This window comes from Motacilla alba, chromosome 3 (genome assembly GCF_015832195.1).
Source record: "Motacilla alba alba isolate MOTALB_02 chromosome 3, Motacilla_alba_V1.0_pri, whole genome shotgun sequence".
Classification (NCBI taxonomy): Eukaryota; Metazoa; Chordata; class Aves; order Passeriformes; family Motacillidae; genus Motacilla; species Motacilla alba.
Genome location: NC_052018.1, coordinates 86,188,809 through 86,244,924, shown reverse-complemented (window position 1 = coordinate 86,244,924; position 56,116 = coordinate 86,188,809). Strand labels below are relative to the sequence as shown.

Genomic DNA, 56,116 nt, shown 5'->3' with positions numbered 1-56,116 from the left:
AGGCAGATTGCAATTAAATCATCCACCAGTAAGTGGGTGAATGGTCATTTTTTTGGCTGAGCAAAGCGGGAGAGCTTAACAGTCTGCTAAAACATTTTACCCTCTGCATGGCCATTTTCAGCCAATCTATGGCCAGCCTTTTGAGGTATCACTGTATGAAAAATGTTCTTCCCTGAAGGTACTTCCACACCGCAGCAGATGTCACTGACTTGGCACTGTTTGAAGGGTCTATTAAAAGTAATGTAATTAATTACTCGTGCTGTCATCAGAGCACTGCTTTTGAGATATTTAAAATGGTTTATTATTGATAGCCTTATGCTGCAGTGTGCCGAGCACCTTCACACTCACCCCTGGACGCTGAGACAATGGCCAGGGCAGGCTCCCCAGGCACTGAGCATCCTGTCTCCTCCCGGGCCTGCTGCTCCATGTGGCACTCAGCACAGGGCCCAGTGCCACTACTCCTGGGAGACCTGACCCAGCAGCAGGCACTGTGGCCAGCCCCGGGTGGTTGGAATACTGAATCCTGCGTCAGTGGATGATTTGGGAAAGTGATATTCCCTGCAGCTGGGTAGGACCCACACCAGAGTGGAGGAGCATGACAAGAAGGGAGCAGCAGGGCTGAACTGCTCCAACACTGACCACAAGCCCAGTCCCCCCTGCCTTGCTCAAGGGGCATAACCTGTGGTGATAACAAGGATGAAGGAGAAAAAAATGAGCCTTGGGAAGGGGGAAGGAAAGATGCTTTCTCTGAGTGTTTTAGTGTTAACCTTTTTGTCTTCCAATACATAAATAGTTAATTAAATACATAAATAATTGGCAATATATTAATTCAATTTTCCTCAAGTCTAGCCTGTTTTGCCTGTGATGGTAACTGAAAGTGATCTCCCTGTCCTCATTTCAACACATAAGCTTTCTCATTCCTGATCTTCCTATTCTCTCTCCCCTTCCTCTTAAGGAGGAGAGCGAGTCAGCAACTGGTGGGAGTTTGGCTGCCAGCCATGGCCATCCCACCACACTTGGATACCAAACATCTCACATGGACAAATACTGAATCATGTGCAGGGAACTGGGAACTACAGCACCTATGGAAACCTCAGTGAAAGGGATGGCTCCTGGTGCCCACTGATCACCAGACTCAGACAGAGCTACGCCGCCACCTTTGCTAAACTGTCAGGCTGCATCTAATTCCTTCATGAGCAAGTGTCTCTTGGGTTCTGCAAAATTTCTGCCAACACATTTGACTTCCATCTTGGGACAGAAAATGCAGCATAGCAAAGCATCCTTGAAAAATTGCTGAGCTCTGCTCTGTGGCAGTTATGACATCTATTGCCAATAAAACGAAAAGGAACAAATTCTGAGAGGCGAAAAAACATCTCTAGGCATACAGAGGATAAAAGAAGTAAGAGTAATCTGCTGCCTAGGTCTCTAAAGCACGACTCTTTGGTTAATTTCAGTGGCTGATATTGCTGTTGTTTGTTTCATTTTAGACATACCACCAGGAATCAAAAAAGAAGGATCACATTTAGGGTTAGGTTATAGAAGATAATTTACACCATTTCCTCTCAAAATCAATTCAAAATGTCTCGGCTATGAGCCAGGTCATGCAAGCTAAGATATCCCTAAACACTGTAAACAGAATACAAATAAATATGAATTTGAAATATGAAAAGAAGGGGATGTCTCCAGGCATCTTTCTCAGCATCCTCCCTTGGTGATATGAAGAGTCATCAGCACACTAAAGAACACAGTCATGTTCAATATCAACAGGAACTTTTCTCAAGTGCTACCAAGGGCCAAGAAATATTGCATAGGAAGTAATATAAGAGTGGTTAAAGTAGAAAGAAAGTAGAAAACAAGCAGATTTAGGACCTCACCTGAAGTCTATTGAATAGAATGGGCAGAAAACCCTTGACTCAGTGATGCCTTATAGCTTTCTTGGGAGAGAAGCATTCAAACTAACATTTTCTCTGTAGGAAACAAAGCTACAGATACTTCATCAAGCCCAGCGATAAATCTCAAAAGCAACAATAATGAAAATGAACTAGAAGTGAAAGCAGGGAGCTCACTAGGTATGACTGTGCCATGCAGTTTGGCAGCTGCGCAAGCTAATGTATTTTGGGCTGCAAACATATATACATGATGTGGTGCTGTGCCAAGTGATTCAGGCTGGCTCTAAAAGAGACAGTTGTGTAACCAAAACCTCTATGGCCATCTTTGCTTGGCACCCCATTTGATCTCAGAGGAGTAGAGTGTTTTACCTCAGTAGCAGGTGGCAACACTTGAACTGGCCAAACCCAGACTGACTAATTTCCAGCGACAACACATGTCCTCCATTCAGAAAAGTTTTCCCATGAAAGAAAGAAAGAAAGACGGTGGGGAAAAAGAACTCCAACACCCAGGAATCATCTATATGAATCGTTATGGCTGGTTGCACTTACTTGACGAGATGCAGTGTTCCTTGTGGCTGCTACAAGATCTGCTAGATGCTGTCTGCTGGCCACAGTGGTGCTCTCAATGAGGAAAACTCTCTCCTTTGGAACAGGAAAAGGCTGTACTTGATCCCAAAGTAGAGACTGTGGATGAACAGCCTAAATTTTCCTCTGTTTGAACTCTGAATTTGCATGAGAAGTTTACCATTTGAGTATCATTGTATTCTGCACTGATTTATCTTTTTCTCCCCCACTTTCTGCAAATTGAAATAAATGGATTAACTAGAATTCGGTTGGCCTTCTGTTGTTTAAAACTGAGTCTTACTTGTTATGCTCGTACAAAGTGGCACAGAACTAAGCAGACATCCAACCTAGACAGGCAGGCTTTTATGTTATGTAAAGCATAAGCAGATTTCAAAGCAAAGCTACTATTAACCTCTGCCTAATTTTTTCTAAAAGGATTTTTTTTAAAGAATTTGAAAGCAGGGCAAAGCGAAAACTGCATTTCAGAATAAGGCTTGTTAAGCAAATGCCAGCGAGATAATACATGACTCAAGCATACTGCAATGCTTCCCTTCATCTGTCCTCCCATTTACAGAATCAAAATCACAGAATGGATAAGTTTTGAAGGGACCACAGTGGTTCAAGCTCCCTGCTCAAGCACAATCATCCTAGAGCACATTGGAAGAACTCTTGAATATCTCCAACGAGTAAGGCTCCACAACCTCTCTGGGCAATCTGTTCCTGTGTCCAGGCACCTACACAGTGAAGAAGCTCTTCCTCATGTTCAGGTGACTGTGTTTCAGTTCCCTCCTGTCTTATTGCTCAGATGGAGCAGAGCCTGGCTCCATTCTCTTGGCACCCCCCTTCAGATACTGATCAACATTTATGAGGTTCCCTCAGTTGTGTCTTCTTGAGGCTGACCAGGCCCAGCTCCCTCAGCCTTTCCTGGTAAGAGAGATGTTCCAGTCCCTTAATCATCTTTGTTACCCTCCACTGGACCCACTCAGGAGCTCCATGTCTCTCTTGTACTGAGTAGCCCAGAAGTGGACACAGCACTCCAGATGTGGCCTCACCAGGGCTGAGTAGAGGGGCAGGATCACCCCCTCGACCTGCTGGCAGTGCTCTTCTAATGCACCCCAGGATACCATTGGCCTCCTTGCCATAGGACACACTCCTGGCTCATGGATGGCTTGCTGTCCACCAGGACCCCAAGGTCCTTCTCCACAGAGTTGCTTTCCAGCAGGTCAACCTTTGCTGGTCCGTGGGGTTATTCTTCCCCAGGTGCAGGACCCTGCACTTCCCTTTGAATCACAGATGGCTCCTCTGTGCCCATCTCTCCACCCTGTCGAGGTCCCTCTGAAGGGCTGCACAGCCCTCTGGGGAATCAGCCTCTCCATTTCAGGCTGACTCTCTCACCATCAGGTGGCCCCTCTTTCTGTGTGTGTGTGCTACACACCTTGATCCTTGAATTTACATGTTCCTGTAATAGTAATAATCATAACTACTCTGAGATAGCAGAGGGTGCTGCTCCAGGGAAGACTAGCTCATGGTGTAGGTCTTATGAATTTACTGCTTCATTTGGGAAACATCAGTTGAATATAAAGAAGCAATTGTATTGCCACTTTCTTCTCTCTTAGTCATGTGCTAGAAGTTTCTTATTAGGGATATTCAAGTGACCTGTGTGACAAATTGACTGCCTCAATAACTTTCCCTATGGGCACTGCCACAACTGTGCCATCACAAATCCAGCCAGTAACATTTCAGCTTTGTGCCAGGAGCAGACCAGAAAATGAAGTAGGACACACAGTTTGCTTCTTAGCAGTTTAGTCCTCAAAGAATGACAGTGCCCAAAAGCCTCAATTCATGCCCACTAGGAAGAATCAAGTAAGGTTCCTGCCTTTTTTTTTTTCAAGAGGGCTGACTAAGGATCTCAGACACTGAAAACCAGACCTATCAGGTATTTCTCTCTTTTTACAGCAACAGGATTATTCTCTCTTGGCTACTGTATTCTAAGCATATAGAATGAAGCCAATTATCTTGGTTCTCAATAATTGGATGCTCTAACCTGCTCTTCCCCATGTTTGGATCAATCCTGTCTTTTTTGAAACCTCTTTGAATCTTTCCTCAAATGTCTCTATCAGTAACAGCTGATCAAAACTCAAAACTTCCACCATGTGGGCAGGTCCGATGATGATGAAGTCCTAAGACCCTTCACTACAAATTTTAACATTTCTAACACTCCTTTGGTTCAGATGAAGCTAGAGGTAGGCACACTCAAACAGCCATCCATTAAAGCCTAACCAAGGCTAAAATAGACAGGCTGTGCAGCTTTGATATGAATATTTATTTCTCTGTTTTGTCTTGACTTCTGCAACCTAACTCCAGCTATGTAGGGTGCTGATCTTACATCTGCATAAGATACTGACCAACCTCAGGCCAATGCAAACTTCAAAACAGACTTTTCATCCTCTCTAGAAGATGTCAAAACGTTCAGGTTTACTTAATAATTAAAAATACAAAAAATGGCAAAACATATTACTGAAATTGCTTTTCAAAGTGCTTTGTACCAACTTAGATTGTATGCAACATCTAAAATTATAATTGGAACAAGATGCATTTGGCTTGTCAAATTTAAAAAAGGCTCAAAAGCTTTCTTGAAATTTTAAACAGAATGTGTATGTGTATGTCAAATACAATTTCCCAACACCACACCTATCTGCTTGAAAATTTTCAGCTGTTTTGCTTCAGTAATTTTGCTCCTGTTCCCTGAACAGCTGATTGTTTTCACTGTTTTCTGTTAATAAACAGCACATAATTAAAGATAAACAAGGTACCACTGCAGGATGACTTGATGGAAAAGGAGTTACCTCAGGGGTACCACGCAACATATGCAGGGCTCTGAATTAGATAAGAATAACATGGTTTAGCTTTCCCCTGCAGAGTTTCAGTGATTGTGGTCTCCCCTAAAAAAAAAATAAAAAATGAACAGAACTAGAGCAAGTATTCCCACTAAAACTCACACTGACAAAGCAGAAAGGCCTTAATTAAACTGCACAGGTCTGTTCTACACCCTTTGCTGTTACTTGAGGTATCAATATTGACATTTGGACTTAAATATATTTTCAATACATGTTTATCTGTCCACTTGATTATATTTTAGGGGAACAATCATTAACTAAGTATCCATGTTACAATCATCCCAATCATTGTGTGGTCACTTTTGAGTACCTTTTAACATAGTTTTAAAAAAAAGCTGTCTTTATAGCTAGGCATAGTGAAAACAGTTTCTAAAAGGAATTTTGCAGGAATCTTTAGCTTTGAAAGCATAGACAGTCCAGAGAGATGTGTGCTCTCCACTCAGTACCTAGTGGATATTTGTTGTATCAGAGCATCCTGGGCACAGCTCTCAGAGAAGCAGGCAAACATTCACGAATTCCATGATCTCCTGCAGCACTACAGCATGGCACAGAGAGGTCCTCTGAACATGGAGCTGCAGCAGTGCAATGTTAACGTCACAAGCTGCAGACATCACCAAAGCAATATAATTTACTAACCCATTATCCTGTCTCCCCCTCCTGCTGCTTATCCTACAAGACAGTTCTCTGCCCAAAATGGGACTTCACCAGGCATGGACTTAATCTGAGTAATAGGGAAAGAAAAGCACCAGAACAAGATAGAAGGGATCTTCAGAAGTTGCAGCTCACCTCTATGATTCCTTGCGTTTTCCATCCTTGAATAGCTCTGAACAACCATGCAGTGAGCAGCCTTTGTCCTTTACAGATGGAACTGGTCTGGCCTCAAAAGCAAACCACTTTGTGAATGCCTCTGCTACATGAGTCCTGATTTCAACATATCCTTTACAAGCGTATAGGCAAACAAATGAAGAAAAAAAGACAAAAAACCCCATGACTATCTAGTATTGTCTCAATTTAAAAAAAACATGAGTGACTACAAGAGCTAGGTATTTCTACAGCCAGCCACATTCCTAGTATCCCTGTGCACAGTCTGTGTAATTTGTAGTATGTTTTATCTATCCTTCAGTAAGTCCATCTGTATGTATGCTATAGTTACCACAGGAGAGTTAAAAATACATCCTAGGTGTAGCAATACATAAGGCAGATCCTCACCAGTAAACTAGGAAATGAGTAATTCCCCACTCTCCTGAACAATTCTTCACAATGACAACTCCCTCCTTCCCACACACCTACACTCTCACACGCCTGGAGAAGCCGGGGGCGGGGGAAAGCTGAGCTTTGCAATGTTGTCTGGAAGCTCATCAGATCCAGGCCACTTCCAATTAAAGGAGGGAGCAAGTTCAAAGCCTCTGCTGATCTCTGCTCTGAACTGGCATTATGCTCAGAGACATCTGTGCCTGCTGCTGAGACACAAGTCTGCTGAGCCAGAGAAGAATGTGTACGAGCATACGAGCATGTCCCCCGTCAGGAAATAAAAACAGGATAGCAGGGAAACCCCAAACCTACTCAGGTGGCTGACAGTACTGGAACACTGACTTGAATTAACAGGAGAAAATGACAACCAAATCCAAGTGAACTACAGTGGCTTCTGAGCACTGGCAGAAGATGCTGAGGGGAAGCGAAGACCAAAGCGAGGAGATGCGCAGAGGGAAGGTAATCCTGGCACTGTTGACATCATCATGCTGTGTGGATCTGAAAGGTTCCAAGCTGCAGGCTACTTTGCAGCATTGGCTTTTCCTACCTCCCTAAATGCATGCACTTTAAAAGTCTCTGGTTTTCAAATCCTAGATATTGTACTGGGAAATTAAGAAACAGCCTTCCAGAACAGTAAGGTATTTCAGCAACTATCAGAAAGACAAGCTTGACGATAAGCTGTATAATCTGTCACATCATTTCCCTTCTACCAACTGTTAGAGGATTCTGAATTGAGATAAAAATAGCCCAATTGCTGCCATTAGCTTGGGCCTGGATTTTTCGCAGCATCCATGAAATCTTCAGAGTCAGTTCACCGACTAGAAATGGAGCTACGAACACACACCTTGTATTCACCGTGACAAATACAGTGACAACAGCTGCGGCAGATCCCATCTCTAAGATTTATCTGGTCCTTGAATATCATTAAAGAAGGGAAGACGAGTGTGGAGAAAACAGATACTTGCATGCTTGTGATGCAAAACAACTTTCAGCAGAGGTAGGTTCCTACTGCCCTCTGCTGTAACTTCCTTTTAGAACTCCTAAGGAGGAAGCACGAAGCACACCCACCTGACGTGCAACACTGGGTGTTACACCCAGATTGTATTAAAACCGTGGAGAGTGGAACAAGGCAGTTAAAAACAATAGGCTTTGGTTTCTTGCCGCTGCTTTTAATTCTTGAAGTGGATATATACCTCCCAGATGTTGACCCAGGCTCCACCAAATTACCGGTAAGTCTCCCTAGCAAAATCTTCCATTGAAGCTGCCTGAAGCTTCTTTGGCACTGCACAATTACTGCAGCACCAGAAATACACCAAATTTTCCTAGCAGCAAAATGGGATACTTTGACTGGACAACCCAAGTGGTTTATACATATTTAGAAAAGGAAAAAAAAAGTCTAATTCATCATCTTAATATAAGACAGCAATATCCCTTAGGTAATGAATAATGAAGAAAGGTGGTCACTATGCAATACTGACATGTATTTGCAAGTTGATCCATATTTACAGAATTCCTTTCAGCTGTTTTTCCAGTAGTTCTTGATGTTCTTTAAAAGCTTTGTAACTTATTGAGGTTTCTACAGAGCTACAGGCTTATACAACAAAACTTGAACAAGTCATTTTTGTCTGTGTTCTTTCCCTTTACTACTCAAACACCAACAACAGTAAATTTACTGAAGCTGCCTGAGATATATCATGCTTCTTCTCCTGCCTCTACTGTTCATGCAAAAAAAAAAAAAAATTATTTCCTATAGAAAACACTACATATTTAAGGGCAGTACACAAGATGCATCTATTTAGTTTGACACAACAGCCCTTCCCCCTCCCAAAATAAAACAGACATCACAATGTCTGTAACATGACAATTGTAGCTTGGCAACATGCACAGGTGAAAGATTGCATGTGTAACACATATTGTTACACGCAGAGAGGCTACACCTAAATACAAGCAGAGGCTGAGATTCTCAGTGCCATCTGGGTACACACCTATTTCCTGTCAGAAGGAACAGGAACTGGACATTCCAATCACTCTAGTGGACTTGAAAGCCTCTTCTGTGAACAGCTTGTGACACCAATATTTACTCCTCTTGTAATTTCATTCATTTCATTCCTAAAGTCTTTTCAGTAACTCTGCAAGCAGCTGTAGTTAAGGGGGAACAGAATCCGAAGTCAAGGCTGCAACACACGGACACTGCACGGGCAAGGAACTGATCCACACATAAATCCACACCTGTACATATCTACACCCTCATACAAGGCTAACAAGATTCATTGCCTTTCTAATACCCTCTCTGAACTTTGGATCAAGTTTCCTGTATGAGCTGCTATCCCTTCAAAGAAAGGAGGACATAATTACAGTTCTCAAATGGCCTGGGCATTCAATTACTTTTTTTTCTTTTTTTTTTTTTTTTTTTTTTAAGGTCTGCATTCAACTTACATGAAAAGGACAAACAGTAACCTAATGAGGCATTTGAGTTATGGGAAATCCTGGGAAAAAAAGTTGAGAACAGAGCCTGCAGGCAACTGCACAAATGCTAGTGGGATTTGGGATTCTGTGAGGTTTTCAGAATAATATCAAATGACGGGAGTAAATTTGCTCAAGGAATGGGCTGCATCTTTTTAAAGATCTGATTCTGATCTTAAGCTGGTTTTGTCTGTAGTGTAGAGATACACAGGCCTGTTAGAGACCCTGCTGTTAACCCTTTAGATTTCAGCAGAGCCTTCTTAGCAAACAGTCCCACTTCAATGATTTTTCTGGGTGAGATTAAAAATGCATTTTTCCCCCATAAAAATTTTTAAAATCCTGCAAATATGAACAGGCTCTGGAAATTGAACTAGAGATTTGGAAGAGAGTTTTTCTGGAATCTAGGGTGTGGCTTTGGGGAAAGCCACGTAAATTTCAATACACAAATAGTCTTAATGACGACAGGGAACTACTTCTGTGTTTAATTAAGTACATACATAGGTTCTCCACTAAATCAGTGGACTAAATCAAGGACTAAGGACTGCTAATCCATATAAAAGCTTCATTCTAGGTTATGTATACTTGAAGAATGTGATTGAATAAATTGATCTGAAAGGCTAGAGTACAACTACTGTTCTACACTACAATAGTGCAAAACTACCAAAAGATAAAGCAAAAACCAGTGGAACCCTAACATAAGTAAGCCCTATTGGCTTTAAAAGCACCACTGAAATCACAGTATGACAAGACATGCCGGAATGTTTCTGGTTTCACTTTCATCTCCAATTAATTCTCACGTTTGCACAAAGCTTCCTCTTTTTGAAGATTTATTTTACTACTAGAAAAGAATACAGACTCAGCAAATCTTAAATGATATACTATTTCAAATCTTATATAATGTACTACTCATCTTAGCATACAAATTATTTCACAGAGTTTGATTACCCAAGTGGAAGGCAAGGCTTGTCCTCTTGTTCCCACAAGTTAATCTGATTGATTAAACAAAACCATTTGAGCAACTGATAGGTACTACTGCCTGCAGACTCTGCAAAATCAAAGTCCATATGGCTACAATACTTCTTCACCAACAAAGTCCCAACACCTTTGATGAGCAAAAAGCAGAGGAAGCAGACCTGCCCTCTGCTGAAAACACCAGGAGAGACAGTATACACCAGTATCACCTTATTTCATCATTACAATAATAAAGCGTCTCCCTGGGACAGGTCAGCAACATGAACGCAGGCAAAGTTATCATGAGTTTTCTTTCCTCCTCCTTAGAGGACAGTATCTCAAGGGAGTAGCCTTGTGAGTGAGTGAGAATTCAATTTCTTCAGGTTCTGTTGGAGTGAGGTTCCCATGGCATCATCTTCCTCATTTACCCTTACACAGGTTCCAGCATCTTACACAGATCTCCTGGAGATCTGGAGCAGTTTATCTCAAACACTTTCCAGAGGGGTAAAGAGGCAGAGACTGCTCTTCCCCTGTCAGCAGAGGGTTACAGAAGATGATATATGCAATCTCCAAGTGCAATTCTTACTTCCACTGGCTCAGTTCTATTGCATATCACCTGTCCAAAGCCATTTTCCCTTCAAAGGACACCCTTTCCTTTCAGGAGACAGCTGGCAGCTCTCCCTTCCTTAGTAACAGTCTTAAGATAAACATAAATAAAACTTCAGGTTGCTGAGGCTCCGAGGGTCATCTTTTTTTCCATAAAGATAGGATTAGGCTTTGGAGCAATTTTCCTGGAATTCAAATTGTACAGTAATTAGATACTGAACAGGATGACTACAATGAGAGGAGCTCTTGGAAAGGGCTTCACTGAGGTTTCAACAGTCACATTATGCAGTTTCCTTCAGGATGCATTTTTTTAGTCTTGCATGACTCAGACATGTCCATAGGAGTGAACTAGAGAGGGCCTGAGACTGGGACCAAGCTCTATCACACAGCTGCTCTATTTAGTTTTTAGCATAAACCATAACACACTTTCACCCATGCCAAAATGCCACTTACAAACAACATCCACATGTAGCATTTCCACACTGCAGAAGAAAGATCTGGCAAAGCATGGACTCATTAACTTACAACAAGAACTTATTGTAAGATGGAGAGGGCAGAAGATTTCTGTTATCTGGACTTGCTACATCTCACTACAGACATTCTTTGGTGAAAACTTCATAAAATACCTAAGACAACAGGAATGGACTGAGGCGAGTGCTTGATCTGAAGACTCATTATGTACAGGGATGTATTAGAGGAACCAGCTAGTAAGGTTACTTTATTATTTCACGGTTATAGAGAGTCACAGAATCATTTACATTGGAAAGGACTTCTAAGATCATCAAACCCAACCCTTAAGCAGTGGTAGTTCTTCTCTGGGTGTGCCTTCTCGCCAAAATCAGTGGGAAGTGAATATGTGCAAGAGGATATTGACCTTTTCACCAGGAAGGTTAAGCCTACCTACTCTGCATCACTGGAAACAGAGAAAGGAGATCATAGCAAGAGGCAGCTGCAGACCTGGGGTGTGCAACAGTACCTGTGGCATAGAAGCAGCTCAGAAAGGAAGGTGATGTTGCCAAGGCAACAAAGAGTGCAGAGGTTCTGGGCATCCTCTCCTGGACTTCCACAGAGAGTTAGGTTTTGCTCTGGCAGAGCTAGGAGGACAGGAGGCACTACCACCATGTGGCCTCCCACAGGGCAGAACTCTTCCTCTGGGACACAAGGCTCAGCTGGCACAGGCAGTGCAACATCTCATCAGCTGAAGCCAGACAGAGTCTGTTTCTGTTTAACAGAAGTTCCAGCTGCTTTCAGAAATCCCAGTGATAAAGTACAAGCCAAAAGAAAGAAATCCAGATCCTATCTTTCAGTTTAGTTCCAAATTAGCAACTGTAGCCCTTTAAATTGTTGCTTTTCTGCCATCATCCAGAGAAAATCAGTTGCTTGTCATGCCCCAATTAATACATGACCTGACAGGTTTTTTGTTGGGATCCAACAAAAGACATTCAGCAGATATTAATCATTAGACAAGCTTCAAATGAGACTTTCATGTTCAATAAAAGGCTGATCCCATGCAGGAGTAGGCAAACCTTGATCCCAAATAGATGGCTTTTGTACAGTGGGAGATGAAACCTTTGCCTTCCCATTTTTTTTACTGGATACTACTTGCTAATGATCCATGTGGGATTCTGGCCAGAAAAGCTGACTCACTAGGGATGGCCTGCCTCACAGCACAGCCATCACAGCACCAAAAGCTTCATACTGGGAATGGCTGACATTGAAAAAGAGCATTTTTCAGTGCCTAGGGCACTTTGTGCAGGCAGCAATCATTTCTATTTAGCTACTTTTCCAAGGCTTTCCATGTCCTTTCAACAATACACTTGCTGTGAAGTAAGATTCAAGAAGAGTTAACAAATTATCTTTCCTGCCATTCCTTTTCATGGAAGTGAGACTAAATCCTCATAACTGCAAAACTGCTGTGCCTGGGGCTTCTGAAATGAGCTGGACATGTATGATCCATCTGTTTAAAGAGTAATTACAGGGATCAACATAAGCTTCTTTCTTTTTATGGAACAACATTTGCTCTTGTTAGTGAAATAGCATTTCAAGGAAGTCAGTAACTACAGAAATACATTGGTTGTGAATACAGCTACATTCTGTAACTCTGTGAGTTTTATGAATTTGAAATCAATGAACATTTAACGTGCCTGGCAAATTATAAGTTTTTTCTCCAAGATACCTGCTGTAACAACGGTTTGAATTAAAGCAGCACGTGATACAGGGGAATCACCCTCTAATGAAAGACAATCACTTGCTTTAAAAAGATATTAACACACTGGTGCTTCATCAACAAATAGTTAAACCTCTCTACCTACCACACATGGGGTATTGACACAGGGGACATTCAGGAACATGCCCGTATGGCCAAGAGACAACAACAGATGGTACATGGCTGCAGTTAGTGTTCCAATCTGCGACAGTTTGGAGTTTTTTTTTTAAAAAAGAGACAGTCTCACATTACCTCACATCATAAATAGAGTGTGAACTGTTGCAATAAAAGCATGAGGGGGCAGCATCTTCAAGAGTTCAACTCTTTGGAAGAGCAAACCAAGGAGGTTTAGAAATATGCTAGGTCCAGCGTCCATAGACTGAACTCCAGGTGCTCAGACTTGTGATTCAATCCTCCAATCTCCCAGCAGCATCTCCACAGTCCTTATGAACATCATGCCAGGAGGAAGAAAAGTATTTGATATACAGATGACCTGCCACTAAAAAACAGTTATGGGTTTGTTTTCTGTTTCTAGACATTCTTACTCAAGTGACTATTGCTGAAGGACACTGAATTCTTGGGACAAACTAATTGTAAGTATAAGAGGTCATCTTTTTGTCAGATAAAGTCTTGCTTTGTGGAAAATAGTGAAAGTAGCATGATATAAATTCTATCACTATCTTTGTTATAGATTACACAACTCAACTGAGAATTTCTTTTAGCTAGTAAAAGAAACATCTAGATGTTATTTTCCTAAATAACTGCAGTTCACATTTAAGTGAGTACAGGCCTATCTCTAACTTTGAAGGAAAGGCCACTTTGTCTGCTCTTTTGGCCAGCAGCATCACACATTTCAAAGATGTACTTGTTTCTTGGGGTTGTTCACACTGAGTTGTACTGTTTATAAAACAGTATTACCAAGTATCACCACCTCCAGCTGAATAGCCATATGATAGGTAGCCTGGATACCAGGAAAACACTTGCTAAAGCAGCACAGAGCATGTTAACATACTCACCAGAGTATGTTAACCTTTACTGCAATTCAACTGCTTCTTTTAGCTTTGCTTTTAATGAGCTTGGGTGTCTGGGGGGATCAGGTTGGCCACCTAACCAAAGAAGTTGGGGGATACTTGAAAATGTATATACATACACATACACAGCTACTTACAAGAAAGGATAGCAGCAGAAGCCACAAAATAATAAACATGAAGCAGAAGCAACTAAAATAAAGGCAGATTTTCAGTCTGAAAAAAGTGGATACCTAAAGACCATTATAAGTGGGTATGAAACTATACAACTAGCTTATTTCCCACCAGGCCTACAATGCTTAGTACTCCCAGAATGGAAATACTAAAGCTAGATGAAGTCATATGTGGACCATTTTCTTGGAAAAGAAAAAAGGCAGTCATACTGAAACAAGATAAACATCAACTGCAGCACACCACTTCTGCTTTTCCTATAGGAAAATGGATAAAACCAGTTGATTTTCAAATATTATTTCAGAGAGGAATCTTGAGAGGTTTCCAGTAAAAGTTAGGAGTAGGATCAGATGTCTATTTCAAAGCAGTATGTGTGTCATTCCAGTGTTTCACTTGCTCTTGTTTATCTTTTAAGTTACAGACAGCAGTGTGTACTATCTCCTACATGGACAGATGTACAATGACTTCTAATATCACAGGCTAATATTATGTAAATTTAAGAATATATGCTGGGTTTTTAAGAAATGGGACACGTGCAAAACAAGTGCACAACCGAGTTTAAAAGAATTACAGACACTTGAAATTTGTGGAGAGGGATAGCAAGAAGCACTTGTGATGTTGCAGACAACTCCTACCTCATGGACAACATGTTGACATGGGATCTTCCATAGATACTAACAAATGGTTCCAATGGGAAGAATACAGACAGATGCCTTCATGACCATTTTTCATAGAAATTAACTCTCACATGCAAGACCACTGCAGCATTCCCAACCATCAGCCCAGCACTGCCTAGGTAATCCTCTGGGATGTGCTAGTAATAAAGCTGAGCAAAGATCATGATTTTTTTTTTTTCTTGTCTCACAATGCTTCTTCCTCTGTTGAACCAATTCTAAGAATTGCAGGCATCAGTTCCAAGTACAAAAAGGCAAGGCTGGTATCTAGCAGCAATCAGCACAGGGAGATGAGCAGCCAACAATACAATGCAATTTAAACTTTGCACATTAACACCACAGCAGATCAGTGCTACTATCAATACGACAACACTGTTGTGAAGGAGGAACTGCAGTGTTTGCTTCAGCTACTGCTTAGAAGTGTTATTTGTGGGACAGCAAAAACACAGCAAAGCAGTGTTTGATATGAGTGAAGCTTATTTTTCTTTCTTTGAATAAGTTAAAATGAAGAAATGAAGAAGAAATTGGATAAAACAAAGACTAAGGCAGAACCAAAGTTTTAGGATTGTTCCAAGCAAAAAGCCAGAACCCTTTATTAGGAAATAGTGGCCAGCATTGGCAGAACTGTACACAGGACACTATTACTGTCTTTAAGTAGGAATCTAACCCTGGCTGCAGGCCTGAGTCAAGAACTCTTATCTTCCCTCTAATCCTCAGTATCACTATTGTCAAAAACTCCTTTGATATTTTTTTTCTGCCATCATACTTACCTACCTTAAAAGGCTGTGAGGCAGATTTATTGTTCAAGTACTTGGGATTACAGACTATGTAAACATAAAAGCAGGATAGGAATGAATGAGGTTTGTAGCATAGAGAAACATTTCTTCTCTTGGAGCATTAACATTACGAACTTCAGCACCCCCAGAAATAGTCTTCTGCTGTTTGAAGACTAGAACACCAAAACCAGCGACTCAAGATATTACCATAACAAACGTGTAACAAACCTACATGCACAAACTGGCACACAAATACAGTTTGAGTAATTTGGTACAATAATTACCTCATGGAAACCCCTTAAAAACAGGCTGACCATAAATGCCTGCAAATAGTTATCGATCAGTTCCATTAAAAAGCTGCACTTCACCTATCTAAGCCCACTTGTACAGACCTGGGTGACTAAATAAGCCCTGGTCTTCCTTAAACGAGGTTCAAATGCTTATTTGCTGTGCACTGATGCCACCGCCTGGCTGTTTTTATAACTCAAATTCCTGCATCTACTACTTAATTTTACTAAGGTTTTTCTTTGTTAAGGCAGCAAAAGCACTTCATCCAAGCAAAAAACACTCAGCCCATTAAGATTTCTCTGTTGTCACCTACAAGAAGAATATACAACATTGTATGGGAATAAATTGATGCCTGACAAGTATGTGATAGTCAAGCTCTTGCATGATTACCAGAGGTGCCCAACAAGGCATGTCCAGTGACACCTTCACATGCTGGCCACAAGCTTCAGAGCTTCATTTCCTCAGTTCAACCCTACAGAGCCCTGAGGGCAAAAGCTATTTGCTGTTCTGAACTACCACCTACTGCTAGAAGAAATGAATATATTTTATAGCAAAACAAGTACATGCTATACTCTCAAGCAGATGCTTGAACCAACAGTTCAGCAGAAAGCTGAAGGCATCCAATTACTCTGAGCCCAACCTTTATTGAAGCCTCCTTTTTGGAGTTATCACACCCTTCTAGTTTCACACATGGCTCAGTTTCTTCCCTAGAAAACCACAAGTCAGCAAAATATAAATTGTATTCCATGAGAATAACCCTCATGTGGTTAAACACAAGGCTCTCAGGGAGTTCACTGGGGCCTAGAACTTCAGGGACAGAGAAACAGATAGGTATGAGTGGATTAATACAAACTTCTCTTAGGGATTGAACACAGTCCTCTGAGAATTAATAGCCAAAACTTAAGAGTGTAGCTTAACATAAGTGGCAAATACACACCCCAGTGTTGAGGAAGGCTGAAGGACCAGTAAGCCTGTACAGGCTGTGCTTCCACACCCCATGAGCTCATGCTCACCCACCTGAGTGCAGAGAGTATCTGATGGCCAGAAGCATGAGAAAGCTTCTCAAAGGATCAGGCAGACCCTGGTTTTTCTCCTGCTGCTGGCTCATGACTTGCTATCAAGAAACAGGATGGGCAAACTCTGGAGGGAAATCAAATGCCTCCTGAAGATATCAGTGTTCCCACCACCTTCCCAGAGACTCCTGCTTCAGACTCCTCACATACTTTAAGTGATTTCACAAAGTCTGCAATACTTTTGGGAAATAAATTTGTACATCTAACTGAGGTAAGCCTAGTTTCAATGCATCAAGGCCTGAGTTGTTATGAACCATGCACACATTTCAGTACTGATCAAGGAATAAGGTTTTCACATGAGTCAAGAGCAGGATAAATAAGGAATAATGTCAGTTCTGCAGTAACAGCTTTTCTTTGACCACTAGATGGCATCTGCATGCCAGACCAATTTGAGCAAAAAAAAAAAAAATTACATCAACTGGATTTGGTCTTGTTTTATTAAGTAACCATGCTAAATCATTGTAATAGTATTAGTATAAACAAGTCAGACCAAGTTAAAAAGTATGACTTCTTACTCTAGGTGATAAAGGCAAGGCAAGAGCCTCTAAGCTTACCAAGTCAGTCAGATACTGTACCTTGAGGTAAGAGCCCTGAGTAGGAGTGAATTAAATATTAGATTTGTTCTCCAGTACTGCTTCAAGAAAAGGGCCTTAAGTCTTTTAGCTCATTCTCTTAACTCAGCCTCCTGGAAACCAGATGGAATAAAGGTGCATCTAAGATACCTATTAAAATGGAATTCTCCTAAAATGTTCCTTCTCACAGCATTCCACAAAAATGTTACACATTCTCTTTGTGGAAGTTGCAAATGGCCACCCAGGAACAGGAACCTGAAATATAAAAATGAAATATTCTGGGGTAGCTAATGGAAAACTACTGATTTATACATGCCCATAAATTTGACAGGACAGTGAGTGAGTTACAGGGGCAACCAAAGAAATGCTTCTTGGATGTCAGAAGGAACAACGTGAAATACTTGCAAGTATTTTCACATTACGTTTGTTGGGACTTCAAAACAATGGAGAAAAACTTACAATGGAAAATATTCACTCTCCACAGTTGTCCTCTGCATTCATCAATGCTCTGTGCTCCTCTGTTTCATGTCATGAGCAGCACCAGTTTTACCCTCAAGATACCATTTTTCTCTGGTTAAGCCTTTTCAATAATTAATCGGATCCATCCACAGCATTCTCTTTTGCACCCTGAAGAGTCAAACCTTTAAAGCAATAGGAGGAGGGAAAACTCTCTACCAAGAAAAAAAAAAACATTAGCTTACTTATTTTGCTTTCTGCAAATATATTTACTATTTTTAAATACGAACTATTTGTAAGAACAGACAAATTATAATCCTTCCTATTTGTTTTACCTCCTCCCTTTAACAGTAACTTGGGTGAAGTTAAAACACTAAAACTTAACATCTAAGTTAGGCATCTAAGTAATGTCCAACCTATATGAGGACTTCTTCAAGCAGTGCTCATTTCCACAGTTTAGCCTATGAGCTCCTTATCTTTCTCATAAAGCTTACATCTTTACCTGAAGACACAAAACAGTACTCGCTGTTCTTCTTCAGTAGCTGGATCTAGTTTCTGATCTAGCTCTGGACCTGCTTTCTGATATGGCTGCTTCTAAAACTAAAAGGGAGCTTGGGCTGAAGATTCTTTCAGCAAAGGTAGTGGAACCCAGGAAAGGGGCTGTGCTAGGCCACAGGCAGTGCATATACTCTGCTTAAAGCTCCACCTGTTCTGACTGTTTCAGTCAGCAATGAGTTTTTCTTGGGAAAGATTATTGTAGCCACGTACTGGCTAGGGCTTGTAGCAGACACTTATTTTGATTTGTTCTTGAAGTCTCATTCCTTGGGACACAGAGATGCACATATTAATGAGTTGAAAAAGGATACTGGGAAAAAGAATGAAGTGTCCTTATTACCCATTAACATTATTATCTATTTTAACAAGGCACAATGAGACACAAAACAAGTAACCCAACAGCTTAGCTGTTTTCCCAACACCTCAAGTGCTGTGCAGGGAAGATGCTCAGGCACTACCAGTTCCATTAATCCATAGAAGATGAGAATTTGGTAAACCCAAAACAAGTACCTAAACCTGTGTCTTATCTGCATAACTTCTTTACTGACCCAACACTGAGTTACAGGCACACGGTTTTCAGTGTTCAGCCCAACACAGCCTGAGGTTCCTTCAGCTTTGATCATCCAGTACATGCAGTGAGAATGCTTGGTTATAAGCCCACGAGTTGCATGCAGCCACCTGGTCAGATGCTGTCCCTAAAACCTTGATAAACCTTTGGAACGAGACAAGCAAAATCTACATATGATCCCAGGTGAAAAAAGTATACAGCTATACTGAGAGTGAACTTGGAAGTTTCTATTGCTAATTAGCAGAAGCAAGAAAAGTGACAGCAGAACAAAACATCCAGGGCTTTGCTTAAATGTCCCAACCTTGGTATGGATTAATTGAGTTCCTTTTATTGACAAGAATGGCTGTATGCATGAACTTTATTGCAAAAACTCTGACTCGTATCAAAAAACCCTCCCTGTCCTTTAACCCATGGGGACTCAGACATTTGATTGTGCTGTTGACATCTCTGCCCCAGCATAAGGAGAATTCTCTCGTCCTTGCTCTTTCACAAGTTCATTTAAAGTCAAATATTCACATTAATCATCATGCACATTCCAAAGCAGATGGATACCAATCATGAACCACGCTGCAATTCGAGTAAGTTCAAAAGCAATACAACACTGACAGTACCACTGTCTCTGCTCTTTGCTAAGCAATATTACCTGGCAAGTTTGTATAAGGCATCTTCATCTCTAACCAAGATGGTAGCAAGGACAGTCCCAGAAACATCAGCCATGGACACAAAAATTAAAAGCCTGCAAGAAGTTCAATACCTAGTTAAAGACTAGGCTTTTACAATTGTTATCTACATAAGCCTCTATAAAGCAGAATCCATTTTCTGTTAACCTCTGAGCTTTACATTAAAGGACAAGCATGGAATATTTGCATCTGTCATCTACAAATTCTGAAGATTCCAGCTAGTCAGTTACTCTCAGATCACCTTCAATTCAACCATATTCAACAGCAATAGTGTCTTTTATATTTCAGTTACTAGAGAGCAAAAACAATCTGTCTCCCAGCCCCAAACTCATCATACAGAGCTCCAGCAATTCAATCTGACAGGTCCACTTAGACTTATCGAAAGATAAGACAAAGACAGGAACACTTCTTCATTTAAAGATACCTTTCAGTTCATCAATTCTGACTTTGGCAGCAACACAGCAAGGTGGATTTCTATGACCAAACAAGCTTACAACAGGGATGTAAGATTACTAATCATAAAAGCAACTTCCTTCTGCAGATCAGATGAATTTCCATCAGTTTCCCAGGCGAGTAAGTACATGCACAGCACTGGGATGCTACAAGCTGTCACACCTACCTATGGCCTCCCTCTCAATAGAGAGTACAGTACAGAGATTGTCTTCGTAACAGGATCCTGAAACTTGGTGACACCTGGCAGCAGGACACTTGCAATTAATCACACTAAACTTGGAAGCAAAATTACCAACTCAGAGTTCAGTGGCCAAGAGTATTCCTGTGTGTCTATATGCAGCAAACCAAATGCAATCCACTAAAGCAATTTTTGGAAATACATCAGATCATTACAATGTGCTAAACAGAAACAGTGTTCAAGGTACTAGAGCAGCACAACCACGATGATATGAAACTTTTTTCCTCCCTTAAAGCAGCAAACAATTATCCATACATAGAAAACACTGAGCACTATAAAGCATACAAAAAAAGTGATGCAAAACAAGAATCTTGTATCAATCAACACAAAAGAGACCAAAGCTGCATCTCTTGTAGCATACTTTAAATTAGAATTTGGGAAATTCAAAATGCCCATCAACCAGAAAGGAACAAGACAAGAGGTTGTGTGCCCTGTGTGCTCTACTATAAACACGGAATGAATATTACTGTCAGATAAAGGTGGGGAGGAGTAAATATGCAAAAGTACATCTCAAATGGTGTAATGGTTTATGTGCCTCTCAACAGCCCATATGAGAATGCTCCTGTTTATTCTCAGCACACTACACGTGCTATTTAACAGTATTCAAGGCTTGTACAGACAACACGTTTATGTGAAAAAAATTATTAGCCATTAGACCACTAGCAATTTCCATGGAAGAAAGTTAATTTTATCTGAGTAGAATTAGACTGAGGTTATTTTTTCTACTTCTCCCAGAATGGACAATATTAAAAATAGACATCCATACTAACCCTGTAAATTTAAGCTGAAGTGGTGAGTTCTGTTATGTATCAGACTTGCTTTTAATATGGAATATCAGTCATATCTGTAGGGGTAAGATTACTACATCCATGTGTTTTCTACCATTTAAATAATGAGGGATGTTAGCAGATATCCCAACTCTCCAGAAATCAAAACATTCAAATAATTTTCAAATGACTGCTGCTATGTAAAACCAGAAATTCTTCAGAATGCCAGCACCCGATGTGGCTTACTAGCGCCATTAAACAAACTAAAAAATTTCCTATATCTTTAGGACACAGAAGAAGGCCCGAAGACTTTATTTTTCTTTTGACATAGCATCTGTAACACAAGCGAGCATGTTAGGTACTCACATAACATACAGCTTTACACCTGGACATTTTATGATACAGAAGACATTGTTCCAGAAACAAAAGAAAAAATGGAAAAGGGTTAATCCAGATGTTTGGTAACACAAGAGGCTGGCACTTGGTAAAACCCAGCATTTTCAAAACTTGCAAAAATAAACCTCAAGTAAGCAATGACTTAGAGTAGGAAGTTACCGTGTCAATGCTTACAGATTAGATTTCATTAATTACCTTGTCCCAAACTGCAGTTACTCTCTCACAGTTGTTATCGCTGATTTTCAGGAACAAGTGTCTTTGAACAATGTCAAAAATATCTACTTCATTTTATTTTAAGCATTGAAACTGGTGTTTGCTTCAAAGTGGGATAGAATAAACCATTGTTCAAAACCACAGACCAAGCCAGTATAAATCGGTAACAGACAGATATATTGTAAGATTTCCTTTTCTTTAAAAACAACCAACTCCACACGTTTTGAGTAAGTCAGGTATGTTAAAATAACCAGTCAGACTTCATTCAAATGAATTAGACAACTTTTACTAAATGAAAAAACCTACATTTAAAATATGCATTTAAAACAAAATGGAATTAGAAAAGAGACTTAAATCCATTTTAAAGAACTTGCTCACTGTGTCAGAAATCAATATATCTCTTGCATTATATAATGTGCCAGTCATAAAACATAAGTTACTAGAATCCTCAATTTAACATTTTCAAAGACAATACTGAAGTCAAGAGTTTTACATCTACTGATGCACATTTAGAATGGTATAAATCTGCAGCCTTCCCCCAAAGAATCTAATAAATTTGACAGTGTTCAGTAAAAGCTTTTGTAGTTGTGTCCAATAAGTATTGCATCCTAAAGCATCACAAATCTGTGCCTTTCATTTATCCTACTATATATTTTGTTTCTTCTCTATCTCGCATTTGCCAATGTTAACTCTTTTAATAAAGGAGAGAACTGAAAATACTGCATAACTCTTGATCACATACAGAAATTATTGCTACTATAGTACACTACAAAGCAGAAGTCTATACAATAGTATATGAAATTTGATCATGAAAATCCAAATGATAGAATCTTTAGTGATGTAAGCCTTACTATAAAGTTGGACATTCCTGTAGCATTTTCAGCTCACCACCCATCCTCTAGCCTATTGTATGTTGAAGAACACCATTTAAATACACCCTCTTCCAAAAAAGAATGTCAGCTTTCAAAGGCTTAGCAAATAAGGATCTTCATGTTCTGTGGAACTATGTAAGATGAATTTTGATGCAGGTAGGAAGTTACCTGGAAGCTAAGCATGCCAAAGGTGTTTCATGCTAATAAAACTAAAGCCAAGGTACCACTAAATCAAGTTACCAACTAATTTTTGTCCTATCTAAGTTAAATGAAGTGCCATCGCACAGTGTAATGTCAATAATTTAAAATAGTGTAGTGCACAAATTCATTGTGTGGCAGTTTAAGTTAAAAGGTCAGGACAGGTTTTTCTGTCTTATCTTAATATATGTTGGCTGCCAAGCTGTCCAGTGTGGGCATTTGGGACTCAGTTTGCCTTTTAATCACTGCTGTACTATAAACTTTGCATTATAATGGGGCACACGGCATTATGATGAAAAAACAGGGGATTAGGGGGAGGATAAGAGATCAATGGCTGTTCTAGAAAGCCCCTTCCTCATATCAATTTCAAAGAGCCAGGAAATAAGACTAGATACCATATTCGCATCATTCTAGCTACAAAATAACCAAAGAAAAAGCAATTAAGCAACAATAAGACCACATTACACAAATGGAACATCATGCTCTCATCTGATTTAACTATTACACCAAGTTTTAACTGGGATGTTGGTCAACTTTAAAAACCGTGGTAAATGTGAATATGTGGTTGAAATAGTTTTTCCTAATTTCTTTTCCTCTCTATACTGAATATTAGAACTTGGAGCTATACTTGTTACAATACAGTGTCGCACATCTTTCTACTACAAAAAATTAATAAAGATCCTTTACCCGTCTCTTTAAGTTAAACGTGTGACATCATAAAGGGTGTCAAATGGCTGGATGGTTTTACAGTGCACACTTATTATATACTGTAATATGGAGTTTTGTCCTTGACAGATCTGATGGTGTTTTCTACATTATTTCCTTTCTTCACCTCTTCTTCGGTGGATTAGCTGTGCGAGGTGGAGTGACTGGACGCCCAGAATTCAGTCCACCATACTGGTACTTGGCTTTCTTTTCAGATGGTTTCAATATCTTAGAGAAAATAAAGAAGTTCCTTTGAGTCAAGAATAACTAAAAACATTTCAAATACTGTTAAGCCCACATGAAACCTTGTTCAGCAGGAACAACAGAGATGAGGATGGTAGGGGGGGGTCAGACACCACATCACAACCCTACACATTTCTTAGTTCCACATGCAACAGTAACAGCAACTCTAAATCCTTCTAGTTCTACCACTATGTTGAGGTGGAAAGGGGAAAGAAAAGAGGCTGAAAACACATCCAGGAAGGAATAGGGACTAAAATCTGATCAAAGCAGCCATATTAAAAGGGTCCCTATAACCATTAGTTTGCATAATTGTGTACTCCAATCACTAGGCATGACAAAACAAAACAAAAAAATCACCCAATTAAACTTTAAATTTTGAAATAGGCATTTAAATAGAATGAACAACTTAATATGCAATAGTTCAGAAAACATCAAATTCCAGTTTTCTGGGTAACAATTGGTTTGCAGTTCCAGTTGTTCACAAATGCCAGCCTCCTGCGCAGTCCTCTCTGCAGCCCAAGAATATTGCTTTACACGAACCATCAGCACATCAACCAACACACTAACATGGTCCATACAGCCCTACACCTACAGTCATCTTAATGCACAAATACACCATACCTGGAAGGAACACATCAGAGTTTCATCCACACTCATCATGCCTCCTGCATTGTCAAACTCTCCACAGTAATTTGGAGCTGAGAACAGGGTGACCAACTGCCGTTTAGCAAAGAACTCGTATCCATCTTCAACCACCTGTCAACACCAGAGAAATCAATATGGCTTACATAGGAAATTTTGAAGAAAAAAAAAAGTATCTTGAGGCAAACTGGACTTTATATTAGAAAGATAAAAGAACTCATCAAAAAGCTGGTTTATGTCTGGACTTTCAGAGAGGACAAGTTCACTCATTTTATCTTACCTGGCACTGAATGCCAGGCCAGACAGCACACCCCATGTCTGACACTTCAAATGTTAAGCACACATCAGCTTGACTGTTTAATATTTTCATAGGTGAAGTCCAATTATACACTGCCAGTGTAAGGATTCCCAGCATTTCATGCTTTATACACAGAATGTGGATGTTTGACCTAATTAGTTTGGAGCACACAAGGTCTGGATACCACCTTCCCTGCAATTTGCAACAATTAAGTTTTGCCTAAATTGATACTGACAACACACCTCAAGTGTAGGTGATTTTAGAGCATCAAAATTATAAAAAGAGTGATTCTGCCAGATCTTGCCTAAGAGCATAATACACCTTTACAATCGTGCATGTAGTATGATGCATCAGCTAAGGATGTTCCCTCTTTTCCAAAATAAAAGCTTCATGTTACAATGTAGTACAACAAGTACATCCAACTGCTTACTTTGCTGCAATCATCATGATCTTCTATAAGATATCCTCCTTTTATAAAGAACTGAATCAACTATATGACTACAGAAAATTGGCAGTAATCTTGATCTGCAGTTAAGAAATCCAGTCAGCATGTGGAATCAATACTAAATCTTCACTAATATTTTAGCAGTAAAATTACAAAGAAAAAAATGTTGTGTTCTAAGAGTGTACCCAAGCCTAACAGTGACACAGAATAAAGAGCCTATTTTTGTTTCACAGCAAGAGGGAGCTTCTAAAATAGACTAAATTATGAAACTGAAATGGTATACAGGAAACTGAAACCTGATGTCCACCTAACTAGCACTCTTGCTTGAAGTAACCTAATAAAAAAGTGTGCTAAGGATTGACAATGCTAAAACTACCTGACTGAAATGTGAGAAAATAAAAACAATCTATGTCAAAATACTCTGGGACAGCTGAACCAAAATACTGGCAACAGTGAAAGTTTTTATGCACAGACTTTTCTGTAGAGATAATCAAAATGCATTTAATATTTCCACAAAGCAAAGCAGAAGTAGTTCAAGCTAGAACTACCAGGGAATTGTCTACTGCTGAATGTGAAGAACTCAAATTTCAGTGTAAATCTCAAATTCAAGTCACTCTGCCCCTTTAAATCTGAAGACTTAATCTGTGATGTTCACATACATCAGTCTAACATTTAACGGACAGTACAAAAGGAAGACATCAATGGAGAAATCCAGTGTTAGTATTCTACTCTACTGATATTAGACACACAGTTCAACATGAGCCAACAGAAGGACACAGCCTGTATAGGCCCTTTCTAATCAAGATTTTTTCTCTAGAAATAACACAGCGCAAATTCAGTTAGTTAAAATATACACTACTGATAAGGAGCAGGAGAGGTTTTAAGAAGTAACAGCAGCAAAATTCATACCTGATGAGCTCGACAGATCAAATCTAGATCATGACGATTCAGAAATTTACTGACCACATCAGCACCGAAAGTGAAAGAGACCCCACGATCATTTTCACCCCAACCTTGTACATCTTTATCTGGGTCAGACCACAGCAGGTCACAGAGCAAACCTTCAAAAGATAATAAAAGTGAAAACGCCAGTCTTAGGAGGTATTTTTTAATGCAAACCGGTTCTATTGTAACTACCAGAGCAACTCTCCTAAAGAAAATAAGCCTTAACAACAAATGCAACAATATTTAAACTGCAACTCAGACAAAGAGTACAGTCTGTAAATCGAGATTGTTTACCCCTTCACCACTGAAAATGTCTTGAGATGAAAAAAGTCAGATTCAAACAGTTCTGTGAAATAATCTTTTATTGTAATATTCAGTGTGTTTAAGTGAGCATTAAAGGAGTTTAAAAATATTAAAGTGCATGTGTATTAAAAGGCAACCATCAATTTCACAGCTCACCAAGAAACATTAGTTTAAAAGCTGCACTAAATTTAAAAGTCCTATGCAAGGCCAGTCATAAAGGCAGTAAGTAATCTCGTACCCTAAATTTCTGACTACGAACAACTTGGATTCTTACCTTTCGTACCATTCATAAAGAAGCTTAGATGACCAAATCAAAATGTAACACAACAAAACACTGATACATCATCTCACATAGCACTGTCAATTTGCTAGGACCCCTGTTGACTGTTTCAAAAAGCCTCATGACAGCCAGTCTGGGAGCTAAGCTAGAATAATAAGCCTCTCTGGCATTTCAGCTCTGGTCAAGATCTCTTTTTTTCTGCAACAAAAGGCCAGCCAACTCTGGAATTAACACCAGGTATTAAAAAAGATTTCTCTAGATCAACTGCAATGCCTTTACACACATAGAACTTTCCATAAATATGAGCATGAGATAGAACCAGGCCAGTCCAACTGCAACACAAACCCCCAAATGTTTGAAAGGCATTTCACAGCTTTCCATGAAATTGTACTTTCTTTACCTGTGATGACCCATAGGCATATAAATACTCAACAGCATTGTCTCACAATGTGAAAGAGAAGGCAGAAGGCTCCTTCATCTGGCATTCAGAAGTTTGATTGACATTTACATTTGGTTACTTGCTAAATAAAATATTGAAGATGTTATTTCTTAAACAACAGATCCTTCAAGCAAACCAATATTTGTAACCTATTGTGCAACTACACCATTTTATATTTACATATATTTATCAAATGGTCTTTGGTGCCAGACACAACTCCCCTCTAACAACAGGCTAAAATTTGATTTGTTTTTAGAACAGAAAGAACAGAACATGTACAAATGGATTTTAGATAATATTTCCATCTAGAGATAAACTGTAGAATGCTGACAGCGCATGACAAAAACTTAACTTTACTGAAATTTAGTTCCATATTGGGTAACTTTGTTTTTCAAAACAATAATTGCCCTGCAATCCCTAACAGCTTCTTGCCATGAGTTTCCAGCAAGTGATAAAAGCTGCTTGTCTCGGCTGTTTAGCAAGTGCTTCCTCTTCCATTCTTTCCCCAAAATCAAATAAACTTTAGGGTCATACAGAACAATAGGCAAATCTGTCCTAAAATGTCTTTAAATTGCAGTTGAAGTTGCAAAGCTTTTTTTCATCAGGCTACAAGAAGCCATCATAATGAGCTAATCCTAGCACAGCCACGTGATCATCTACCAAAACTTTTCTATCAACACAAATATTCCCCAAGTGACACCCTCCACAAAGGGATAGCTTTGAAGGGCTTAAAACTTTAATGGAAGTGAGACTACTTCAGTTTATTTTTAATTTTCTGCAAGACTTATTTCCATTATGTAAAACCGGTTTCCTTAAATAGGTCCAACAGATGAAGACCTTTGTCACTGTACCACAGCACACACGCCTCTGATGGGACATTTCATTTTGGCTCTGACAGTACACACACAGCTATTGCTTCTGAAAGCAAAATTAACAGTACACGAAACAAAAACCTTTTACAAAAAATCTCCATACTTATTTTTAGGAGGTACTAAGAAGAGCGATGATTTCAGTGGAGTGTCCATGGAAACAAGAACTACGTTCTCTAAGGGCATTCCTGAAGTGGGGGTGCCTCAAGCATTATTATTCGCCTGCTGAATAAAACCATCTTTTCTGGGAATGCTGATATATGCAAAGATTGACTCGTTTGTGCTGACATTTATTTGGTTATGCATTGAGTGAGTAAGTAGCATAAAAGGACAAACAGTGTAGTAATTTATACTACAGAAGCAATCACTCACCAGTCTATAACGCATCTTAGTGTTAGGAGTGCATATGCTTGCACAGAAGTGGTTTTGTTTAAAGGACAGTAGGTATATTAACATTAGTCCCTGAATTACTCCCATGCATCAACATTAAGAAACATTACAGGAAACAGAATTCTTCTACTTCAAAATCTAACTGTAACTTAGGTTCAAAAAAAGGTTCAGATCTTGTATCTCCTCTGCAAGTTAATTTCAGACTACTGTTGAAATCAACACTTCAAAAACTATCCCATTGTACTGCTCAACAGTCTTTTCAATCCACTAGTAAGAAAATCTGTAATAAATGAGACATTGAGCAAGACTGATTACACCATTCAAAAGAGCATTGTACGGAAAGCACTAGTAATTTGCATCCAACATTTATAAACAGAACAATAACCAAGTAGAAGAAAATTTCACAACTAGTACATTGATAGATGCAACTGAAATCCCAACTGCAGTGAAGTAAGAGCTGTATTTTTCAAATTTAATGAGGAAGGAGACAAATAGAGAGAATCCCAAATACTTAAATACCCAGGAAATTTAACTTTGTTGTACTGTTTAACTTTGAACAGTTATGTTCTTTGATAGACTAAAAAGGTTTGTGTGTGCCTAACCAAGGCAAAGGAAACTACCTCTTCAGATTCCTTTATCTTACATTATATTTCTAAGATGTTTCAAGAGAAACTTTTGAATAATAGACCCAAAAACATGTATAGAAAAACATACCCTACTCTGCTATGACAAACAAGAACAACAACACACACAACAACCTTTAACACTTCAGATAACAGCCATCATGAGGAACAGGACTCACATCCTGTACAGGCACCAAGGAATACAGTACTGTGAACAGAGGTTGCGCTAAGTCACTACATCACTTGCACAGAAATTGATTAAACCTGTTTCATCATTAAGACTTATTTACAGTAAATTCCATCTCACTCACCTGTGTCAGGAACATCTGTAGGTCTCATAATTCTCCGGATCTGCTCCATTGACTGGAGATCTGGAGACAGTCCTGTAAAAGTACAAGAAAACAAGTGACTCATATACGCATTTTACCTGCGGAAAGGGTTCCAGAGAACACAAGATTTGAGGTTCAAAGGCACACAGCATCCATTGTTTCCACTGCAACATAAACAAAAGGCAGTTTGCTATAAGACAATTAAGTTGCTGAATAGAGGACAGAGAATAATGCAAGTGAAATTAGCAAGGGGTTCACATCACCATCCTTTTAGCCATGGAGGTTGTCATCTACTGTAGCTCAGCTGCTTAAGTCAATTATAAAATCGCAGTACTTTGATTACTCAAAAATCCCCAAAACACTTAGTACAGACACAGCTATGTTTCAATAGTTTAGCCATTAACATGCAACTACAATTAAAGCATGGAATTCCAAAGCCACCCTTTGAGGAATTTACACACCCTCTACTTGGGGCATACAGGAAAGAGAGCCTGTGAGATGCTACAGCATTTTAACATGTCCTTAAATAAGGGTCCTAAGTGTTCTAAATTACTTAGGCCAAGGTATCTAATTAAGAAAGCTGAAAATTTGAAAATAGAACATGAAGACCTAATTTGTGATGAAACACATTTCATGTTAACAAACCATATCAATTTGACTCAGTCCAGAACTTGGACAGGACAGAAGAAAGCTGTCATTGGAAAGGTCATTTCACCATGTAAAATAATTTCAGCTAACATCAGAGTTTGCACAGTGGCAATGTATATGTTACAAGAACAATGATATTTGACAGGAACCAAAGCATTTGATACAGACTTGAGGAACTTTTCTTCAAGTATGAAGATTTTAGATTATTTCTCTTGAAGCATTCTTATGGTAAAAGCCTTCTATCATCATCAGCTTGATAAAGCTGTTTTCATGCTCTTGCCTTGAGGTTGCAAAGGATGGCAGAAATCCAACAGTAAACTACCTAAAGGGAGTATTAATCAAGTCTATAAACACAACAATACAGGAATAATAATAATAATTCTAGTAGAAAATCACCTTTCAGACTTTGATGAATCTACCACTTCCCCAGATCTGATCAATTTGCACGCACATTACATTAGCACACAGCACCACACCCAGAGATTGCAATGGGCAGTCTCAGTGAAGTAAACACGACCAGTCTGACTTTCTATGAAGTTACAGTTTTCAGCATTTCAGGTTGCACCCAAAATAAATCTTTAATCCCTGGAAGTGTTCAAGGTCAGGCTGGATGGGACTGAGCATCCTGGTCTAGTGGAAGGTTCCTTGCCCACAGCAGGGTCCTTGGGAACTAGGTGACTTTAAATGTTCCTTCCAACTCAAAGCACTCTATGGATTCTTTAAAAGGAAATGTTACTACAAATCATGTCTCAACTGTGTGGCTGTCCATTTTTGTGCTATTGTGCATTACTGGAAAACAGCAAAACCCTACGGAATTGCCTGCAGGTTCACAGACTTCTTTGTAACCATTTCTTTCCCAAAGTATTTTCCTAACTCCCCTAGCACACTAAGAAATGGCAAATGTCTCAAATTCATACCTATAGAGAAAAGTCCTACATGATCAGCGCTGAATGGAGAATATAAGAATGCTAAAGCTCACTGTAAAGCTGCTGCCAGTAAAGTCATTGCTGAAACCTACAGCGTACTAAAAGTACACAATTAAGTTGTCTTGTCCCAACAGCTAAGCACAGAAAGAATACCTTCAAGTATACTCAGTATACTATATTGTTGAAGCATAGGACCACCTCTTCCCTAAGGGAAAACAAAGAATTCTCATTACTCCTGGCAGACTCATCAAATTTGATTTGAACCATTCTTTGACTGTGTGGAATTGGTAAAGTAAGTGTGGTCGGTACTAATTTCTATAGGGTAATCTTTGAATACCATTTAAATTAAGTAGAGATAAACATCAACAGCCGGTTCATTGTCACTAATGTCACAAGAAAAACAGAATTCCAGAGCCTAAAAATACTACATAAATGCAGTATTTTACTGTACAAACATAACTCCCATCTCAGAGCTTCAATCAAGTGTGGTAAGACCGATGTATTCCATCAATATGTCACTACAATATGGACTTCATTTACAGAAACTTGAAACTAATCATGTAAGCTCTCTAAAGATTAGAGCTAGAGAGTGGTGTCATAGATAAGAGGACCAATGCTGTACAGAATACAATACAGAGAGAAAGGGAGAAGTCAGGAATGGTTATGGAATAAGCTTTAATGAAGTGAGATAAAGAGCAAAGTCAGAAATTAGTTGAGAGGACAACCTTAAAAAAAGGACAAATTATGACATGTGTGAGGAATGTGGGAAGAGAGGGAGCTGATGGAAAAGATACAATGAATGATCCTTTCACTAGCATGAACATTAAAAAACAGGGTAGAAGAGAGGTTTGAGTTAGATTGCAAGATGGGTAACTCAAAACAGATATCCAGCAAAGTTTAGGTAAAAGACATGACTCAATATATTAAGCTATTGTAGATGGCCTACTGGGGTTGAAGTTAGGTGCCTTTTGTTTTACTATGTTATGCGGTTTTGCAAAGTTTTATTATATCCCAGAGGACAATAATTTTAAAATAAACTATGCAAAAATGCGCAATATAGTAAAAAAGGCACCTACCTTATATCTATATGCTAGCTTCAACCTCCAGCAGAGTTGAATGGTTTGTGTTGCTGCCTCAGTGTCTATTAGAGTAGTAACATCATGAAAAGGCGTTGACAGTCCATTACTTCATTGGCTCTGGAATGCAGTTTGGATAGGACTGGAGAAAAGTGGAAAAAGGGCAAAACTTATTTCTGTGCTGAACGTCCACTTCCATTTATTAGGAGCACACAGCACATTAGTAATCTTTTTACTTTGTTTCACAGCCGCAGATCAGTTCAGAGTGGCAATAAATTCAGTTACAGACTAAGCCTGAACAATTTAAGGGGCAAGTGGCAATGAATAACGAAGTAAATACGGCTTTTCATAAAAAGATTCTTAAAGCATACTATGCACAAATAACCTCTTGTTTAGTCAAGTAGGAAAACTTAACTCGCACATGCCACCCCCCCCCCCCCCCCATTTATAATGAAATCTTTTTTTCTTGAGAAGATTTTTAAAACTTTTTAAAAATCTTTTTTCTTGAAGAATAGCTCTCGAGGCTTCTTTCTCATGGTTCAGGTCTCCAATGCATACACACAAAGCTACCAGTTTTGTCATAGCATTCTGCTCTACCTGCTAAGCTGCCTTGATTATCTTCTGCCTAAACTTAATTGTTGGCCTGAAACACTCCACTATTTTGTTACTATTCATGCTCTGTTTTCAAAAAAAACCAAAATTCTAAAATATATGTTGATAGTAAAACAGTAATTCTTTCATAGCTGTTTTGGAGACAAATATATTACATGGGTTTTTAGCCACTGATATTTGGCTACCTAGGTGCAGAATGACTCCATCTCACATTCTTAAAACTATGAGATCTAGCCTGTAAGATAGACACCAGTTCTTAAAAAGAAGAAAACACCACCACATAGCTTGAGAATAAGATTAAAAGATGAGCTGTAAACAGGTATTCTGACATGCCAGTGCTACCCAGAGACTGGCAAACTCAAGTGTAGCCTTAATGTTGTTACAGGGACTTAATATCTCAGAGCATGTTATGTGTAAGACCCTGTTAGCTTATTCTAGCAGGCATTGAAGGCAGAAGCTTTCAATGATGCAAGAAGCTTTCAACAAGATGCAAGAATACTCTAGACCATTTTTAAAGCACATTCCATCAGGCATAGCTCTTGAATTGATAGCTGTAATTTAAAAATGCAGGATGGCAGCCATCAATAGAACTTCATGAAGTCTTGAAGAGTATTCTCAGGAACTCTGGCTACACGCTGCTTTTCTAATTCCAAACAGAGGTGTTCAAACTAGATGTTTTTGCATTGCTTTCATTTCTACTAATTTCCATCTCACTAGCAACACAGGTGTGACACGTACCAAATCATTTCTAGATCACTCTGAGAAAGGCATTAAATTGCTTATTAATGGAGGCAGTTGCAAACACAGCTGCAAAAGGCAGGATGGCTCTTTCTACAAGTAACTAAAATTCTTGTCAACTGTTTGACTGCAAGCTTCTGAAAACCTGTTAAGCATCATTGCCTGTAAATTCATGGCAAGGCCTGTTCTACAAAGAAGAGAACCCAAGTACGTTCATGCATTCAGACAAGTCACAGCCCTTGGTTAGATCAACACCAAACACTTTTTTCAGTACACCAACAGGGCAGCACTGGGACAGGTACCCACAGAATGTAGACTGTCTAGAAGCAAAGGCTTTATAGAGTCCATGCAACCATGTCTAATCTGTTCCAGGGTTAACAAATGTCTCGCTTCAAGCTGCAGGCTTGACTGTGTGACCTTAGCAGTCCCACCCACCAAAGTGTTGCAAAACAGTTCAAGAGGCCGAGAGTATAGAGCCAAGGTTACTATGAAAGCCACTCTTCACTGCTAGGGATGCCACCGTTTGCAAAGGCTGCACTGATATATAGTAACAGCAACATGCAATGTTGCAAAGCACGCAATAATTCTAGCATTAAGTAACCTTCAGAGAGGGATACACTGATGGGAATACTTCCCCCTCAGGCACAAGAGGGCCGTGTGTATCAGGTAAGAATGAGGGTCTACTGACAAGTGCACAGAAAAGCGTGACCTTTACAGACAACACAAGGTTAAATATCTCCAGCTAAATATCAGGTACACACAGCCACACCATTTGGTAGAGCGTTAACCCAAAACCAGTTTAGATACAGCCTTTAAAAGCAGCCATCAGCTTACCTCCATGACAACAGAAGATCTTCTCATCCACAATGGCTGCAATAGGCAGACAGTTAAAACAGTCTGTGAAGGTCTTCCACAGCTTAATGTTAAATCTCCGCTTGCCTACAAAAACAGTGTGTGACATTAGGAAGAGAAAGCTGGTTTTTAAAGACAACCTGTAATACATATCAGAGCCTAAGCAAAAATGTTAGCAAACTGTCTCCATAGGGTTTTATTTCTGCAAGCACACTAATGTCTCAATCTCTTATAACAGCATTTCAAGGACAGCAGAAGAAAAAAATAGCAGCACTCCAGAGTGAGTTTAACCTTGGCTTGGAGCTTAGAAAGTTTCAAAGCAAGTTCACAGAATACCGAAACCCTTGCATTACAAGAGTCACTACTACAAGTGTTTCCAAAACAAAGTATTAGTCTGTTGTAGTCTTCCAAAAGTAATAGATTTTGCTTACATTCATCATAAAATCCATAGATTCGATTGATGCTAGCACACTCATGATTTCCTCTTAGGAGAAAGAAGTTTTCCGGGTACTTGATTTTATATGCCAGTAATAGGCAAATTGTTTCCAGAGACTGTTTGCCTCTGTCTACATAATCTCCAAGGAAAAGATAATTAGCTTCTGGTGGGAATCCTCCATATTCAAATAATCGAAGCAAATCTGTATACTGACCATGGATATCACCTGAAAAAAAAAAAAGAGTTTACCAAGGATTAGTGCAACAACATAAAGACTTACACAAGTCAAGAACTTAAGCCAGCTAATTAATTTCTATTCGGTGATATTAAAAAAGGCATTAATATTACTTTCCAAAAGTGGCAGTATGCATTACAAAGGTAAGAACCATGCTAATATTAAAGCTGAAGTACTCACAGGATATAAATAACTCACCATATCTGCACAACTGCTATGTCAGGTATGAAGCCAGTCTGAAATGCAAAAGCTACAAAAATCTTCACAATAAAGCATAAGCTTTCTAACCAAGCTTTAATTCACTTAAATTAAAACAAGGCCAGAAAGAAAACCTCTAATTGAACAGGTATATGATCAGCAAGCAAATGTACCTCAAAAAAGTCACATTACCTACTGCAAAAACAGATCAGTGAAGAATTCAGACTGGAGAGAAACTGAACACTGTGCTGACAGAGTACACTTACTTCAAAGGTCAATTTCCATAATATTGCCGTACTAAGAATCCCATCCCCCAGCATTTAGACTAACTCCTTCTTTGATGCATGTAACAAGCAAGACAGAGACTCCATCCCTTACAAGATACTCAACCCTTCAGCTTGCTGTTAGGAAAAATACCTGTCATGTTACTCTTCACACTGCCAGCTTTAAAACCAGGCTTTCCACGGAACAGCTCTGTGTGGCATTGACACCACCACAGTGCACCACATCGGAGCAGCTCAAGCTAAACTATCTCTGAGCTGTCCACATGGGTGAAGAGGCCAAAGCTGCTCTACTGTAACTTCCAGCATACATGCAATGTATTCCAGCTGACTGGAAAACTTATTATCAGAGCGACTGGATGCGAAACAGATACGCCTAAATCCTTCAGTACAAGCTGTATGTTATTTAGATTCAGTACCTCCTGGTCCTGTACACTAAGCGTTACATAAATGTATTTTCACTATTGCTGCTTGTTCAGTGACAAAATCCTGACTTTGCTCAGCGGTTATTCTCCAGTAGAGCACGAGCTACCACGGCCTCAAAAGAGAAAAAAGAACAACTCACATAACTTTTTTCATCTTAAAAAAGATAAAAGGTTCCAAATCCTGTATGCTCTCTGGTTCAACTCTTAAAGCATACAGTGGTATGAAGAGTACATGCTATATTATATTCCTTTAAACTTTCCATGAAAAATGCAATACTTCCTCCTTTAGGCAGCATTCTCCCATAACTGTTTCTCACTCGGAGAGAAGAATCACTTCTCCAATTTTCTTCTAATAGAGGTGATAAGTATCTACTACCCAATTTCAGTTACAATCTGAAGCTCCACTGGCTAAAATCTCTTTCACACTTGTTGCAACAAGAATGATTTGTATTCTAATTGATATTTAGAAGTCTCCAGGTCACAACCTGAAAAAGCAGAGGACTCCTCAATAAATTGTTTCTATGCTGAGTCTAGTGCTCCAGCACCATGTTAGCAAATCCCCAGACTTCAGCACTAACAGAATGAACTACCAAGTAAACACACTACAGAAAATATTATTATGTTGTCTATAACTACACACATGCACCAGAGGGACAAATGCACTTAATGGGTAAAAACATTTTGCAGAAACAATTTTATAAAGGTACCAAGGCATTTACCATTCCATTCAGGGCACTTAGCACTTCATTTAAAATACAGCTTCATGTGAGCACAAGTCGAAGTCTACCAGATATAAGACTTACATTAAAAACCACATCTATTTTAAAATGGACATTTACATAAGAGCATCTTTCATCTTACATTAAAACACAGCCATTTGAGATGTAGAGCTTATTTTGAACTGACTTGATTGTAAGACAAGACAATCCTATTATGGTTCCTCAGGCATAGCCTGAACACACAAAAGTAGTAGTTCAAAGCATTACCAGCTGCATATTTTGCTTTTGGTGAAAGCAATCATCTTTCTTTCACTTTTATCTAAATGCAGCCTTGACAATTGCTCCAATATTAAATTTAGACGCACCCAACACTTCCTGGTACTTTCACTGTGTTTGGAATCTGATTTAAGATAACAAATGCCTTATTTAGCTGGGCATTAGCTACACCTATTACTGCACACCTAACAGTCCATTCAACTGCCTGGATCCAAACAGATGAGGAGGACCTTCCTTTGAAGTAGGCCAATTATTCTTTGCAGACCTTGACTTACATATAATCTACCTGAGTTTCCATGTTTTCCTCATCTAGGAATACAATAAGACTACACGACAGTGAAAAGTCTAAAGAAACCACAATGTGATAAAGTTGCATTTTACCTTCAACTTTATGTCATTAGGCAAGCTGGGCTGGTTTTTCCTCCCCACCCCACCAAGCAATTAGTCATTTAAAAATGACTTTGCCATTAGTGGTTGGTTTGTGGGTTTGGCTGTTTTATTTTGGGGTTAGGGTTTTTTTTTAATTGGTAATATCCTCTCAATGTAAGAAACATTGCAGACATTGCATCTGCCAGGAAGAAGTTAATCTATGTTTGAGGATGTAAGTAGTAATGAATACAAAGATTGCTTCCCCTTTAATATTATGACACTTCAACTAATCTAATTCAAGGACTTTCATGCTTTCAAAGGCATTGTCTATTGTTAATAAGCAAGTTGAAGGATTATTACAATCGGGTATTTATAAAACTTTTACAGCAATTTTTACAAGCTTGTTGTTACAGTGTACTTTGGAACAAGTCTAGCATCTTATAAATGCTTACTGAGGTAAACATGCACATGTTGTATTTGTGCTTCACAGTAATACTGATGTTTGCTAAAACATGCTGTAAAGCTCAAGGAATTTGTTACATGGTAACTAAGCCTAATTTAAGTCTACATTCAGTTTCACTTTCTCAACTGAAAGACTAACAATGCCTTCAATTTTTCAAGTGTTTCATTTCACGAGGTCTTTGTTTTCTTATGCTTTGAAGTGAGCAACCACAACATGCAACATGTGAGCCTTTTAAAAGCAGCTAACTGCTTTCTAAAACAGTGATCAGAAGAGCACCAGTTCTGTGCAGGCAAGGAACAGGTTGCAAAATTTGCACTAGATGAGGGCACAAGCAAGCCTTATTGCCAAGGAAACTTGCTCCAAAATAGCGTGAGGAGCATCGGCTATGTACCAAGTGCTAGCTGCTTTTTCTTCGCTTAATCCAATCAAAACTGAAAACTACACTCAACATTTTGAAGACCTCCCTCTATTCCCAACTCAACCTCATTTGCCTGACTCAGTAATCTTCCAATCCCCCTAGCACAGAACTAGAATAAAACACTTACATAAAACATGTATATTTCAAGCTTACGTACCACAAATTTTCAGGGGTGCCTCTAGTTCCAGAAGAATAGGCTGGCTAAGAAATATTTCCCGTGATTTTATGCACAAGCCCCGAACTTCTGCTTCAGTCATCTGAACAATCTTCCCAGGACGACATCCTCGTACTGAAATGAGATATTTAACAGTTGAAGGTAACTACCACACAGATATATAGCAATAGCTAAATGCAGATGATCTGTATTTAACACCTATATTTGACAAAAAAACCAGCATCATATTCTACATATGTACCAAATACCTTGGAATGAAGCTGTTCAATGAATTGATCAGCTTCAAAAATTAATCTCTGATACTGTGGTAATCTGTGCTTAAAGATTTGTATGCACTCCTGTTGAATCAGGTCTCAGAAGAGTACAAACAATTTAAGCTGTGCTTTTGTCCATTTCTGAATAAAGAGAAATTTTAAGAAGTGTTTAATTTAACAATTCGTTTATGCTAGAGTATTCATAAAAGACAAGAAAAATCTTGAGAACAGAAAACCTGAAAACACTTCCACATTAGCATATGGTAAACTTCTTTAGGACTGTTAACAGCACTAGTTAAATACAAAGAAAAAAAAATCATAGACATTATTATGTTTAAACAAACTGAAACTGCCATATTAGGAACATCCCACTAAAAACTATGGAAGTTTGATGAAACTTTCATATATAATGGCTCTTAAATTACTGAAACCTTCACAGCCAAGAACATTCTAATTAGAAATGAAATTGAATTCACAAAACCTGTAAGTCAGGCACTCAGACGTATATTTAGCATAAAATCAAAAGCATTTGCACGTCACTGCACTCCAACCAATATGCTCTGGCAAGTTTATCTGCAGCTGCTTCTTTCTACAAGTATCTGTATGATTCCTGTCAGAGGCTGTAGTGCGCCTAATGAGGCAGCAAAATAGAACAATTGTGTTGTCACTTCGGCTGATCCAGTTCAGTCTTGCATCTCAGCACAAACCAAACTTCAGAGTTCAAACGAATAAGCCAGAATCTATCAGTGTCTACAACAGGCGAACATCCTGTCTCGCCATCTGTTTTAAATGAAAGCAACATTCAGCACTAAATGATGGTAGTACCTACAAGGGAAGGTAATATGCAACTTTTGCAGCTCAAATCCAAATGCTTTCAAATTCATGTATAGTAAGACTTTGTAAAAAACTTAGATGCAACTTCACTTAGTCTAATAAATTTGTGAACAGAAGAGCAAAAATCAGTTCTTCACATGTAGCAAATTCTTAGGTCACCGGCCTTCCCTCTTCAAAACAGAAGAGTAAGCTTGTAAATTTTTTTAAAAATTAATGTAACCTCCCTTTTCCTTTTATTTCTGCTTAGTTCCTAGAAAATCGACTATATAGAGGAGGTCAGTCTGATTACATGTAGCATTATCTACATTGTGCAATGGGGAAGAAAGGATATGAGGGAAAACAGTTTGTCCTAGGTCACCTAGTACTACAGTCCAAAGTGTTAAACTGAAAATGCTCTGCTCTGGTTATCACGGCATACTTATCCCAGTGTAACTGCACAGCTGACCACGCCAACACTGTGCTATAAATATTTATTTTTAATAAATACCAAACACTTGGTAAATGGAGGTTAGGGAGCAGTAACAGGAACACATGAAAAGGCAGAACTGAAGAGCAGTTTTCAAAAGCAGGGAAGAGATGCAAAATTAGATCCTGGGACAGCTAGTTTGAGTGCCAAAAGAGCAGGAGGAATAGTATATCTGAAGTTGAAAATATATTGTAAATACTTAGCTCATTAGAACCTCACAAGAAAAAGGCTGTGTCATACAGGACTTTTTTCAGTGACGCTCAGTGAATCACTTCCAGGTAATATTTATGACATGGTAAGTCACATTCCTCTTGCTAATTAAGATTTCAACTACACTTGAGAAAGCAAACAGCATTTCAGCAACACTTTGTTTTATTATTCCTCATGCATTAAGATGTTCACTTACATATTAGAAGAATACAAAGGCAGACATCAGAAACAATCAATGTGACTTGCAAACAGTATATGCCTACAGGCTTCCATTTTATCACATTTCAAAAAAAATGAGCCGTGTTCTTACAGACACATCTTCAGCCCCATTATTAGCAAAAAAACCCACAACCAACCAACCAACCAAACTCGGGCTTGACAGCTTTGCACAGGACTTGACTATCCACTTTGCGAGGTACCAAGATGTTCCAACAATCTTAATTTCAAATGCTTGTGTTCCAATAGTTTATAAAGATCCCCTCCAGAGACCTGGGACTCCTTCTGATAGGCACCATAAACTGCCATTACACACAAGCAGAGTCTTCATATTACAATGGCTATTATTTTAATTAAACAATCGCTCTATTTCAGACCCATAGCAGGCAACAAAGTCACACCAATGCACCATGCAGCACAACCAGCTTTCAGGTCATGTCTTCCCACTACAGACAGTGCATTCTTTTAACCATAAGCAATGACATTCTCTTCTGTATTTAACTCTCATGATGTTTTGCAGTACCAGAACGATGCAATTTCATACAGATCAAAACCAAGAAGTAGAATCACACACCTGTCTCCACTCTAGTTTTGGAACTCAAACCCAGGAAAGCCCATTATATACAACATTAACATTACCAGAAGCACGAGACCAAGCACTGAGACCAAAACTGAGATAACAGTTCAAGTAAGGTGCCCATAACACTTTCAATAACTTCAACCCAATCTGCTTTTCTTACAACACCAGCCTTTAGCTCCCTTTGAAAGTCACACAGAGGTTTAAACTTGGAACATTTGCTTTATAGAATTGATGCTCTGAGTGGTGCTGGATTTTTTCATGAGAAGCAAGACACAGAACACACAGACCCTGACTTCATAATTAACTGCCAGTCAGTGCCTCGATGGTGTTTACTTCTAACAGTAGAGCCCTAAATGCTGCAAGTCCTTAACAGACAAACCAACTAAGCAACTTATCACCTCACTTCATATTTCCCAGGTTAGAAGACACTTCTACAACTCTGACAGGTCTATCACTCTCAGAAGAGGAGACAGCATGCATGTGATGATCAGTCACTTCCGTCCTTTGGGAAGGGTGCAGATCTGAGCCATTGCACCTTTGCAAAAGCACCTTCCACCCACACAGTCTGCTGCTCCGGAGTAAACACGTAGGTTCAGTTACATTTGAAGTAATACAAAACCTGGAGATCCATGAGGAATAACCATCAATACTAGTTAAGATAAAAGTAGTTTTCTCCCACAGTTCCTGGATTAGCAGCAAGGGTACTACATATTGAGAAATGAGAGGCTCCTGTGACCGTGAAAGGCTCAGCGCTTCACTGGATTCACAAAGACACTGGAAGGTTTGCCAAGCAGTCATCCGGAACAGATGTGCCACAGCTGTGCTACAAGTATACAAGTACGACTAAGCACTTCTTTCAACAGCTCACATTACAACTAGAATTTTGTTCAAGTTCCCTTGACTCAGCTGAGCTTTGTATAGATTGTAAACAACACTGCATTTAGTTTTTTCAAAATCTCCAAGAACAGATTGAAGGGGAGGTTCTAAGAACCAGTAAGAGATGTTTTTCAGACTCATTTACGAATTACTATAGCTAACCACTCAAGTCATAGCTTCACACACTGCAAAATCTCTAGCTCAAACAGCCTTTAACAGCATTGGGAAAACCATCATTTTTAAGAGCTGTCAGTTACCCAGGGCAGAAATATACTAACATTAAAGGTAAATGAATTCTCTTTAATCTAAAATGCTGTAAACAAGCTTTGATTTACATAAATTAGCCTTTCAATAGGGACAGTAGGGACAGCTCTTGCTGTAGTAATACACAAACTCACGTGCATAGCACTCTGAGAGAACAAGCCATTCCTCCAGTGAGCTTGAAGCAGAGTGACACAGCATGGGGTAAAAAGGAATAAAAGCAAATATGTGCATTGAACACTGAGACTTATTTTAGCACAGCAGATCCTACAGTTACCTAAAAGCTACTCTAATTAATATTAGAATAATCTCTGCACCTACACAATCATTGGTAAGCAACCTTAATAAGTTCAGCAACAGTAATTAGCAATCCAAGACATGAGCTGCACAGTGGCAGGTAAGAAAAACTTCAGCGAAAAAAATAAACTTATGCCAGAGGGTAGTAGATTATGTAAGGCAATACTGGCAAGGAAAAGGAAAGTGGGCCAAGAATTGGCTGTTCCAAATTCCACTTGCATCGCTTTTTTCCATAGCCTTTCATGAAATGGAAAAAACGTATTTAACCTGTTCTGTCACACTGCTTCTGGTGTGCCTCTCTCTAAGCAACTGAGTGCTCATTTTGTGCCATCACTAACAGTTTCTTCAATGACTAAGTCAGCTATGGCATGCACAGCTACCCTAAGCATTTACCTGGTGCTGCTGTCCAAGATCAGTGTGTCCAGTTTATTGGATGTAACACTCACAGTTTTATCATAACATCAGAAGACAGATTTCTCCCTACTATCATAAAAAACTGGGTCAGCATTATTGCTAATAAGCACTCTCCTTCCATTCACTCGGCTTTTTTCGCAGACATGCACTTATGTGGCCGCACAGTAAACTGCAGTGAACTGATATTTTTTTCCTAGAACAAAGATACAACAAATCACGAACGTAATCCTAACAGTTCCCCAAGGTGAAGAATATATCCTCTGTGAACTTGAGACAAGGCTAGTGAAAGAGTAAGGAGCTGGTTCTGCTTCTTTCCACAGTAGCTCCAGCCAAGCTTATGTTTGAAATGATGGCTTTAGAAGTCAATTTTGCCAGAGCAGATCTAAAAAAAACACCCCAAACTACAACACAAGATTGCAACCATGCAATTTTACAAACTGCACACAAGCAATTCCTTTGAGTTTACACTCCCCCCACATTCTGTAGGATGTTAAATTATTGGTGATTAACAACTCCAACATTTAACTATTTTTGTTTTTGTACTTAAAAGTACTTTGGAGTATTTGGCAAATGTTGAACAGCCTGTCAATAGTAGGAGCAGAACAGATTTTAAAGCGTAAGGTGGAATTACCTATGACTTGGGGAAAAAAAAACAAGCAGTCCTCACACTAATTTTGGAAATATGTTCTGAAGTTATCATGTCTCAGTATTTTTTAAATCCAAATTACATACTTTCATGAGTTTAAGTCAACAATCTCATACTGGATTTTAAAAGTAACTCTCAATTTTAAAAGCAAAACTTCTACTCCCTCAAAATATCCTGTTATTTAACTTGTTCAGCTGCTATCCAGAAGCAGTCACTCCCTACCTTAGAGCAAAACAGAGAATTAAGCCAGCAACACAAGTTTTAAATTTTCAGAACTGCTGTGACAGAACTAAGCTTAGAATAGCTCTCATTCACGAGTTACACTGGTGGACAACAATAATCCAAATGAGCCCTTTAGAACTTTGTTCAATTCAGCAAGAACAGATCGCTGAACATACAGCTCTTCTGCAGCACACCCAGCAACCCTGCACCTTTCCTAGGGTGCATCACCCAAATTTCTCACTAAAAATAGAATAATCAGTCTTCCTGGGAGCTTTTTTTTCCTGAAAAACTGTGCTTTTACATCCAAGTAACCTTAAAGTCTTTCTAAAATTGCCTTCACTAGATGACCTTGGTATTAAGTATTTTGCTGAAGAACAGTGATTGCTTGTGAACTCATTTTAGCAGGCTTATTTAATGTCAAGCACAAGTTCACTGAAGAGTAAGAGACTGCCCAATCCTTTAATTGGAAAAAACCCCAACAATGAAGTAGCGTTGGTCTACCCAAACTTGAGTTTACATTCCTTAAATACACACTATCCAGCAAAATTAATACTCATGGAGAAGAGGCTTTGAAAAGACTTAGAAATGGAACTATGCAAAATTGCTTCAGGTGATGCTGCAGTAAGCCCATGAAAACATGCAACCTTTACCCATTCCTTAGCCTTTCATGGACCACCTTACACAGAAGTTCCATAAACTAACTGATCTCTCAGTCATTCTGTATCATGGTTCCAAAAATTGCTGAATTCAATGCTGAAGGACAAGACCACGTGTTCTGCATTTACTGTTTGCTTAAGTACACTTGAACCTGAGAATCAAGCAACCAACAAAATCGAAGGTAGAAGCCTCTCACAATGCTGTATTACACAGTGATAGTAATTCCCGACCTTGGAAAATCTACTTGGAAAGCTAACCTAGCATAAAAATTTCATGAAACAAAGAATTTCAGCTTATTTCTCAAAGAATGACTTCCTTTTCCACTAAAGCAGTGCTATATAAAATTCCTAAAACTCAAGGAAGGTGGAGGTAAACAGAACCTATGAACTCCTGGGAAGTACCAAGCAAAGAAGTTACTGAAGCTATCATACAAGAAGCTGGGCGTAATTTCTGCACATCAATGTCACTGGTACTTAACCAATACAATTACATGTGATATATACACAAAAAGCTTTATCTTAAACTTGGTACAAAACTACCGAAAAACAAACACAAAATACCCCCTCAAAACCCAGAAAAGATGGTACTGCGAAACTAAAATGTCCTACTCAATGTACTAAGCAAATCACACCACAGAAGGTTCATTTCAATGTTTCAAATTATAAACCAGACACCCAACACCTTTAGAGGCACCTCAGGCTGTAGGTAAGAGTGGATTCCCCTAAAAAGCCCCTTCACTGAGTACTGCAGCTGACCTTAGCGAGCAGCAGCCAAATATAGCATGCTGCCTTCACCACAGTCCAGGGTTCAGCAGTGCAGTTTCTTCCTTTCTAAAAAAAAAAGTTACATTCCTACCTTTGGGGGTAACTAATGAGCATTTAAGAGAAATTTTAACACTTTACAGCTGCAGTTATCTTAAATAAGAACAGTGTTTCTCTCTTTTTATACTATGATTTAGCTAAGCAGTGAGAAAGACACAGAATGACTCAAGTAAAACCTGTGCTGCAGAGTATCTAAAAGAAACAGTTACTGAATCATGGAGCCTTCAAGTGGCCAAGCAGCCAGCCAGAATAAAGAACCCCAGCACACAGCCTGATGCTGGGTCTTGGCCTTCAGTGCAGTGTTTCAAGCCAACCATTCCATTCGTCATGCACTTATAAAGCTGAAGATGAAGTGGCTGATATCTGCACTGCTGTACAATCCCAGAAACAAACTTCATTCTTCTCTCCCTCCTCTCTGGTTAATACAATACCTACCCTGCTAGAAACATACCAAAACTGCCTATTTTCTTCCTCTTTTTAAAGACTATTTTTTTTCAAAAGTCCTTTGCAAGCAAGTCCTTTTACAGTTATTCTTGTTTGGTTTTCTAGTGGCAAATTATCCAGTGATTTCACACCAAGCCAGGTAATACCTCCTGTTTATTCAGGATTCATCTCCATGGTTTGTTTGTATTGTTTTGCAATAGATCATTAAGGTCTATTTTATTTCTCTACAGCTGCCTCTCTTTTTCAGCATCAGTTAGTAACAGAGCCTAGAACTGCAAGCAGTACTCCTACCATATCATAACATCACACCATCAGGCTGGCTGGATATATTAGTTAGTTAATCCAGTAACAAAATAAGAAATGTTATTGACCATAGCACATTTGACCAGTATGCTCTATACCATTTAAAACTAATAAGGAAAAATCTCAATTATTTAATAAAATTTAAAATCCAACTTTCATTTAAAAAGTTGAGTCATATTCAAATTTCTATGTTTATCACAACCTATAAGACCACCAAAATCACAAGAAAATGAATCTTGCAGCTTTCTTAGAAGACATCACATGACATTGTAAGAACACCATGCAATCAGCTTTACTAAGGCAATCATAAAAATCATCTTTTTAGCCTGAACATTGAAGCAATAACCATTCCCTACACCTACTGGTAGTACAACAAGTCTCTTCTTGGATAAGTATTTCACAGCTTCTTTGGTGCATTGGTACTACCAGAACTAGTAGCCCTCAGCCACACCAAAACTAAATTTGTTTAGAAAAGATCCACATTAAGTTCAGTCAGATTAATTCAAATTGTTAATTTTAATTAGGAAAGCTAGATGTCTTGCCTAGACTAGGTGAATTTGTTTATCTGGCAATAGAAATGAAGCCCCTTTACAAAAAGCCATCTTGTACCTAAGGTTACTCTGTCTGTCTTAGTAAACACCTATAAATTTAAAAGAGCAGAGATTCATTCCAGCTGGGATGCCTTATATCCAGAATTAAGGATACAGCACAGAAACAGGAAGCCCAACACCCTGACAGAAATATGGAAATCTTACTTAACACCATTCACAGCACTCTTTACAAGTCAAGATTCCACCTATCCCAGTATGTTTGCTTTGAAATAGGGGTAACCTTCTCCACACACCACACATCTACGCTAAATTAAAATTAGCTTGGAATGTGGCTTAAACGTAGACCTGGTGCACCCAATTTACCTCAGCATTGTTGCAAATTTCAGGGCATTTCCCAGACAGGGATACACAGTATTCCTAGACCAGGCAAAACAAAAGTAGCAATTTCAACTGCAAAGCCCCAGAGAAAAAAACCTACATTGACAAAAAAACTCTGTTCACATTGGAGAGGAGGATTCAAGACCATTGAATCACAGCCTTACAATACTTAAAGAGGGCTTATAAGAAAGATGGGGACAGACTTTTTAGTATTTGACTTTAATATTTTAATAAAGATTGCTTGTTGCAATCAGACAAGGAAAACAGATTTATACTAAATAAATCTAAAAAAAAAAAGAGAAGTAGGTTAAGTCTAGATATAGGGATGAAATTCTTTTACAGTGACAGTGATGAAACATGGAACAGGTTGCCCAGAGAGGTGGTGGATGCTTCATTCCTGGAAATATTCAAGATCACACTGGACAGGGCTCTGAGCAACCTGATCCAGTTGAAGCTGTCCTTCCACTGGAGAGGGGTTGTACCAGGTGACCTTTACAAGCTCCTTCCAGCCCAAACCATGGTATTATTCTGTATTCCACATCTGATGTGCTCATGGCAGTATCATGTGTGCATATTCCTGGGCTGTCCACAGCTAGAAGAGACTGGGGAAAAAAAAAAAAATCTATCCACCAGATGGCATAGCCGGGATAGTAGGAAGGAAAAAAATAATAACATGTAGTAAGTACGCACACTGAAGCAAAAATAAGACCACCATCTTCATGTACTGTAACACAGCTAAGCCTGATCTGTGATTCTGCATACCAGCACAGGAAGGAAACACTTTCAATGCATTTGGCTTATTCACTTTCATGCTCACATATCACTCTAAGAGTCTTTTAGCAAAGCTATGGAATTCTGTATTTAAATGACCTGCAAATCTTCGCAGATTCACTCACGACAGACAGTAAAACTCAAAGTGTCTCCAAGATAGTGAGGCACACATGTCAGAGCACCAGCATCTCCCTCATTCTCCTAGTAAAGCAACAGGAATGATAACTGAGATCTGGCAGATGGTAGACGGAGATAAAAGAAAAGAAAACACTGCTATGTTCAGACTTCATGTACTAACTTGAGTTTTTACCTTCCTACCATTTCCGAACAGTAGTTATTGATAAGGTATCACTGGCTGATGGCCAAGTACTAGATGCACTGCAAGAGAAAGTCAATTCAAAATGAGATCTTCCCATTCCTAAATTCACCACTTAACCAGTGAATACAGGAGAAGAACTTGGTATATGCAAAAGGACGTGGAAATTAAAAGCTGATGTCATAGGAGACTATTAACATTCATTACTCACCTAGTTCAGGTGAGTAATGAAAACTCTCGCTAAATTCAACTCAAGAGTCAATTGATTGGCTTTCAGCACTCAAAAGATCGACAAAGTAACTTAGTACACATTCAAGATAAGGATGTGGGCACACTCCTTGAGGACTGGGAAGATGTTCTTGAATTCTCCCAATCAGCCCAGCTACAGGCCACTTCATATTGCTATCTCAAAAAGAAGCCAAAATCACAATTAAACACAAAGAAAGTAAGACAATCTAAGTAGGTAATTCCAACCAAAAGGCAAGTTAATGTGTCATATAACCCAGAAGGATAAACACAGTGAGAGTACCCTAATTAAAGTAGGAGCAAGAACTCCTGACAGTTAATATCACAGCCTAGAAACAGGTGTCACCACCCAGCAACACAGTGACAGCAGTGACGTTTCCTCCTGCTGTGGCTTTTGATATGCATTTGCTACCCTTGAAAAAATTAAGTGTAGTACCACTGAGGGACAATTGTAGACTGTTATTCAAACTTAAAGCCATACATTTCACTTAAAGCAACCGAAAGGACTAAATATATACTGCATGACAACATTTAACTAAAATGTCTTTTTATTATTTCACAGTGCTTACACTTACACCACAAAAGCCATGTTAAATTATCCTTCTAAGTCAAAGTTGAAGTGTGAGTAATGGAGCTAAACAACTTGCTTTGAACAATTTAACTGGAGATAAGAGTCAACAGAAATTTTTCTGCGCAACCAGCGTGGGGAGGGATTCGCACTCACTTTACCAGAACAGGTCAGCTAAGCAACAGCATGAGCTCCAGAATGTGAGCTGCCAATTGAACAAAAAACCAGCCAAACAAAAAACACCAACCTTCATTGTGGAGCACTGCTGTTTGAACAACAGGTTAAAATGCTATATGCTAGCAGTGCAACAAATAAAAGATGTTAAAAAGAAAGCAAAAATAACTGACACACAATGCATTCCTTTAATTTCTGTCATTTTTTTCAAACAAAACCTGTAAGAATTACCTATTATGTTTCAGATACAAGATGTTGTACAAGGCACTCCTCTAATGTTAAGCAGAGGACAAGCAGAAAGAAAGCACCCCATTCCCCTTAAAAATCCCCATAATCTCTGCTCAGAGTTAAAAACGGACTCAGAAACAGAAAAGAAAAATTACAAGCAAGGCTTGGTTCAGAAGTTGTACATACATATATCCCTAAAGGTTAAAGTACTATGGAAGACAAGAAGCACAGAGTAGGCTACTGAAACACAAGGTAAGACTCATAAACCAAAAAGCTATGAAGTTGTAACACAAGTATTTATGGGGTATGTAAACTGTATGGAAGACATATTTTAAAAGTCTTCAGAAAAAAGAAAAAAAAAAAAAAAGCAAAGTAATACTTAAGAGGGAACAGAACAATCCAACAAGTTGCACACCAAAACACTGCAGAATCCCCTCCTCTGAAAGCACTCTATATTTAAATTACTACACTATTGTGGAACAACTGTCTTTCAAATATATTATTTAAAGTGTCTCAAAAACCCCAGAACCATAAATATACGTGTATCGTAATGTCCCCCTCAAAGAAATCTGCCCTAAAATGTCAACATTTACTAGGTTATTATTTAGTTTGTCTTAAAAACCTACCTATTAATCACTGTTTCAACATCCAGAAAAAGGGAGTTTTATCTGCATTAACGATCTAAGAGAAACTTCAACTGATACTTGTTTCTTCATACTATACTACACACCTTAAATCATAAGCACAACTGTTCAAAGACTTTATGTATTTTTAAATACAGCTTTTCCTGTTCTTCGTTTTCACATCGAAAAAGATGAGATAGCAGCTACTAAGAAGCCCTGAAAGCCCTAAAACCCCTGCTTTGCAGTAACTGGACTAAGCAAAACTCTGCCTTACAGAACTTGTTTCACTTCCCAAACTATACATGCTCCATAAATTCCTTTCTATAAGCCTTCTGCAACATGATCCAACTATCTAAGGATACAGCAACCAAATAAATGAACGGCGCATACCCATGCAAGTACTCTCATCTCATCCCTGGCATACCAGGTATTTGTTGAATGTGGAATGAACGATTAATGGAAGAAGAGGCCCAAGAAGACTAAACATTCACGGCATAACTAAAATAAAAAGAAAACGCTAGCAATAATTCCTCTGCTTCTCCAAAAGCAGGGTTTTTAAGTGAGCTTACTTTAAAGGGCAGAATCACTATTTAACACACAGAAAACCCTTCACAGCCTTTATCGGCCGCCCCTGAGAGCCACTTCTGGAGACTGCCCCGTGGGCAGGCTGAGGAATGTCAGCGCACTAAATCCCTCTGCTCCCACCGACACTCACGTACACACAGCCCCACACCTAACGCAGCTCGCAGACGTAATTTTACACACGGAGGACTGCGACTACAACCCGACCGGAGGGACGGGGGCGGAGGGGGGGAGAAAAGGCCGCTCAGCTAGCAAGGAAAAGAGCTCGGCTAGCGACGGGCCCCCAGCTCGCCCCTCAGCCAGGCAGCTGCAGCGGAGTGAAGAAGGGAAGATGGAAAACGACGCTTTTTTTTTTTTTTTCTTCCTATTAAATAGGAAGGCAGCCAGACAGGGCGGGCACCCCCCGCGCACACCAGCCCCTCCTCCCTCCGCGGGGCTGCAGGGCCGGGGCTCGGGGCACCGGCGGGACGCGGCGATCCCGCTCCCGGCCGCCACCCCGGGCCGGCGGCGCAGGGAAGGCGCTGCCCCCGCTCGCCCCGCACCGCGCCGGCAGCCCCGGCTCCTCCCGCGGGGAGCGGCGGCCGTGCCCTCCGGCTCCCCGCGGCGCCCCGCTCACCTTCCAGCAGCCGGGTGATGAGGCTGTCCACGTTCAGCTCCCCGTCCGCCATTTTGTGGCCACCAGACTCGGTCCCGGGCGGGGAGAGGGCGGGGTGGAGGGCGCTCCACGGAGGAGGAGGAGCAGGGAGCGGCGGCCGCAGCGACAGTGGCTCCCCCCACCCCCCTCCGGCGGTCCCCGGCGACCGCCCGGCTTCTCCCGCTCCCTCGCAGCTAAATGGGAGAACGCGGCCGCCGCTCCTCCCCGCGCCTCCTCCCCTCCTCAGGAGCCGCCAGGGCGCATGTGCCGCCTCGCCCGCCGCGGCCGCTCCGCGCCCCGGCAGCGCGCAGGCGCGGCGGGCTCGGCGGCGCAGGCGCGGAGCGAGCGCGGCCGTGCCCCGCTGCTCGCCCGGTGCCGGCGGCCTCGGGCCGCGGCGGCGGCGGGCACGGACGGGGGGCGGGAAAAGGAGCCCCGGCAGCCTCCGTGTCAGCCGAGGGTCAGCCCTCCGCCTGCTGGCACCGCACCTGTGCCACCTCGCAGTTTATTAAAAATAATTGTTTAAAAATCTGTCATAGCTGGCATGACGAGTTGTGCTCTTCGCAGCGCTCTTCCAACGCAGTTGTCAGAGAAAACTCTGTGGTTCGCGTTTCACTGCGGCTGGAGCTGCTAAGAGTACTTTTTTGGTGATTTCTGGAACTCTTTCTTCTTTTTTTGAGATGAGCTCTCTAAAGACATGTTTACATACTTCTGTCAGCAGATGCTTGCCTTGGGGGGACAGAGAAGTGCTTTAAAATGTAGGTGGTGAAAACTCTCTGTGAACTGGGAGAGCAGATAAATACATGTATGTTGACAAAGTAACGAAGTGCAGATGTTCTAGGAAAAACAGACCTCTCCTTTATTTGCCTAAATATAGCTGTTGATGTAGAAACTTGAACTCGAATTTTTCCATCAGTCCCTACGAGCCAGCAAAATCCTGCCACCTTATATATTGTTGAAACCCATTTTTTACCTCTTGATTAGAAGAAAATGAGCATGAGCAAAACAAAAGCAATTAGGACAAGGTGGGGCCACGATCGGGTATCAGATGATGCTAAGTGTCCAGACAGTCAGGTGAAAGAACACTCTTTTGAAATGCCTACACAGTAGGGCAGGATACACAGAAATAAAATTTCAGCTCATCTGCTCATCATAAGACATACAGCTATCATTTCTTGTTTTTAAAATTCTGCTAGTATTGGAAATCTAAATTTTAAAAAAAAATCCTAAAATGTTTTTCTTTCATTTTTCGTAAAACTAGGAAAAATAATTATTCCACTTTTTGAAAGTTCATCCTTATTCCAACTACCTTATTGCTGCCAAGACTAATAGATCTGCAGTCCCTCTTGAGCTTTTAGGAATTGTCCCAGTTTAGTTTCACACAACTGAACTGCCCTGTAGGCTATTTTAAGTCATCACAACATCAGGTTCAGACAGTTCAGACATAATAATATATTATCGCAGAACATTCTGCATTGATAATTAAATGGGGATATGAAATTATCTTTCACTGTGGCATAAAAATATAATTAAGACATCTTCCCAAACTCCGTAGGATGATAAACTTTCAGGTACACTGAGCAAAACAGTCCCCTAACAACTGTTTTTACTAGGCACGTCAGCATGTTCCAGAAACAATTCAGCACCAAATCATAACAACAAAATAATTTCATATAAGCAGAGATGCTGTGAAAAAGAACAAGCCGCAAAAAATAGCTCATTTCTTTCCTTGTAGATTCTGTGCCAGTGTCTTGTTTTATTGGGAGCGTGGCTGGGGGACAGCTAAGTGCCCAGCTGTACCTGGGCTGTCAGTTGGTTGGAAGGTTCCCTCACTGTGCTGCATAACCCTGTACAGTTTGCAGCCCCCTTTCTTGTAGCTTGAGCAGGGACACAAATATGTGGGTAACTCCCTCAGTGGGTTAAAACTTAGCATATCCCATTGACATAATCCAAGTACAGTAAACAGAATTAAAAGATCAGAGAATGAGGCTCATTGTGTCCTGCGAGACAGAAAGCAACAGTCCATGAAAGCATTTTCTGTGGTCAAGGGTAGATGTTCAGTAATTTTTGGCGTTATACCACGCACACATACAGGGGCCAAAGACAGCTAAGTGGTGATTCAAGTACAAGGGGGAGCTGGACCGATGCCTTGGCAAAATCTCATTAACAATGCTCACCTTTCTAAATTGTCTTTCAGTTATTTTGAAATTCCTCTCATGTCCACCAAGATGGCTTTTCTTCTAACTTTCCCTGACTTGGTCTCAGTGCCATTTACCCTAAATACCTCATGTGTCAACTTTCCTTATCCACGTGCTGTCTCAAGGTGTCTTTCAATTTGCCCTGCTCTTCTGCTCAGTTTGTCGGATCTGAAAGACAGAAATTTCCTAAGAAAACAACGATGTAACTATGTGTTAGTAAATGTCATTCCCTCAACTGTGACTGTGTAGACATGAGTTCTCACTTAGGCTGCTGATGGTGGGAATTTGAGAAAGTTGCTTCCCCAGCTACACAGCAGTGACTACGCATCTCTGCTTTTACCTGCTCTTTCCTGGTGACCTTGTGTTGGTTCAGACAGAACTTCTGCTACTCACTGCACATTAAAGTTAGTGCACTACAAACGCTTTTGTGTTATTTACTATGGTGTTGTAACTTTCAAAAACCATCTCCCTCCTAGGTCTGTCATCAGGTACCTGGTAGACAGTACATGGCAGCATTTTGCAGCATTATCCCATCACTATAGCTCGTTTCTAAGGTATTTTATCACCCTGGCACACTGTAACTCAGGGCTGACTGCAGCTCTTATGTGGATGGGAGGGAGAGGCCAGTAAGGAGCCATGTAGTTAGTTTTCCAGTGTGTAATTAGGAGCACATCCTCCCTGAGTGGCAATAGCTAAACCAGTGCTGCCTCCTCAGTGCCCTTTTCCAGTTTCTTACTTGAAGCAGAAATTAGTGACCCAATTGACAGTGTATTTCCTTAGGAGTTTGTTTACAAAAATATTTAAAGATCCTATCTCTTTAATCAGAAATTATAAGAAACCGTAATAAGGTAATCTCAAAATAAACAAAATCTGCAGATAACTTATCCCTGTTTTGTCCAAAAATCTTAGATTAAGAGATAGAAGAAGAAAAGCCAACAGATCCCACTCTGTAGTACTTTATGACCCTTTTTTGTTTCTCAGTATTTGCACTAAAACTGGGTAAATAGTTGGGTTTGATTATAACACTTTAAGATGTAAAAATAAAATAATTATTCTTCTACACTGAGCTAAAACCAAGATTTTCTCAGCCTTCCTCACAAATTAAGGAGGAGAGTCCCAAACTAGCCAGCAGTTTGCATTCGGAGGCACATAGCAAGGATGTGGAAAACTCTCCTCTGGACTCCTGCATCCATACTGGTTCTCTTGATATCCCTGCTTGGAACTGCAACACTTTGTATAAACAATTAAACACCCCCTGGCCCAGGCACTCGAGTCTGGGTCTGTGTCCAATGAATGCCCCAATCATTCAGTGTTAGTGCTGTTGTAGCTCTCTTAATATAGTTTTTGTTGGAAACATATAATGAGATCTTCGATTGAGACACAAGTGCCATACTCCTCAAGGCAACAGTATTTTTTGAAGAACAAGATTGTTTTGTAGATTAATACTGACTCTTGATTCCTCTGAAGGTAGTTATGCCATCATTGCCTTTTATGCATATTTAAAAGGCAGGGCAGGGTGGGTCTAGATGTTCCCAGAAAACAGATTGTTTATGTCAAAAACCAATGCTGAAACAGTAAGAAAATTAGAATAGATACAGTAAGTAAGACTCATATTGAAAATCTTATTTTTTAAAAAAGAGCAGCTCCCCCTGCCCTGTCCTGACAGCTCCCAGGTGAGTTAGAGAGTCTGGAAGGCAGGAGGGAGCCTCCCGGGAGCTGCATGCAAAATAGGGACAAGGTGAAGCATAACCAGGGTTATGTATCACAGATTACTTAATCTGTCTGTGTCAGAACTATTTAAAAGTGTGAGAAGTATTGTTTGGTTTTATTTTCTTTAAATTATGTTTATTAGCATGTGATACAATCTCAGTTCCCCTGACAGCCTGTCCTACTGCCCACAAACCATGAGAAATACGAAGCACTTGTTGAGGCGTTACTCCCCAAGTGAGGAAGGGGGAAGGACTTCTGAAGCAAAACAAGGAAAGTAATTTGGGCCTGCAAGATCTGCAGTTTGCAGGATGTCAATCAAGCTTACTATTCCTCTGCTTTGGAGAGAAAAAAACCTTCTCCTACTGTTTCCCAGGAAGGAACAGCTGCAAGAACTGAAAGTGTCTGCATCTATTTTCCTCAGTAAACATGGGAATATTTAGTTTCAGCAAAACCAGATGGTTTACGCCCTTGAATATGCTGGCATTTGACACCAGCAGCCAGTTTCACAAAGTGCATGCAGAGAGTGGGAAAGAACTCCTTTAAACTCTGGGACCTGACACAAGAGATGAAAGCTCTGAAGGCAGAAATAACAGATTGACTAAAAACCCAACCTTTATCCAGGGATCTCCAAGTGCTCTCTAAATATCATTAATCAGACTACATAACAGTCCATGAAGGGATTAAATTTTGACACACATTTCTTACACTGAGGGTTACCCTTAAAATGAGGAGGTAAATAAGTTCCTCCGGGTTATGTGGTGAGTCATGGTCTGGTCTCCTGCATGCTCTGTCTACATCTCTTCTCGCTAATGCCTCTCCAGTGTGCTGTGTCCTCAGCCATATTCCCAGGACACAATTTTTAAATGTGAAACCATTACAGTTAATAGCACAGGGACAGGATTGCAGTGTTTGCAGCATAAATCACCATAGCTGGGGCATCTGAGTGCTCTATGGGGGATTTATAATATGCTAAAGAGATTTATGAACAGCTCTCAAACCTCTTGCTAATGGCAGTTGCAGTGGGTGTTAAGTGACTGAAGATTCTTAATTATTTGATGATTTTTATTGATTTGTGTTGTTATTGCTTAACATGACTCGGTAGTAACAAGGCATCTGTCAATCTGAGGGTGTTTTCCAGCCAGTGAGTTATTAAAGTATTTGATTCTTATAGGTTCTTACTGTTCTGTTGGACTGCTGGGAGGCTGATGTGGTTTGCTCAAGAATACACATAGCTTGCGGGGCAAGGCTACGGGGGGGCTTTGGGCATCACAGTCACTGATGGATGCACCACATGTTCCTGAGCCAAATCTGCCCCTGCTGACTCTCTGTTGTCTTCTGCACATAAAAGCCAGCTTGGGAAGAATTTCTTTTTACCTGCAGTTTCAGGGGGAACCTTCCCATAAAAGCACATTAATTCATGACTTAGTGAAATACGTATTTACAGTGAACCAGTAGGTATTGCTTCTCCTTAGACTT

The 56,116-nt window shown here is 39.8% G+C and overlaps 1 protein-coding gene and 1 long non-coding RNA gene across 2 annotated transcripts; one reads left to right on the top strand and one right to left on the bottom strand.

Annotated features, from left to right (window-relative positions):
- Positions 1 to 6,298: 6,298 nt before the first annotated feature.
- LOC119699286 lies at positions 6,299 to 14,215 on the top strand. Its single transcript, XR_005256384.1, has 2 exons — positions 6,299 to 7,830; positions 13,363 to 14,215. It is a non-coding gene; the product is annotated as an uncharacterized LOC119699286 (long non-coding RNA).
- A 7,189-nt stretch (positions 14,216 to 21,404) lies between these two features.
- Positions 21,405 to 51,011, bottom strand: PPP1CB (protein phosphatase 1 catalytic subunit beta). The gene is made up of 8 exons (XM_038132553.1): positions 50,718 to 51,011; positions 38,146 to 38,277; positions 34,600 to 34,830; positions 34,151 to 34,255; positions 29,299 to 29,370; positions 26,048 to 26,199; positions 24,375 to 24,509; positions 21,405 to 23,738 (listed from the first exon to the last, which is right to left on the bottom strand). Exons 1-8 carry the CDS (start codon positions 50,767 to 50,769, stop codon positions 23,634 to 23,636), a joined length of 984 nt encoding a protein of 327 aa, XP_037988481.1. The 5' UTR covers positions 50,770 to 51,011; the 3' UTR covers positions 21,405 to 23,633.
- Between the last annotated feature and the right edge of the window lie 5,105 nt (positions 51,012 to 56,116).

Bases quoted from the DNA above. Each gene is read 5' to 3' on its own strand.
- PPP1CB (XM_038132553.1), bottom strand. From the start codon at position 50,769: ATGGCGGACGGGGAGCTGAACGTGGACAGCCTCATCACCCGGCTGCTG. The intron at 34,831-38,145 runs GTACGTAAGCTT...TTTTTTTTTCAG, and splicing joins GGCACCCCTGAAAATTTGTG to GTGATATCCATGGTCAGTAT. The intron at 26,200-29,298 runs GTGAGTGAGATG...TATCTTTTGAAG, and splicing joins TACAGATGTTCCTGACACAG to GTTTGCTCTGTGACCTGCTG.